The following is a 65,217-nucleotide window of genomic DNA, read 5'->3' on the forward strand; positions in this document are numbered from 1 at the left end:
ACGTTCTGGCCGGAGATCCGAATGAGAGACCTTGCTGAAGGGCCCACGCTTGGATTAGAACCCATGACTTCTGATGTCATAGTCAGTGCTGCTCCTGATTTTTAGATATGAATGAGACCCAAAAGTAGAAATGTTTTGTATTGTTGTGTTTTCATTTAGTTATGGTCATAAAATTACTAATTTTGTTTGAGCTTTGATGCATATGGATTTTAATTTGAAGGCCATTGCTGTTTTTTGGGAGCTGTGTTTTGTTTTTTTGGTTGTTCAAAGACGATGTGAATGCACAGGTTTTGAGTCGTGAAATATGACTCAAAACTTGACTCCAAGCCTAAAGATTGACGAGACTCTGAGAGTTTCTAACTTGCAATAAAGAGGAAGGAGAAGCTTCAGCGTGGCTTGTTTGGATTCCTGACAGGGAGGAAAATGCTCACACTCCTGTACACTCCTGTCACAACAGACCAAAGAAGTGATCACATTTTTTTTGGCAGACATTCAGGACAAAGGTGTAACGAGTCAGAGACGAAACAACAACACCTTCAACAACAAAGGTGGAAACCATTGGAGTTTGCCATTATGACCTCTATGACCTTTATAAACCATATTAAGATGAAACACGTTAAAATGCCCAAATAAAAGTTTCACTTTAAAGCATTTAGATGCACAACCTGGCGTGTCTTCTATTTAGATCACATGTTGAAAGCTACATAGAAATGGTTTTCAGTGGTTTTCGGTGGTTTCCAGAAACTACACAGCATTTTCTCTGTTCCTGGTTTTACGAGTTTATCTAGCATGTTTGTTTGTCTCCAAACGTTTCATTTGTTGTCGGACCCTCTCTGTGCTTGGAGATAACCCTGGTCAGTCTGCAGCTTATCCTGAACTATATACTTAACATTCAATAACAGACGCAGTGACACGGAGAGGGCAACATCTAATTATTAACCCTTTAGGTTGGAGTCTGAAGTGCTTGTACGTCAATGTTTAAAAATGATTAGACGTCGCACAAATGTTCCTCAGGAGGCTAAACAGATGTAAAACAGAAGTTTTAGTTTTTTTAAATATATGTAGGCTGATGAGCTTTCAAGTGAAGCAGCAGTCTTCTAATCTCTTCTTTTTTTTCCGTGAGTATGATTGTGACGCAACATGTTGAACTAGCTGAAATTAATTAGTTGAACTCAATAAAAACTTTTTCAATAATAGAGGAAAATGAAGTAAATTATCAGTACGATTGAAGGGGAATCATGGAAAAACAAATATGAATTACCAAATGTGAAAGTCAAGAAACCTACAGTAAAAATCATTATAAAAAGGGAATTTTCTGAAAGTCATGCAATTCTCTGAAAAGAAAAATGGGAATGGGAAACTAATAAAAAAAAGAAAAGATCAGTTCAAATGGAGAAAATTCAATTCAATTTGAATTAGAGATGATGAGTTGCAATAATAATAATAATAATAATAATAATGATAATAATAATTAAATAATAGTTGATATTATTGTGTTTTAGTTTGACTGTAAAATACCTCACTGAATGATTTAGTTTTGTTACATGTTATTATATGCCCAGATTATATGTTTATCTAATTAACTGTTTATTCGTAACTAAATAATACTCCAGAATCAGAGTGCTCTTTCAACAATTATAATAAACGACATTTAAATATCTGTAATTGAAGTGATCCCTAGTTTAAGTTATAAATGTGTTTTTGTCGCACTTTTCTACAGCATTTGTCCGTCAAAAATATTTTGTTTTCCATCCAGCTAAATGTCACTTACCGTATACTTGGACCTCAAAATAGTTCTTTCTTTATTCACCACAGCCGCAAAGCAATGCGACACGTGATTCAGTAGAGTGGAGCTACACCGACACCTAGTGTCAGTCTGATGTATTGAACTTGTGCTGTACGTGTTCATACAGCGCGGAAGTGATCAGTTATGATGCCCACCAAATTTGAATTTCAGAATTCATAACATCAAGACTTGCTAACGAACCTGTTCAACCATAGCATATGAAAGTTCAAACACGCTGGGAATAAAGATGAAACAAATATTTGTGGAGCCAGCGTTGGTATAGAACTATAACGGTCTATCTAATAGGTCATCCAGTATGTATATTGTTCAGTACAGACAGGTGTGTTCAACACCAATATACCTGCTGACACTGAATTCTAGGGTCAATCGTTAGAATCATTGACTGAAACTGACTTGCACGACCACTAAGTTCGAATCAATGAGGTCAGGTTCACATGTATTTCTGCCTTGCAGTTTAATAGTCGTAACTCTCCACACAGACGGCAGTATCTACAAAAGCACCAGCAAAAGACCAACGTCTCGTGTGTCAGCACAGAAAAGTTACCACAGACAATCAAAGTTGGTCGGACAGATACAGTGCACAAAACAGACCATGAGCGTGAACCAGCCAAAGATTCCAAACAGGGAAACATGTTTCAGTCTCAGTTCATTAGTCACACATTAGCATAGATCCACAAACACATCTGACGCTCAGTAACAGGCAAGTTCATAGACAGAGGATGTCTCTCTCACTCCCAGCATGAAGTTTTTCACTGGTCCTCATAGTGTTCCAAGTGAATCCTGAGATTCCTTCTCATTCCCTAAAATTGTCCGTCCATTGTCACTGTAGCTCCGATTGGGAAGGAAAGACAATCTGGAAAACAGAAACAAAATCCATGAATTAATATGAAGGCGGTACAAAAACAGTCATGAATAGTTTGTCAGGATCAAATCGAAGTAGTGAAAAGTAAAAACAATTACTTGTTGAATGAATGTCAATCAAGGATATATAAGAATATATATATATATATATATATATATATATATATATATATATATATATATATGTATATATGTATATATATGTATATATATATATATATATATATATATATATATATATATATATATATATATATATATATATATTTCGTGGATAATATTAAAGTTTGTTGCACAATGAAAAACTGAAACTAAATTTTAGACTTGACTCTTCTCGCGATGAGGAAATGCTTGTTATGGCAGATTCAATCCTGTAATAAAATAACAAAAAATGAAATTTTAAATGAAGTGGAGTGGACTAGAGATGATTCCATGTTGACCTTACAAACGCCGTTTGTTCAGCGCATGAAGTGATTCATAGGCGGCAGCAGATTCACAGTCACAAGCCACTGTCAGAGCGTCAGGAGAAAGTGAGCACTCTGGCGCTGACCCCGCTGTCTGGGTTGAAAAGGTCAACTTCCTGTCTCATGCTCCAAGTTATCCTTCTTTTCAGGCTTTAGTGAACACATCCTTCATTCAGGAGCTGCGCTGCAAACATGTTAGGTTGCTTTGTTGTGTTCTGTTCCAGGGCCAATTTTATCTGCCTGTAATTGCTCTCACGCTACGTTTCCCTTCAGCCATGAATAGAACGTATAGACAGACAGATCACTGCAGCAGGTGGATAGCATGCTGGTTTTCATGACAACGGCGGTAAACAAAAGCGAACATAGTCTTCTCAGACGTGTCAAAGTTCAGATTTCAACTTTCTCCTCATCACCATCACATGAACTGCAGATGAACGTATATCACACTTAGTAGTGATGTTGCTGTCATACTGTGGACTTCTCTGAGTAAAATTATGATGTGCTTTTTTTAAGAATGCACACTATGGGCCAATAGAATTAAACATGACAAGACCCAATGGGTCGCACTGCAACAAGAAAGTTCAAACCAGATGCAGAGATTATATGTGAATGAGGCCAATGAGGAGATGAATCTTTTATCTGGCGATACATGAATAATTAATGAGAGCAGGAACCTTGAGACATTAGCGTGATGCCCACATTGTTTGTGTCTGCCTGCGAATGATCTAAACCCTGCGCTGGACTTGGTACAGATCCGTGAAGAGGAGGTGTTTTTCATCACATTTCTGGCCATAAATGTAACAACAACTTATGTGAAGGCCATGTGCGACACATCTTGACTCCCCTCAAAGCCTCGCTGAGACTGTGAGGGGAGGATGATGGTGGAGAGGGCAGGACAAATCCGACTTGAGTTTGATAGACAAATCACCGAATGTTTGAGTCAGGGGTCTGAAACCGGTCCTCATAGGGCCGCAGTTGGTGCAGGTTTTTGTTCCAGACAATCACGTTTTCACCAGCCAGTTGACCGTCATTCTGGTGTGCTTGTGTCGGCTGACACCTGATGGGTTAAACTGTGTGTGCTCACTCCCACTGCGGCCCCTTTGTGGATCAGTTCAAGAGCCCTGCATTCAAGAATTAAATTTGTGTTTATTTAATCTGTTTCAAAGGGAAGTAAAATTGACTTTAGGTTGGATGTAGGAGATGTGCAGCAATGTTTACATCAACGTTACTGTAATTCCCAGGCAGAACTAAAAACACTGTGCGTGTCCCAACTGCTCCAGAGTCAGCTCCGTTCTGGAATGCCACCAACTGTGGCTCCGCGCAACAGCTGCTCCTCTACATTGAGGAAGATTAGACGTTTATTGAGTTTGTGTTAATTGAATTGATGTGGTGCCAGTTCTGGTGCGCGTAGCCTGATATCTGACACTGGAACACATATGGCTGCCCAGAGCTTCTGCTGCATTAGCATCATTAATTTCACCATTTTTCCGCCGGAGAGAGGCTTGGTTCCTTCCTCCAGACTGATTCTGGTGGAAGGATTGTACCTGGCATGGCACAGACAAACTGTGTTTGTTTTTGGTTTCAATCTTGACCGTGAGGAGCAGGCTCCTCATCACCGACATATATGGTATCGTTTATAAGTCAAACACCAGAGTGTTATCCCTTTTATCTGGGCGGCCATCAGATGTTTTGATGTCCTATCAGGTCTGAAACTTAAGCTTGCATTCAATATAAGTGTCAAAAATCCTCTCCTCGGTCATCAAGTCCATCTTCTGACCACAGATGGTGAGACCTTCATTTCAGAAAAAAACAGCGATTTTCTCCACAGAACATTCCTGAAGCTTGAACAGCAGTAGTGAGCTGGGTGTTAGGACTTCGTAGGACTTCAGACTGACCTCGGAGCTAAGGGAGTCCAGTGCTGCGTGCTCTGCTAACTCTCTGAGCTTTTAGATAATCTACTTTTCTGCCCAACTAAAATGAGACGGGGGAGAGATCTCTGTGAAATTACCTTGGTGTGGTTCAGGTACATGGTCTTTAGTGATCAGTTTCATATGGTTCAGCTGAGACCATGAAGGTCTGTCACGCTCACCTCTGTCAACTGGAGCAGAGTAGGAGCATATGTTGGTGGATAAACACAAACTACTGTCAAAACATGCTGCAGGCTGTGTTGACGTATTTTTTACACAACAAACACACAAATGGCATGTGAGCAGGGGTGACTGTAGAAACAGTCCCTCCTGAGTCCATCATGGAAGCAGGTGAGGATGTCAGCCAATTCACTGCACGTGGTGTTGTTGAGTCTGTCATGGTTCATAGAGGAGAACATATCTGATCATCACTGTACTCATTTATTAAAGCAGCTGTGATAAATGTGAGATGAACACTATAAACGTGTGTGAGGTGGATTTAGTACAGGCAACCAGCAACAATTTTAAATCAGTTTCCACTAAAATGCAATATTCCTCTTCACCTTCTGCCTGGCAGTTCCAACCTCAACATCTTCCTACCAATGTAGTGGCTCTCTCTCCTCTGTACATGTCCAAACCATCCCCATCTAGCCTCTCTGACTTTGTCTCCTAAACACCTGACCACATGCGTTGTCCCTTTGATCTACTGCTTCCTGATCCTATCCATCCTGCTCACTCCCAGAGAGAACCTCAGCATCTTCATCTCTGCTACCTCCAGCTCTGCCTCCTGTCTACATGACAACATTGCTGGCCTGACCACCATTGTGTACACCTTCCCTTTCATCCTTGCTGACACCCTTTTGTCACACATCACACCTGACACTTTTCTCCAATGATTCCATCCTGCCTGCACACGCTTCCTCACCTCTTTCTCACACTCTCCATCACCCTGGACAGTTGAGCCGAAGTAAATCCCCCACCTTCTTTATCTCTGCATCCTGTAACTTCACCTGTCCACTTGGGTCCCTCTCATTCACACACCTGTATTCCTCTCCTTTCTAAGGCAAACCTTCATTCCTCTCCTTTCTAAGGCAAACCTCCACCTCTCTAGCTTATCTTCCACTTGCTCCCTGCTCTCACCACAGATCACAATGTCATCTGCAAACATCATTGTCCAAGGGGCTTCTTGTCTAACCTCAGCTGTCAACCTGTTCATCACCGTCGCAAACAAGAAGGGGCTCAGAGCTGAGCCTTGGTGCAGTCGCACCTCCACCTTGAACTCCTCTGTGACACCTTTCCGTCTCCATCCTTGATCACCCTAACTTGCTGCACGCTCTTCCCATCTCTATCTCTCTGCCTTGCAGTCCTCTACACACTTTAGTTTGGCAGGTTTTTACGTCGGATGCCCTCCTGACACAAACCCTCAGCATTTATCTGTGCTTGGGACCGGCGCCGTGGGACCCGTACTTCTTTAAAACATTTTAGAAAATCGAAATAATTGAGATTTAAATAAACATATTTTTGTTTTAAAAAACTGCAGCCTGTTTGCCACTTACAGCACCTGTCAACACAAGCACATTTGGCATCACATGGAGGAGAGAGAAAGGACTGTGCCGTCAATGTCAACAAAAATTTGATTTGTGTTGCAATCACAATGAGTTAGCCTGCAAAGCTACAGACACCGTTCGCCGCCTGCGACTGGTACTGACCACTGGTGCTCGAGCAGGGCCCATAAGTGCTGAAAAGCAATCTACAAAATACCAAGTAGACAGTCACAATGTTGTGGCTAATCCAATGCACTCAGGCTCACACAAACGGGATCAATTTCACATCCCAAAACATTACACGCGTCTGCAGACCTGCGGCTCCGTCTCTTATCAATCTGCCTGATCTGTGGCTGAAATCCAGTTTGACAAATTGGACGAGGAGATCAAAACACGCTTCAAAAAGCTTCACGCTCAGGACCAGATTGTGAGCACACAGGACGTTTGTCTTGCTCAATCTGATCGGAGGGGATTTTGCAACGATGCAGGGACTTAAAGCTAGAGAGGCATATTAATCTGAATTTGTTGGCTGTTGCTGTGTTGTGTCAACAGAAGCGTTTGGTGACGCCGTCTGACACTCAGATGACAATTGTGGAAAGTCACACATCTTTGCATGGACACCAATGTCGATTGTCATAAAGCATTTTACATTTGATCAACACTTGACGGCGCTCAAGTGACCATGGAAGAAAACAGGCCCCTCTGCAGGAGTCAGTTCCAAACAACAGATCAGGGTTTCTTGGAAAAGACGGGTCGAACTTCCTCACTGTCAGAGCAGCGGCAGTGCTGGGCAACATCTGATCTATGATGTGAGGTCGGGGAGACCCCAGGCGACGGACAAGATTGTGTCCCTTTAAATCTGTGTAGGCAGGGTACAGCCACGCGTAAAGCCAGGTTCTTGACGTGCTGAAGGGGGATTATACATCCTGTGGTGAGATACAGACTACATTCAATCGGGTTCACCTCTAAATGCTTGACATTGTTGTCCTATTTCTGACACCACTGGTCACGCAGCGTCAAGTATACTCTCAAACTGAGTCTAGTCAAATGGGAAAACTGCACACAGTCTTCAACATTTTTAGTGTAATGCATCACAAAATCCACTGGTCAACCAAAATCGATCATTAAATTAGTCGCCAAAGGGCTCATGAGTCGACTAGTCATAGTCTCTCTGCAGAGCATCATGACCCAAAAAGTCAAAAGCATGGGACACATACATCAAAGGGCAGACACTTTCACACCACATCTTGGGAAAATAAAATTCAAATATAAGGTTTTCAAACCACATTCAGCATGAAACAAGTGCTAATAATATTTTCGCTATCATCAGATATGTTTGCGTGTCCCTCAACCCATAGGCCGTCACTTGTCAACAATTGAAATAGTCATTAGCTGCAGCCCTGAAAACTACTGACAGAAAACATCTGCAATCGTGGTAGTTTCAGCTCAGACGAACAGAAGCAGGTCTTCAGCACAAACCAGGTCCTGATCTCAGGTCCTAACATCCTCATGAGGTCCTCTTTCATGAGGCATAAAGAGTAAGCTTGACAAGCCAGAAAGAATAGCTCAGCTGCTTCCTATTAACATGCACAGTAAACCAGGTTAACATGCAACGATCGAGGACTAACTGAATTTATATAGATGAATTGTAGTCCGCACATCAGGAAGAGAAACCCCACAGTGGCCAACAGTCCAGCTAGAACAGACAGTAGGAGCTCTTGGACTGCTCAGATGTTCATGACAAACGTCACTGTCAGTACTGTGGAGTGATTCTGACAGACTCTGCGCTGGTCTGAGCCAGTTTTCATTTCCACCTCAACAAATACGACAGACACATCAAGAAGTTACAGAAGGAAAGTCAAATCTGATGTCTCTCCGTCAGCTCCGGAGCCACAAAGTTCTGTGACTGACACCTGAGCTGACAAACATGTTTGCACAGGAAAGACAGCAACCACTTGAAGTTATCTGCAGGTCAATCCATTCAAAGTGAAAAAATATCAGTTAAATGTGTGTTGAGACTTTATGAGGCATATTAAATATTTTGCTTCTACTATTTGTTTTTGCTTGACACAATCTCTCCTGGTTTGTTCCACTAATATTTGTAGTTGACTGTAACACGCCTCTAGATTTAGTCAACGTCACCAGCTTTTTCTTTAAAGATGAGCGAGCCAACTGTTATGAGCTTTGTGGATTATATTTCTTCTTCATTTAAAACATTTATTTCATTTCCACTTCCAGCATTGCTCTATATACGTAAGAATCATATGCAAGCCACTAATGTGTCTCAGTGCTTTCAAGTCACTGTAAGCTGTAGAGGTTTATACATCATTCTGAGCCCAAACAGAATAAAATCACTGCATAGAAAGAAACCTACGGGGAGAAAGAACTTCAAACAGAAAGGCAAGGCTTGTAGGGAACACTCCAGCAGCAACCCATGTCATGAGAGGAGTTGCCTTTTTTTATCTTTCCATTGAAAAACAGTTCACTATTTCGAGTGAATTCCCATTGAACTCCAACAGGAACACTCATGGATGTGTTAGAGTGTGAGAACATTAGAAAAAAGGAAACATCACAATTGTTCACAACATTTTTGTCCTCGCAAAAACGGAACAAAAGAAGTCAAACATGTAATCCAACAAGTGTTGGATCACAAGCAAGCATTCCTGGGAAAGAACATCCCTCGTGATCATTTTGGTTTCCTGTTCTTATCTTTGAATAACAGCAGGTATTGTGAAAGATGATTCCAGTGTGTCAGTGCGTGAGGACATTGCATCTGCAGTTTCTGTGACACACTGCTGCAACTACATTTTGCACTCTCATGCGCTTTCATGTAGGTAGTAAGAAGTTTCATTTGATCTGAAAATTCTTACAAGTTACATATCAAGTTTTAGCTGCCTATTACTATTTTTGGAACAGACAGACTTTTGGGGGTATTTAGCAGCATGGCCACATAGAGAGCTCCACGTCATTTGACTGCAGCCTCAACAGTCTCCAACAGTTGTCAGGAACCACTGACCACAATCCATTCCCTGCTCCTGAAGGCTGAATGAAGTATGACGATTACAATAAAGTCATGATCAGATGAAAAAACTAATGAACTAGCAAATCCTATAAGACACCGAGAACTCTTCGCAAACCTCAATATAAGCTCAGAATGATGCACGAGCACAATCCAAGCTGAGCCCTCACTCTGCCTGGTTTTATTCTGCCCTGTGTCTCTCCTGAGCTGAGGAAATACAGAGTATGTGATTCACCTGAAGCTACGATGAGACCGACTGGACAGCAGCAGCGGCTCTCACGTGCTCCGTGGACAAGCTGGCACAAACACACTCATGGAAGAGTGTGTACCACTTAATGCAGAGTGCAGTTTGCTCACACAAAGATGCAGAACTGCGATAGCGTGAGTCCTGACCAAATGCTCAGCACTGGTATTTCAACATGCTGAAATCAGATTAGGGCTGATTGACTGTTGTTTTTAGCAGTTTATCATTTGGGCCATCAGTCAGCTGAGGTGAAGACGTTGTTTTCGCAGCATTTTCCTGCATTCAGAGTCTCTTTCATGTTCCCCACCGGTCCACTTACTCTCTGCATTACTTTGCTTTTTTATCACTTTAAACTGTGCACAATCTAACATTAGCAAGTCCACAACTACTGCTGTTACATGAATGTAGTTATGGTAACAATGTGGCAACAATTCACTCCATGTTTAGATTACAAAAATACCACAGTGGCACAACTCAGCTACTCGCTCTGCTATAAGTTCATCTATGCTGCGGCTACTAAAACCTTAACATTTCAATTGTTCACTTACAGTTCCTTTCATTGCCTGGTTCTCAGTTTTCTTGCAGTTTTTTTTTTTCATACAGAGTTTATCGGTCCTAAATTAGAATCTTATTTCATCAAGATGCCATTGGTGGCAAGGGTCTGAAAGGTGATATTTTTTCCATGTGCGGAAATGGCCTTATATCTGGATTCATCCACTTGTTTATATAGACTCATCGCATGTTGTTCAGTCACCTGCGTCCAAGATACAAAACCTCATCAGCAGTTAATAATGGAACTATGGAACTGCTTCACTCAGGTTTTACAATAATATCCCCCAGACTATCACTACATCTGCAGCACATTTCCAGAACTTTGGTTCTAATGTTGTTCATGGTGCTCTCTTGTCTCGAGGTCTGCATGCACATTTGTACGTACAGACGCTGTACTTTGCACTTCAGTAAATGCACTCCCACCGCTCATACTGTCAGCCACAGTATGTGATAGCCCATAGTATTATGCAATTGAAATACAACCATTCCATCCATCAGTTTGCCATCTCCACTTCTCCGAGTGCGGGTCGCAGTGGAAGCTGCCTTGCCCAACTTAATATTGCAACGGCAACCGTCTTGCCATCCATCCTATCCGCCTCACAAGTAGAGGCCGTGAAGGAGAACGTAGGCTTTCACACTTGCCTATATAAGCAGCTGATTTATACAAAGCTGCGTGTCTTTATAAATGAGGACCAGCGTCACTCTTTGGCTTCAGTTCTAAACATATTTTGTTTCAGCTAGACAGTGTTTACATCGCCTATGAGAGTGAGAGCCAGCTTCTGTTCCCAGCCATGGAGCTCTGAGTGCAGCATGAGTTGAACGTATGTGCTTGTGTGGGCGAGTCATGTGTCTGCTTTAAGGTTAAACATTCGGACTCAGCTCTTCCGTCATAGTCCTGACTCAAGGCAAAGGACAAAAACACATCTCACAAATAAATCATCAACATTTATGGCAACATAAATCCTGTATGATGTCAAAAGACGCTCGGCAGACTTTTTACTGGGAGCTAATTGCATTAGCAGTGTTTCAGGTTTGCGAAGATGATGTGGAAATTTTCCATCCTTTACTCAGCTGAACAGCTTGTACAACTCAAAGTGCGCTGCTCCTGTATTCTTGCGGTCTGAACCCTATGGCTTAACACAACAGCGCGGCTAATACATGGATGTTTACGGGCAAGCGAACTTCATGACACCAAAATATTGAGCCTGCCACATCAGTCCAATGAAATCGCAGGCATTTTATTTACTTTAAAGCGCTCAAAATGTGCTGTTTTCGCCCACATGTCCGGAGCTGTGCCAACACAGCCGGTCTCAGCTGCTGCTGTGTTGGCACAGCTCCGGACATGTGGGAACGCTATAATGCAAATGACAGACGTGACGAATGTAATTATAATGGAGGCAGGATTGGAGTTCAGAACATCACCGAGTTTGTTTCATGAATCAGTCTCGAAGCTGTAGTTCAGTAGTGATCCTTGTGCCTTTTTAAGGGAGCTCAAGGAAGTCACTGACCTTCCTACTAGTGATGTTCGAGTCCACTGATTTCCTATCCGATCTGACACTGAGTAATATTCAGGCTGTTATCGGCGATACCGATACGTATATGTATGTGACTACACCGAATCATAGCTTCCTTGAATACAAGGATGAGCAACTTGTTTATTTATTTACTCTGAAAAAATAGAACAATTTTAATGTCTATAATGATTAACAACCACTATAAATGTAATTCATTTAAAACATTAAAACACTGAATATGTAGACACAGCATCCAACATTGTCACTGTTGTCCCTTTGTTCAGGAACAATAGCATATTTACTGTCTCCCCCTTAAGTCTGTTCCATTTTTTTTTTTACTCAGCACTGAATACTTAATCGTATTAGGTTTAACTATCTACAAAAAGGGGATACAAACAATTATTATACTGGCAACTCAAAACTGAAATTGCTAGTAAAATATTTAAACAAATAATGCCACAATAATTGCACTGTTAAATTTATATATCCAATCCGCGCATGACTACTTTCTACGGCGTCGACAGCACCGCTGCAACTGTGGCTAAAAGACCAGTGGGACTCGTGTGTGAGCAGAGTCTTTGTTCTTCTTAAATTTATGTGGAAATTACATTACAAAATACAGTTTAAATGCATCTGTCGCCACGATAATATTTGGCCATTAATCATATTTCAGGGAAGACCAGTTCAAGGTAGGGCAGGTGATCTTGAAAAAAAAAAATGGTTTGAGCAAGCTGAAATTTCAATTCAAAGTCGAACACCCTTTCTTCAGACTCTCCCACAAACTTTTTTTTTAACTGGTCAGTTAAAAACTAAGGTCCAGGAAAAGCCTTCCTACCTCTACCTTATGGCCTGCTCAAGTGCCCATATTCCACCCAATAGGATGTTTAGAGGTAGTGTGTGGTTGCAGTGATATATCCTCATGCACACATTCTTAAGGGGCCTACTGTGCACTTTTTCTTGAAAATTAAATCATACATTAATAGAGTAGCTTCACAGAAAAACACAACCTTGGACGGTAATTCACTCTTGTGGTCTCTAGTTATTGTCAAAGGCTTGTTAGTCACAAAGGTTCCGCATGGAAACAAATGAGACCATAATTGACTTACCTTAGAGCCATGGAGGTCCCATTGATGGACGGGGGTGAGCACGCTCTGTTGGCGTGTCCATAAGAGAAACTCCCATGGCGAGCATACCGGTCATCACCGCAACATAGAATCACCAGAAACGCCCTCCGGAACGCTCGATTCAGAAAGGCGTACAAGAAGGGGTTCAACCCCGAGTTAATGTAGCCCAGCCACAGCCAGGCTGTCCACAGTTGCCACGGCACCGTGTAGTGGATGAAGGGGTCCACTACATTGGTGATGAAGAAGGGCGCCCAGCACAGGCAAAAGCAGCCCATGATAACAGCAAGAGTCTTTGCCGCTTTTGTCTCCACTCGCATGCGGCTGTTGGCGATAGGAACTGGCTCCGAAGACGAGGAGCCCTCTAAAGTCCTCAAGCGGTAGTGCTCCGGATCTGAAGATGTTGAGCATCTCACAGTCACAATCGGGCCTGTCCATGGGACCGGGGCAGAACCGGCGCGTTGCAGCGTTTCTATCTGCCGCACGTGGGTCATTGCAGTGACGTAGATCCTCTGGTAGGCTAAAACCATGAGGGCCAATGGGACGTAGAACGCCACAGCAGAGCAGATCAGGGCGTACGGTCGATTGACGATGAACACACAGCTTGTCTCGTTGGAGCCACCAGCAACGGCTCGCCTCTCTGCAATCTGGAACACAGAAAATGGTTAAGGTTATAAGACATCCAAGTTTCTTCATTGGCTCCCTGTCCTCTTCTATTTTCTGGATTTTGGGATCTATCAGAAATGCAGTGCAGACTTTGGGAAGGAATGGCCCAGCACCACTGGTGGCTCTTTGCCTGTATCATCCGGCTCTAATGATGTCTGTTCGGAACTATCTGTCACCATTTATTTTCCATGGTTTGTCTTTATTAGCTCTCTTTCTTTGGCATCACAGGTGGTGGCACAATACGGGAACAACTCTGTAGTCACTGATGTTTGTCCTCTGTTTCTATTTCAGTATTTTTGATTGCTCCATGCCTTCTATTGTTATGCTTCTCGGAAGCATTTCATTGTTCTTTTACTGTTGTTGGTGAGTGACTTATGACTACCACCTTGACTCTGTTCGTCCGCGAGTTTACCGTGAATTTTTTTTTTTGTTTGGTTCCACTTGTTGTTCTTTTGTTTTGGATGGCTAAGTTAGGGATAAAAGGCAACTAGTGAGTACTAAGTCTTGACAAGCCACCTTGTTGCGAGGACATTTTGCTTTGTGAGGACATTTTGGCCCGTCTTCACAGGGTTTAGAGGGTTAAAACATCAGTAAAAAAAGTAGTTTATTATAATTGGGTTTCTGTTTGGTGAACGTTAGCCATTTGTTTTTGGATGGTTAGGTTCAGGGTGAGACACTGGGGAAAGCACGAAAGTCAATGAAACACAACATAAAAAAACATGATGTGTGTGCACTGTGAAATAAATGTTGTTATCAGAGCTCTCCCTGGTTCGCTTCCTTGTTTCCAGCTGCTACTCGCTCTGGGATCCAGTTTTGTTTTCATTTTGTGACACTAAGAAACTGGCACCGTAGAAATATTCCTTTGTTTTTGTTACAATGGTTTGACAATTTTCAGAATGCGTCTCAATTGTATTTTTCACCAAACCTGGTCTTAAAAAGATTCCACACCCTAAAGCATGTTTCTTGCAAAAATTTGACTTTTACACCAGCTGGTCAAATGTGAATTAAAGATAAAGCATTCACATACATGAGAGTGTGAGTTGGCAACCTGTTGACTATGCAAATGTATTTGTTTTGGTAAACAAAACAAATACATTCAGGCTAACCAAATGAATTCTTTGCTGTTGAGGTTCCTGCAGCTCTCACTGCAGACGCACTGGAATAACCTGGAAAGCTGAGGTGATGTTGCTTGCAGCTAAAGCTTCTGCAGAGACCGAAATTGTTTTTGAGATCACTTTATTACCTTCTTCAAGGGATTGAAGATGTTATTAGAAATGCGGAATATTAGGTTAGATACTTTTGCCCTCGCAGGGAGAAAATCTGTGTCCTTGGCATTAGTGCAAAAAAAATATTTATTTCTTTGGCTCGACAGTCAACATACATTAAAAAAAAAACAAAATCGTTTCCAGAGTACAACAGAGGAATTTATTTCTTTAAAAATATTTTGAGTTAGTGTTGTATGTTAATCTTTTCACGTAGTGAGTGTGCAGGCAATTTTTGATGTGTTCATGTTCTAATACAAGGCATTTTTCATCTAAACATTAGGGAATAAAAACACTCACTAGTCATCTATCATAAAAAGAAAATTCTAGAAAGTTGTCACAGGAAATAATGTATTAATAATATGAATTAATGTGTCGTCATTGAAATCAACAAAAAGCTGTTTCAAATTATTTTCAGGTTGGTGGAATGAATGTGACAGTCCAATAACGCAGTTTGTTTTTCACACCAGACATCTACTGTACAAAGCCTTCGCAGCTATTTTGGGACACAATCTGAGAGGAAGGCTGTTGTGTATGAATTGAGAGAAACAGCCCACACGCATGATGGTGACCTGTCAGACTGGTTTTATTTTGGTTGACGCAGGATTGAAGCAGTTTGGCAGAGCAGATTTTCATTTCTTTTGAATCACCATTTGTTACGTGTTGTGACCCATTCTTGGAAATAACTCACGATATCCTCGATGCCAATGGCGTTCCAGCTTTGCATGATGGGCAGGAAGGAGATGAAAGTGGGGATGATCCAACAGCCGCTTAGCATCACGGCGACCCGAACAGGGGTCATCTTGTGTCTGTAGACCAGTGGCTGGCAGCAGATGGCATAATATCTGAAATCATTCACGAATACAGATGCACACCGACACACTGCTTATCAGGATATCCAAATCAACACATCTCCCATCATTCACAGTGATTTTCATTGTCAACTACACACATTATTCTTGTCCGTCTGCTCCTCTTCCTCATGGTTCTTTATCAGCATTTACAAGACGCACATATTCAGTTCCATATCGAGGTGAAATATCTTTTCCTCTCACATATCTCCCACACATGAATGTGGCTTCAACAGTGTTTGCAGAATCTCACAGCAACACCAACCTGTCAAGAGCGATGCAGCAGAGATGCAGGATGGAGGCAGTAGTCAATAAAACATCCAGTGAGGTGCGAACAAGGCAGAAACTCTCTCCGTACTGCCACTGACCAGTGGTCAGCTCAATCGCAGCGAAGGGCATCACGACCAGCGCCACCAGCAGGTCAGCAAAAGCCAGCGACACTATGAAATAGTTTGTTTTCTTCTTCCTGGAAGCACAAGAAACATGATTACGAGGTGAACATTCACAGCTTGTCATGAGCAGCGATTCAACGCACCGAAGATGTCGATCCTTGCAGAGCGCCACCATCACCAGCAGGTTCCCAAATGCAGTCATGATGATAATGATGGAGAGGAATGCGGTCAGAAAGGTTGTCTCCAGTGAGCTCAGGAATTCCTCTTGCTGTCTTTCTTCCTGTTGTTGGAAATCTGAGTCAAAACCTTTCGAAAAACTGCAAGAAAACAATAGAAGGTCTTTTGAATTTCTCTAAAACAAGTCATTTAAAGTACTTTGAAACACAGTTAATGAATAGTGCAAAAGAAATGTGTGTAATATATGTGCCGTATCATACTTTATATCATACTTTCTTGTAAAAAAAACATGCGGAACAACTCCACAGTCTCTCCTGTGCAGCTGTAGGGAAATTGGTGATGTATTGTACGATGAGTCAACTTGCATCTGGTGTATTGTTCCTTTTCTTTGGGATACAAAGCCAAAAATGTGACCAGAAATCTGGAGTGAAAACAATATCCTGTGATTGCTGAATTTATTAAGTCTTCCTTCCATCTTTTGCACCTCCACTGTTTGTACTGTTAGTGTGGGGGTGTAACATTCCACAAAAACTCTTGGTTTGGTATGGATCTGGGATTGAAAGAGTTTTATTTCATTTTTAAACTTTTTATTTTTTCCTTTATAAAGAACATTTAGAATTTCCTTCTTTTCCTCAGAGGTGACGCATCAACTGGTCACCTTTAAATAACATTCTAAATTGACAGAAATGTAAAAAATAAATAAGAGAAAGAAAATAGATAATAATAGAGCTGCAACCTTCAATGTTTGGGTTGATGACACTAATTATAATGTGTCTTTATTAAATCAAAAATGTAATCCTCCGCTTTAGCAAAATGAAGAAACCAGTCACATATAAATGAGGCAGTAATTGAATTAATGAAAGTAAATATAATAGCCACAGACTCCCGGAGCCAGTAGTTGCAGTTGAGAGTGTGCTGTCTCTGCACTCAGTCATGCTGGAATTTATTTTGGACTTTTGAGAAAAAAAAAAAATCCAAAAAAGTGTAGATGGCTTTAGATTAGGCTTAGTTTATCGGATTATTTAAAAAAAAAAACCTGACATGCTGTTTTGAGTCAGCAACTTTGACACAGCCTGGGGTAAAATGCCTCTCTCTCCTCACGCCACAGTTGTTTCTGTACGTCTGTGTCACCAGCAGCTCGACACGTGAGCTGCCCACACGCTGAAAACATGACTGACGTGTCCTGCACATAATGTCATGCCGCAAGACGCAGCAGAAGAAAGTGAATATCAATATTTTGCTTCCGGAAAACAAAAAGAAAAAGTATCACTCAGTTACTTGAATAAGTAAGTAACTTTAATCTGACTTCTGAATTGGAAATAGTAACGTGTAAGATCACTTGTTACTGGAAGAAGTGGTGATATAGGAGTAACACGACTGAGTTAAGCGTGCACAGGATCACTGCAGATTAGTAGAAACACATCAACGTCTTGTCACCGAGGGCACAATACGTGTGATCGTTCTGCTCAAGCAGTTGACCTGTTGCAGTCTGTTGTGTGCTTCAAATTGGTCCAAGGGCCGACTGGGCCGAAAGGTCCTGCACCAATATGGTTCAGTACAATTCAGTGCACTGTTTCAGCTGGATACGAATGTACAGTTTTTGCCCATTTTGAATCAACCTGTATTCTAGTTCTGTTTGTATTGCATTTGGTCCATTCAGTGTAACAGCAAGCAACAAGTCTATATTACTCCACCTGCTAAAAGCCCGCGTTTATATGATGGTGACTAGGTCAAGATGAGTAAAATAAATACCCTCATACTTACATTTCTGGTGATGCCGTGGCCATCACTGGTCATCTGCGTAAGGTCGGTGGAGGAGAGTCCTCATCACCCCATGGTTCTGCCTGCTGAGACACACAATGTGTTCCTCCGTCACTTCAAATCTTCTATCCTCCCTCTGAAGAATGAAAACAAACAAGATCCAGTTTGGTGATGCCCTTTGCCAATGACACATATTTTACATGCTAAAACATTCATGGCACTCAAACGAGCAGAAGCCCCGTCTGCCAGAAGGCATCAGCAAACAGATTCGTCTCCATTACGGAACAATAGCCAACACATTAAGCTGTCAGGACAATTGGTGAATCTGCTACCATGACAGAACCTCTCAGGTCGATGGGGCAGATTAATTAGCAATTGTTTCTGTTAATGCAGAGTCTTCTATTGGACCAGTACAAATAAACAAGTCAGGAGGTCTCAATACCCTCAAGGTCTTCGCAACCTTCACCAGTCCCATCAATACGTTCCCATTGTGCGTGTGACAGCTACGTGATTTACCAAAAGTGGAATCAACCCCAGAGAGTATCTCTTTGGAACAGCCTTGCCTTCTGAAGATTTATTTCACTGGCCAGCTTTAACCTTTGAAAATGAAATGACATGCTGACTTTCACGGGAAATATCGCAGACAGTCAGTACCTTTGGTGAAGTAATCACTAATAATAACACTGTCATAAATATCTGCCATTAGATGGAGAGAAAAAAAATGGAAAAATCTGTTTATGCTCAGTAAAACACACAATTTTTGAATGTATACTTATGTCCTCCAATAAATGAACAATGCTACACATCATATTTTGTGTTTTCAAAAGGTAACTTTTCGTATTTGAACAGGAAAAGAGTATTTGTTTTTCAAAATGACCTCTCTGAAGCGAGTGGGACAGTCATTATTCTGGGCCTCTTATCAGCTGCGAGCACCTATGTAACATCTGCTACATCACTGTTATTTTACGACGGCCGCGTCCTTTATCTCACTTAAGTGTCAATATCGTCCCATCACAGGCGGCGCGACAGTCGATCATGTCAACACCTACTTCCTGCGAGCACAACAGCCCTCAGTGTGTTTGCACTCCACGTAATCCAGCGATTCCTCTCACTGAGGGTTTATATTCTGGTCTGTGTAAACAGTAGCAACCGCTCAAACACTGATTTTGTTCGGATTTTTTTACTCTATTGAACAGCACCGTGATTAATGCAATAAGGATCGACAGTCACACATAATTATACAATTGACAAAAAAGTGTTTTATAGCATATATATATATATATAATTAGTAATTTAATCGCATTTAATCATTTTAATTTTATTTTATTTTATTTAACAGTTTGCAGTCCAGACAACACAGAACCTTTGTAAGTGCAGAAGTTCCTGGTCCACTGATCACACTGATGCACAAGACACGTGGCAGCTAGGATGATAACAACAACAACAACAAACATGGAGGAATCCCTGAACAAAAGCAAACAAAAGCATCTGTTTGCTTTTGTTTGCTTCCACTACTCTGAATGTACTTGATATTCCTATAAAATTAAAACTGAAATTCTTATACAAATATTTTCAAGACATTAAAAGAGCTTTAGTTTAAATAAGGTGATATAAAAACTTGAATATAGACACCATCGTGATTTATTGCGTCACTGTCAAACTGATGCAAGATAAACAATAATTTGTTGTTTAAATGTATGTATGGGTCCATCAGTTGATTCAGTAATACACCATATTCATTCAACCTAAGTTTCGCTGCTCCTTTGTCTCTTCTTTGCCTCACTCACAATCAACAGCTGCATTCATAACAATCCCCCGGAAATCAGCTTCATACATTAAGAGCCAGTGACATTATTCTGACACTGACTGTGTGTCACGTGGGTTTCGTTTGTTAAGAGTCAGGAACAATGGGATAAATCATCCTGATGATTTAATTTATCAGCTCTTCCTCCTTCGGTGGTTGTTTCCGTGGGATTAAGGACCATCCTGAGAGATGAGCCATGAGTTTAGGCGGCAGAAAGGTTACTGCTACCAGTGGAGGAACTGCCAAAGTGCAAGAAAAGCTCCATCATGACCTCCGCACTTACAAGTGTGTTTTTCAATGGGCATTTAAAACAGACTCCATGGTTGTCAGTTGGGATTGAATGAATGAATTTGGATCTGTTTTGGATTGTTAAAGCCAGTCATTTAACATTGCTCTTATTAGCATTAGCGATTTTCACAAGGTCCTAACCGTAAGGTAATGGAAATGCAATCTCTACTTTCCAGTCCTGCTTTTCTGTCTTAGCACAATGATGACATTTCCAAAGACTTGTCTAAACAACATGGACATCCTCTGATCTGCATGCTTGGCCAGTTTATAGACTTCACATATTCTTCCAAAATAGAGTCTTTCTCAGCTACGCGTGCCAGACTACATCTGCAGATGGACTTCCTGTTGGACAGGAAGCTCGATGTGAAGCTGAGGAAACATGCCTTTGACTCCAGAATATGAGCAACCCCCTCAAGGTGAGTCCTATCCTCTCCACTCTTCTCCCAGAGTCGAAGTTCTGGTCACCACTAGAGCAGACTTAGGACAGATGGGGGAATGTGAAACACCCATAGAAAAGAGCTATACTCTACAAAGATCATGACTTGAACATGAGTTGGAGACTTACTGAAGCTGAGAAAACCTCTGGTTCAAGAACAGCTCTTTAACCCTTGCAACTTGGTTCTGAATCCCAGCGAGCAAACCTGAGTGATAAATGTCACACTGCTCTAACAACTAATATCATTCCACAGAGCTATAATTTTTTATGATGATTTTATTTTCAAAGCATTAGTGCCTGCTCTCTGTATTGGGTGGGAAGTAGTCAATACTAGTACAATTTAACAGCTCAGCTTGTGAGAGGGCAGAGCTGTGTAGTCTGAATTTCGAAGAACAGACTCAATGTTGCCAAGGCAACACAGAGGTATCATGCACTCCAATCTAGCCTGCTGTAATTTTTAATGCTTGATTAAGATGAGATGACGAAGAAATTAACTACTTCCATGACAGATGCTCTCCACCCCCCCAAGGCTGATGAGCAAACTGCGTCTGAGCAGGACTGATATACATAAAAACGGATTTATTTATAGAACCTGTAAAGAAGATGAGGATGATTTTCTATGAAAATGAACATGTCAATCACCTTTGATGCATTTTAACCACTGTCATTATGAGTATTGGTTACACTTCAGATTAGGAAACATCTATTACCATAAATACATTACATTTATTATATTAGCCTGTAAATAACTGATAGCATAAAGCACTGAAGGGTGTCTTGTTATGTCTGACTACATTTTACCCAGGAAACATTCAATCTAAACACCATCATAATTCATTATTTTTAATACATTATTATCAAATAATTCTGATCATCTTATTGACAGTGAACATGTTTACCAATCTGAAGTGTTAAATGGTATTATATAAAGAATCTATCTATATTATATATAGATAGATTGTATGTACATGGTCATGGATGTGTACGATATCTGGGCATATAGATATATAAATATTTAGCCCCATTGATTTAATTTTTCATGCGTTATATTTCATGATTTAGCTCTATATTTGTTATGGTACTGTGAGTTTCTCTTACATTTGTCTCCTACATTTCTGTGCATGTGCGCATCGGTCAGGGTGTCGCATGATAATATACTACAGCAGCTCTGCATAAAAACAAAAGTTAGTCATTTCAAAGTCATGCTTGAAGTCACACACCCGATGGATAGGAGTATAGAATGTAGCTCATCGTGTGGACTAAAAAAACTATTACTCTGAAATGGACAAACATGGCTCTTCACTCTTCACTGCTCTTTGCTACAAGGCGACACTTCAACAATCCAAAACTGTATTTAACATACAGTAACTCTAACCAAACCCCTTTAAGACAGAGCGATCTTTTTTTTTTCTTTTTTTTCCCATGTTCACACAAGCATGGGAAAAATGGGACCTGTTTTATTGATTCGATTGCATGCAGTGTTTTATAAAGTCATGAGAAGTCAAATAATTCCTTGGGGATGTATGGAATATCTCACCGCTTTCCTAGTTGGTCCATTAAATATGGTCATCTTGAAGTTCCTAATTCTTTCAGTCCGTCTATGAAGCCTCCATCTCTCCTCGATCAGCTCGCCTACTATGGCTTCCAGAGCAATTCAGATTATATTACTGCTGTTTTGGAGAAATACAGGAGGAAATAATGACTCTGGAAATATTTCAGATGAAAAGTCTTTTAAAAACTGGAAAGACGGAAAGAGCACTGACAAAAGCTTCTCTCTATTGTTTCCACTTCGTCACGTATCAGTCCAGAGATGGAAAGCCTTTCTCTTTTCTGCTGCGTTTAAACCCTGAGATTTGGGGAGTCAGTGGAGTTGATGATGGCCTCAATCTCATAACTTTCTGTGGACAAGTGGGCCATTAGCTCAGAATAGACACGACTTACTCCAGTTGGACTAATTCAGCAGGGAAACCATCGGACTGGGCCCGGACTGAACGCTGGATAGAAAGTAGACATTTACTGCAGACGGTGTCTAGTGAGTCCACATAAGCTGCATGGATGTGGCATGTGATCTGCAGACAGGACAGCTAATCTGGCAGGAATTTAACTACCAGCTCGTGAAGGCTGCAGCTCTACAACCATCTACATCTGGACTCTTGATAAAGTGATTGCGGGAGTAGAGTTTGGAAGTAATGGGACTAAGGTGAATGAAAAAAAAAATATATATATATATATTTATTTGGTTTTGCATTAATAATGTCTGTGCTTATATTGCACAGTTTTTCCACCTTTTTTAAGTCACGGCACAATTCATTCATTAAAAAAATCCCAAGGCACATAAGCACCAAAGGAACCTTGGCGAAAAATGCAATTGTGCATCGGAAGTCCTGAAGAAAAGCTCTTTTAATTTGTGAAAAGTCGTAACTACTGACACTTGGCTATTTTGGCATGTTATTTGCAAACAAATAGTAGAAAATGTCTTTGTTTATTTGTTTGTTTCCAGAAAGGGGTTGACAAAATGGCAAAAATATATCATATTTATTTATTCATATTTCGATAACTCTTTTGATTTTATATCAATCTATTTTACAGGATTTTATTGTAGGTTGTGGAACTTTCAGACAAATCTTTAACATTCTTTGCCACATAACAATGATCATCTAATTTAGTTTTAGCTAACTTCTAAACCACAAAGCAAACTTTGCAATAAAGTTTTGAAGTAAGATATTATGTTAGCCGTTAGCTCTGTTAGCACCGTGGTGCAGACGGTCAGGTTTAAAGACAACTCGAAGTTGGGCATTTGACCGACTTCTCTGCTGTGAGTGTGTGTGGGAAGAGTGCCTGACATATCAGCGCGTCGGCATAGATCTGTAGCGCATAGAAAGAACTGTAGTCTCCATGTAGTCTTCTCACTTGTTCATGGTTTGTCATTATATGGCAAGTTGCAATACAGCTGTACAGTCTGTGAGTCAGTAATGAGCTCAGTAATGCTCTGTTTTTTTTTTAATTTCAAACCAACTTTCAACCACTTTTATCGTGGCTAAAGTGGGATAACTGGCCACAGCATGTGGTAGGCTGATGTGTGGCTTCCGGAGTAGCTTCATCCGATAACTTAGGGGGGTATTTTTCTTCAGAGGGAAATGTATTTTCTTGCAATGGATTTGAAAGAAGAAAATGAGGAGAATCCTAGCACTTACAGCAGACTGTTTAAAGGAGAAGACACATCGATGACGAATGGCTGTTACTATTTCCAAAATGGACTCATGCAGTAAATCACCATGACCTGATGCTAAACTGTAAAAGTCAACTATGAATCTAGATTGTTCACTCAAACAGACACTCAAACAAGTTGATCAAGCAAACAGCATCTTTTTATAATTTAACTTGTAGGGTACAAAAAATTAAACTTGTGCTCGGTAAACTTGAGTAAAGCCAACATGTTTCACGATTGAAAATCACGCTGTCATTCAGTGCTGCTGATCATGTTTCGCCCTCTGGCGTTTTGCTAGATCATTCCAGAGAAACTGCTAATCTCAAAATAAAACCCACCGACATTTAAAAGTTTCATGAGAATGCATTTTACATTTTTTTTTTTATTTATCTTGTTTGTCTCTCTACTGCTGCCAGGGGTCACGGTCGTGCAGCTATTTATTCCTGGGAAAAGCATGAGGGGAGATGAAGGAGAATAAACCATCAGTTCCTCCAGCCTGTATTTTATTAATCACGCCACTGTGTGGACTTTATTCAGGGCATGTGGAGATGCCCGGAGATGCTTGTTTGCCAACGTGATGTGGAAGAGATTCCCAGGGAGGGTAAGCTACATGAATGGAACCCAAAGCTTCATCATGACTTGTTCCAATTCAATTAAAAGTAAGTGATAAGTTCACCAACTAATGTCACTCGAGTGGTGTGTTTGTTCACGTGACATAAATCACGGTGACTCTGTAGAACGGGTTCATTCAGAGGTTAAGAAGACGATCAAGCTGCCAACAAAGCAATAACAAAGAGATCAAGACTAGATTTGACAGTAATAAGTAAAACTGCTGCTGTTTTTAAAAAAGGTGTGATATAATCACTACACTTGTCCAGATGAGACCTCAGAAAACAATAGACTATTGTACACGGAGAGGTTGGTGCGTGGCGCTCTCACGCGCCCTGTAAAAAATGGAGACACAGGTACATGTTAAGTCAATACACGCTGTAAACATCAGTAGTGTTTGTGTGGACTGGGGTTGCCACAGATTACACTCAAATTCAAGTTCAGTTGTTGACTACTATTCAGACATCATGATCGGAGGCATTATCCGCCACAGGTGTTCGGTATGGCTTTTCAACATGCTATGAGAGCCATGACAAAGGCTCAAGTCACTACTGAACCGAAATAAAAGATCCAAGGCAAAGAACACAGAGTGGCCAAGAGCGGTCAGTGACCTCAATGTTTTCGGAAAAGCTGCAGAATATAACCAACTGGGTCTCATCCTAAGTAAGTGGAATGCAATGAAATCTGAGGGATCAAATTTTCGTCTTGGTTTTGGGCCATCCAACAGGTCGCACCAGGCAGGATACAACAGCGTTAGACCTTTAGAGTCACTGCGTGGAGAGAGATTTCTATGTATCATCAAGGTGACTCATTAAATGGAGAAGAGAAGTTTGATATCAACAGTGTCAAAGCTGCATTCTGGTCGAGAAGAATGTCCCTCAGAGGCCTGATGTGGAATGTTAAATTAGTGCACATTTAAGGGCTAAAAAGGTTCTGACTGCTGAACATGTGAACTAGTGAGGGAAGAACTAGATCATTTTGTGAAATTGAGAGTCTTGAGTATGTCAGAATTGTGTGCTAATAGTTTCACAATTGAAACCAGGAAGTAATAAAAGTTGTGTTTGTTCTTCTTTGTTTTGCATTGAAAGAATATACCCTCAATTAATGGGGATTAATGGATCATTTTTCTATTCTGTAAAATATTGCAACATCTGACCAAATATAAGAATGGCAAGCTCAAACCTCCAGCAAGCAGCCTCAGCCCACCCCCAACACAATCTTCCACTGTAGCTCCACAACCTCTGTGGTGGAGCTAATATCTGAATTTATTGTGTAGAACCACTGGATTGAAAAAAATAATAAAAAGAGGGGAAATGATTCCATACTTCGCTGAAATAACCACAAACTATTTATGACTTAATACATATTGTTTTTTAAATAAAGATGAAACTGCAGTCCATACATGGAAATGTTTTTGTCACACGCTGATTTTCCCCCACAGATATTTAGAAAGCTATTTGATTACTGCGATTGGGAGAGTTCCAGTCAGCCTTGAGGCTTGGTGCACTATTCAGTTCCAGTTGTGGGTGAGGAAGTGCTCTCGACGCAGTACTTCAACATAAACAGTGATCAGTTGTAAACAAGATGACTGGCAGCAGCCTACTGAAGTGGATCATCTACAGTTTTCTAGTTAATATGGTCAAATAAAATCTCTTGCATGTGTACCAGTGTGGGTGCTTCAAAATACTACAAGTTAAGTGTCAGGATAGATACTTAGTTGTGTCGCAATCTCTGGATGTTTTCTGAGTTTTTCGGCAGTCAGAAAAAGGACATAAATGGAGTCTCATCCTGTTTTCATCCTGACAGCTGCCAGCTGTTTCACCTTTTGTCAACTTAGCCTCTGTATGTTGGCCCGTCCAAATGGGCGCACCTCTAAATCAAATGAAGCAATAAAGCTAAGTCTTTAGATCTTTGTTGAACTCAAGGAAGTTCAACTGAAGTTTAAACCATTTTAGGAGCCGCGTTCCAGTTCAAAGCAGGTCCACTTGCATCTCTGAACAGTCAACAAGGGCGTCTATTCTATAGTAAGAATTCTATGAAATCATGGCGTCTACGTTCGATCGTGAGGGTTCCCCACTGGAAATGATGATAAGCGGGGTCAAATGTGATTCAAAAATGAGAAGCAACAAACCAGCTAGGCAGGCGTCAAATTATGGACAAGTCCGGGTGTTGTTTTCCGAGGAGCACAGCAACATTAGGTACAAGATGCACCTGAATGTTATCCTTAAGATTCAGACTCCTCACTGCATTGCTGTGGTCTGGTGTGCGTGCCTTGGTCAAGTGTCATTTATGGCACTGTAAACCATGGGCAGGGGCCAGTATGGCATCTTCAGTGGTTCGAGCATTTGTAATTAACTGTGCTTTATGTTTTCCAACAGTATGAGAAAAAAAAACCTTTGAAGATTCAAGCCTTGTAGCACACTGTTGCAATATTTTAGACAAAAATAAACCATCATCATAAATACTAATAACTTATCGTGTGTATAAATGTTTAAGTTGCAAAACTCACCCGTGATCTCAACAGGTGAGAAGAAGGGGGGAAAAAAAACTCTCCTCAATGCGCTTTTAAAAACAGTATTCCAAAAGAAGCATCAGCCACTCACCTGTGCCGGTCTTCACTTCTCTGATCTCTCGGATACGGACGAGGCAGGAAGATGCTCCGGAGAGATTAGGCAAATTACAAAGCCTCGCGCACTGACGCTCGAGTGGAGAAGAGACGCTGATGATAGAGAGAGGGAGGCAGGCAGAGAGAGAGAGAGAGAGAGAGAGAGAGAGAGAGAGAGAGAGAGAAACAAGTCCTCGTTGACAACAGCAGGATTCGATGGATACTACCATCTAGCGGTCATGTGAGGAAACGTGTCTAGTTCACTTAGTGTGTATGTTGGACGCTTTTTGTACTGCATTATATGAAGGTGCGTTGCACCTTAATTGTGGGTCACACGTAAATTATTCTGATACCGTTCAAATAAGGGTCAAATTGTTGCGTTAATATCGAATAATTGATTATAGACATAATTAACGCATTTTAATTATCGCCAGACAGTATTGATTTTAAATATTGGGGTTTTTTTTTTTACTGTCAACTGAATTAACAGTGAAAAATAATTTTAAAATAAAAGTGTTTGCATATATTGTATCATATATGATTTCGTACACAGCTGTCATAATGATGGTATAAACATGATGTATGGTACATGAATTAACTGGTCGACGTTGATTAAAAAAAATGAAGGAAGGAAAATGAAAACAAATAAAAAATAAAAGGAAATATATATATGTATATATTTCCTTTTTATTTTTTTATCTACTACATAATTTATATGAACACAATTTACTCTTATTTTTTAAAATGTAATTGATAATATCTTATATCATGTAATATCAATATTTAAGTACAACACGAATAAACAACTATATTATATTGATGAAGAACCTTGAAGTCTTGACTGAAACTGTAGCAGTTGACAAATCTTGCCAACGTTGATTTCCTGTTTTTATTGGTAACGCTTGCTGTCCATTAAACTGAAGCAGCCAATCACAAGTGCCGTGCGATACTCGACTGGAATATTGTAATTTCCGGGAGCACCTGAACTCAGCACTGCCACTGTGCTACAGGGAAGAAACCCGAACAATGACAGTAACCTGGTAGAAATGTGACACACAGGCAGAGTTCCTGGTCCGGATAAAGGCGACTGTGCAACTTGTTAAAGGCGCGTGGTCTTGTTCAAATCTCCACGTTGTTTTTTTTTTTTGGTTTTTCTTTGTGAAACTCGGTTTTTAATGTCCAAACTCCCGGGAAACGCAGGAGTGTCGGTGCTCGGCGACAAGTCTCTTGAGTTCTACCGAGACCCGGTGAGCTTCTACCGCCGGAGGGTTGACAAACACCGCGGGAGAGTCTTCCAGTGTCGCTTACTGAACAGACCCACCGTCTTCGTCTGCTCAGTGCCGGCCATGACAGAGCTGCTGTCTGGTAAGTTGACCTACTGTCAGTGCCTTGCTCAAAGGCACTGCAGCAACTGCTCGAAACCAGGTGGATCTTCCTGTGCCATGAGGTTTCAAACTACCCGCCATGTCATAAAGGAAAACAAATGTGCTGAAACTACCATAACGACCATTATATATGTATTGCTCAAAGCCTCAACCGAAGCGATGACTTGGTCGCTAATTTAATCGTTATGATAATGTGTTGTTGGTTTTTGTAAATGTATTTGGTAAAAATAAATAGGATGACGTCAGTTAAAATTGTTTTGGTTTTTTTTCTGAGTGACTTTTGGTTGTCACACATGGACCAGTTACAGTCATTGTTTGGCTGTTGACAACAGTGATTCAGTGCCTTGCTCGAGGGCACTTGAAACATTACATTGAGCACAGTCTTCAATCAAAGAAAGCAAAATCAAATTCAATTCAGATATTGATACAGTTACTACAACTACAGCTCTTGGTTAAGGACATCAAATGCAATTCCGTTTCCAGGAAATATGCCATTAATGTTGGTAGAAGTCCCATGATGAATCCTGTGGAAATAGGTTTACAGCCCTGCCATGTATAAAAGCAGTGAAATAAAAAAGATTTTTGAGGTCAAATACCACACAAGAGATTATGAGTCATGGGACAAACTCATGATGATGCTCGAGGGGCGACAGACTGCCTCCTTCTTTTTTAGATTTAATAGTTTTTTTTTTTTAATGTAATTTAATTGAACAGTTTGCTCTCCAGGCAACAGGGAACCTCTGTAAGTGCAGGAGTTCCTGGTCCACTGATCACACTGATGCACAAGACATGTGGCAGCTAGAATGATAACAACAACAACAAACGTTGAGGAATCCCTGAACAAAAGCAAAGAAAAGCAGTCTGTTTGCTTTTGTTCAGGGATGTTTTTCACTACTCAATGGCCAGAGTTTCTTATAAAACTGAAATTCTTCTACAACTATTTTCAAGACATTAAAAGAGCTTTAGTTTATTATAAGGTGAAACTTGAATATAGCCACCATTGTGATGTATTGTGCTATTGTCAAACTGTCAAACAATATTCTGTTGTTTAAATGTATGTGTCCATCGTTAGTTTCACTAATATACCAAATTCATTCAAATTGAAAAATGTGGCTTCTTGTGGCAAATATTGTTAGACGATAAAACTGCGATTAATTGAGATTAATTAATCGCAAATTCTCATTTTTTTTTTAATCAAATCCCACCCCTAATTTTTAATATTATCGTGCAAATGTATTGAAAGATAATTCTGCTTAACTCCCATAATCTGATCCTTTTTTAAATTGAATTTTTGTAAATAATTTTGTAAAATCCAATATATTTTGTGAAGCCAAAATGAGGCCGTTGTTAAACGTTTCTAAAGTGAACATCTCTACGAATTTTGACTTATTTTTATAATTCACATTTGTGTTTCACAGAGAAATCTGGTATATTCGTCAAAGATCCGACTGATTTGATGACCAACGTATACGGTGACACCCTTGTGACCACTAATGGTAGGCATGCGCGCTCACACAGCTTCCAAAAAGCATTACTTAAAATGTTCCTTTCAGGTGAGGAGGCGAGTCTTCTGCGACTTTCCCTTACCAGCTTGTTTACAGGAAGTGGTCTGGAATCTTCGAGGGATTTCATCTCCAGGTAAACATCTGAAGTTCTGCTTTCACTACATAGGATTGGCTAGTCAATGCATCTTTTAAAACAATGTTGTACAATGTAGTCTTCAGAATACAAGCATGCTCACGTTTTATGTGAGGGTAAATTCATGTGTGCATGGTCCTTTAAAGTGCTGTTTACCAAAGGTTTTCTGATTCTTTGCAGTGTGTGTGAGCACTGTCTGAAGGACCTCTCTGGCAGGTAAGGTTCTGTCAGTGACCAAGAAATACACTACATTAGCCAGGTCTGCTTCAGCGTTAATCCTGAAGATAAAACATCACATCAATCAACATTACATCAATGTGTGTGCAGTGGCCAACCAGAGTGTGTTTACTCAGTCTTCAAACAACTTGGTACCGAGATGGTGTTGGGTCTTTTTTTGAACGTGCGTCAGGAGCAGCACCCGGAACTCCTGTGGGAAATCACTCAGCTGTGCACAGAGCACTGGCACGGTCGGCGCACACATCCTGCATCTCACCAAAAAGCAGAAGTCTAACGCAATCTTTTGCAATGTCATAAACTTCCTGTTATAAGTTAGTTCTACTTTCTTTCGCCCATGTTGCAGGTCTGATCTCCGCCCCTGTGAGTGTGAAGGTTCCCATGTGGTCGTCAGGTTTGTCCATCGCTTTAGAGGCCAGAGACAAACTGATGGGAATCATAAAAGACAAACTGGAGAGTGAGACAGAAGGGTACGAGTCAACAGTCAATACAATAGTTGATGACAGATAGTGTCAGTGTCACATATCACCTCTGACACTACCTGCACTCTCCTCTTCACCTCCTTTGATCTCTGTTCATTAGTCCCCCCCCCCCCCCCCCCCCCCCCCCACCTCCCTCTCATGCACCCACATTCTTTCTGTCTTGCTTCCACTGATTTCCTTCCTTGTCTCTCCTGCTCATGCGATTGTCTCTATACTCACAGCAGTTAAAGGTATCAACAAATGTGACATGGCTGCTCAGTTTGGTTGAATTAAAGTGAGTAGCTCTGATGACTTAAATCTCATCACTTCATCGGGTCATGTCCTCCTGTAGCTTTGTGGGCTCTCTGCGCACTTTGCCGCTGCCAGACTCCGGCTCTGCTGCTCAGCATCTCCTGCTCTTCATCTCAGCTCTCATCCCCAAAGCTTTGGCCTCACTGCTCACGTCTTTCACCTTGGCCCTGAGTGGAAAAGAGAAGGTATATCACTGATGGGGGGCAAATAAGTTTTCTATGGTCTAATAGAACACTGCTTTATGTGTTAGGAGGAGACACGTCAGCAAGCATTGATGAACTCAGATTTCCTGGATGAAGTTCTGCTGGAAGTTGAGCGATTGTGGCCTCCGTTCATAGGTGGTAGGAGGTTAGCCGACCAGGTGAGTTTTAATGCCTGTACGATTCTAGACGATTCCCAACTTTGTCTCATCAGACCACAGGATAGTTGACCAGAAGCTGGGATCTTGCTTCAGATGACGTTTACAAAAGGCCAGGCGAGCTGACAGATGTTTCTTACTGAGCAGCGGTGTCTTCCGAGGTTTACGTCCATGGAGACCTCCTCTGTGCAAGACTCGCTCAATGGTGGACCGTGACACCTTTGTCCCTGCCTGGTCTAGTGTTTCCATTAGGGCCTTGGTTGCCATCTATGGGTTGGTGTTGACCTCTCGGCAGATTTTCCTAGCAAGTTTGGGGGACACCTTACGCTTCCGTCACTGAGGTTTTTAACGGTGTTGAACCTCTTGTACTTGTTGATGATGCTGTGGACGGTTGAAACATGACATCTTACTCCTTGGAAATAGTCTTGTAACCCTTTCCTTCACTGTGACTATGAACAAGATGCTGACGCAGGTCCTCGCTGAGCCCCTTCTTCTTGACCATGATGACCATAAATTAAGAGTGACCTGAACACTTTCCCCCTATTTATACTGGTCTGGAAAGATGTCTTTTTTACACTTTAACATTTGGCCAACAATGTTTACTTCATTGTGACATCTTTAAGCCAGTACTAGACAAAAATTACCACATTTGGCACATTTTTGTTGAAAGATTGTCATGCCATTTTTGGGGACGCCAGAAATAAAATACCCCAGAAATTAATATATATATTTTTTGTCATTCTTTCATAACTGACACACAAATTTGAAAAAAAAAACATTAATTTCATTACAAAATAAAAAATCACAAGAATTAGCAAGGGTATGAATAATTTTGAGGACGAGAAATGGGCATGAGATCTTAAGTACTTTTTTTTCCGAAATCGCTAATGTCTTTCTTGTGTGTCAGTGACCGACGTAGTTGTTGCAATACATTTTTGTTGTTGCACTAGTTTGTCCACTAGATGGCGTTACACGCAAGCAAACAGATCGCGGCTCCGCCTCTGTGAGCGAGATAAGTTCAGCGTGACGCTAGTGCTGTGAACCTGCAGCAGAAATTTAAACTACGAAACCTTTCAGTATTTATGTAGCTGCAGTTGATGCACACCCCCCACCGTGGTTTTCCTATTTTCATCCGGTATATCTGCATGAGTCAAGCCTTCCGCTGACCGTCCTCGTGACGACAGCGCTGTCCGCGGGGATAATTCCACCTTTTGCTCTGTTGTCGTCGGATTCATCGGCCACTGGTTCAATTTTGGAAGCGCTCGCACAGCATGACTCCCACCACGCTCACCCGCTGTCGTTGGAGCCGTGACCTCATCAAACTCGCTTACACAACCGTCCAATCAGAGGCATTGATCTGTCCCCGGGATTGATCGCCTCCGCTGCCCCGGAAGGAAGGGAGTCAGATTCAGGGTCTGACCGTCGCCCTAGTGATGCGGTCAAGCCGTGCGGACAGCCACTGTCGCTCTGTGGATAATTCGCGGATGAGTTGGATTCCAGGTGACCTGTGGCCCAAATATTATTGTGTTTCAATGACAGTCAAGGTTCTCCAAAAAAACAGTATTTTGTGCAGCGAGCATTACCAGAGCCCAGCCTCACGCACGGACGTCCATCATTTCATCATGGTGGCCATTTGGGTTGGACCAAGTATGGACATAAGATAGTGATCGCTATGACAATGGTGTTTGTTTTTAATTCATTTGAAATGGCATCCTGTCACTATACAAAAAGGTGTAATACACAAAGTGAGTCAATACCAAAAACACAATAGTAATGTCGTCTATTGTCCAAAAACAGTCATCAAAGAAAAGCAATTTTAAAAACTTTTTTAGATCTAATGTTTCAAAGTGCAACATTTAATAGTCATTACATTATAGGTTTCTTAATATTAAATTGCCTTTAGAAATGATTACTACGATCATTATTATAATTAAATTTACTCCATAAAGGAGTTACCTAAAAGTGACATGAACATATTTTAAGGCACAAGTAAGAACTGTATGCTTTTTTTTCTTTCAAGTTTCCTGACAAATATATGGATGAACTCTGTCCAATAAGAACATAGAAAAGAGCGGGAAAAAAACATGCGCGGACCGATCAGCTGACCCACGACGCGCTTTGTTGTTGTGTATAACGCAGCCTCTGTATGCAGACGTGTCCCATTAGCTACATTTACTGGCTGTTTTTTCTTCATATTGAGGTGTAAAACCTTTCCTGTCTCCACACTGGACCGTGGTAGAGTGTCACAGGGGAGGTGCTCGCTCTCCACACCTCTGAGGCTGGAGCGCACACTCCAGGGTTTGATGCCCTGTTGTCAGCTGGAGCTCGGAGAGGGTTGAGGCGAGTCTGGGACAGAGCGTTACTTGGTTTATGACTTTGTCACAGCCAAACTGCACAGAAGCGCACATTCAGAGCTGGACACGCACCGGGCACCTCTTCACTTCTGGAGAGACGTCACTCACTCGGCAACCCCTCCCACATGCAGCGGCCACACACATAGACGAACAGCGAACCTGCAGCAGACACTCTACATTCACTCCTACAAAAGACTATTTTAAGGCTTGAAACGCATTATTTCTTTTTCCATTCATTGTAATGGGAGAAATCGATTCGGATTTCGAACAAATCGCTACTCGAACAGCCGTCTGGAACGGATTGTGTCGAGAAACGAGGTACCACTGTACCATGCTAGAGAGGCTGGAGAAGGGCTGCACTTTGCGCCCAAACCACAGTGACCACAGAAACCAGCATATATTTCAGTGCGCCATTGACATGAGCAACACCTGTGGTTTCTGTGATTTGAGTGGTGTGTAATAGGTACTCTTCCATTAGGTGCATCATTACTCACACCATCATTATCATTGCACATATGAACTTAAATTGTAAATGTCCTTCGAGGATGAAGAGGCTTTCCATTTATCAGTGTTAAGTGCAACAGTCAAATTAACTTTTTGGTGGGAATCAGTCAAAGCCAGTGAGTCATGCGTTTTAAAAATAATGTGAGAATGTTGCATGATTTACCGGAAAGGGAGATTTGTGTTGATAAGAAATGAATTACTGTAGAGATCTAGGCTTGTTATCTGCCACACAGCAACAAGTGGAGTTAATAAAACCAGGAGGAGGCAGCTCACAGGTAATGAGATTCTGTCATGAGTGGGTGTAGTTGGAGCGGGGGGGTGGGGGAGGTTATTAGTATTCACTACCAGGTGGAAAAATAGACGCTCCGTCAGGTGGAACCAAGATATGCAACTTCTTTTGCGACGTGGTTTCGTGCGTTTTGAGTGTCACTTGCGTGAACTCTGCAAAGAGCGGGGTCTTCCCTTCGAGGAGAAAAAAAAGAAAGATTTAATGAAAAAGATTTTCCACTCCAGCAGAGAGTGGCAGAGAGAAAAATGAAAAAGAGGGCAGGAGGAAGAGAAACAGTGATTATGTTCTGTGGCAGGCCATTAGTGCGACGACTAATGGATGTGGTGAGGAGGTGAATGAGAAGGGCTATGATTGAGTAAGTGGTCCTTTTGCCTCAAGGTGGCTCTTTTCAGCGGAGTCCTGACAGAAGAAATCAAAAGTGGAGAAATTAGTGACGTGTTTGTGGAATATGTCCAAATGTTGAAATGATGTGTCTGATATGCAGTGGATAGTGGTGTCAGCCGGGTGAAGGGGTTTTGCGGTCAGGTGATCATTTGTGCATGCACACTTGTAGGACGCCACCCTTGCTGGTTTTCACGTCCCCAAGGGTTATGGAGCTCTCTACATCAGCCACGCCGTCCACCGTGACCCTGACGTCTTCCAGCTGCCGGACAAATTCCTGCCGGAGCGATGGAGAGGAAGGTGAGCACTTCACTGAAGCTTCTTTTGACAGATTCATCCTTTGAAACCTATATCCAGGAGGTACTTTGTGATGTGTGTTTAGGTGAGGGTGACTCGATCAGGTCTATTTTTGCACCTGTTTTTAGGGAGCAACTGCAGCTGATTCATTCCTCCTCAGACGCCATTGTTTTTCTATCTATTCATTCATTCACCTGTTCAATGCCATTCATTGTGTTTCATTCAGAACTCCCTTTATAGCCACAGGCAGGAATACTCAGGTGGCTGCTGGTCACATGACAGCATTGTTACCAATGAGGATTCCCCTTTGTGTGTGTGTGTGTGTGTGTGTGTGTGTGTGTGTGTGTGTGTGTGTGTGTGTGTGTGTGTGTGTGTGTGTGTGTGTGTGTGTGTGTGTGTGTGTGTGTGTGTGTGTGTGTGTGTGTGTGTGTGTGTGTGTGTGTGTGTCTGATGGGGAAGAAGCCATTTTCCTGCGGTGCACGGTGAAGTGGGCTGGGCTCTAGAAAAATGAGTCACAGAAAATTCTCCCATGATTTTTTTTCTTTGTTTTTCTGAGTCTGAGTTCGCTCTGCGATCCCCTCAGTGCCTGGCTCCATCATAAATGGACCCTGAAAAAAGCCCTGTGACTGCACCTTTTTTGCATCAAAATTCTTTTACACTCAGATTCACGTTCACTCACAAGTCCCCTCACTGGTTGATGAAAATGTGGTTGGTCACAGCTGACCACATTCCACCCACAGCTTTCTTCTTTGTGCAGTATCGGCTGACTGCTCTTCGACCGCTCATCCACTTGCACAAATCTCTCCAAACTAGCCTGATTTTCTTGTCAGAAATTAATGCTTTCTTTCATTATTCGACCGCAGAAGCATCAATAATTCTGTGTTGCTGGTGACTCCTACTCAGATGAGTCTGACGAGTGCTTCTGTCTGAGCGCGGTAAGTCAGCACGTCAGCCTGTGATGCCTTATCGATTAGATAACGTTCAGAAATCACTGGCACTGACGTCAAGGATGGTGAACGACAGGTACAGGCAGCATCTATGAATGAAGAATCGGGGTAGCTGCTGCCATGGTAACTGATTACCTCATACCACTTTTTACCAACAGGGATTCCCTGTGCATGAGAGAGGGGGGTCAGGAATGAGTCAGAGGAGGCTTGACACGAAACTATGATATAAAACCGGTGCCGCAATGTTTTTTTTGTGTTGCATATCATGGAGGATAGAAAGGAGGGGCTGCAAAGGCACAAGTGACATGCATTTTTAAAATGGTTTGCATCTCTATTCATTGTGTTTTAACTGCAATCCACCCACCCCATGGTCCCACTCCAAAATATCTCAAATAAAATGACATGCCATTGTATGTATTGAACTATTTTTCTTTAACTGACATTGTGTTTGTATATTGCGTGCAATAGAGATGCATTATTTTATGATGAGAGATGCATGTTATTATGCATGTATTATGTTAGGTGTTGATTTTGGCAAAAAATGTTTCTATCAATTTGTCTCCATGTTTCTCTGGAATTTGAAGGACTTTTTCATGTTTTCATGTGGAACAAGGACAAACTGGTGTCATTCTGGCCGAAAATGTCTCCGGCCCAAGCTATATTTCACTGAAAGAAAACAAAAGACACACACACATAATTGAATCTCTATCTTTGTGGGGACCACTCATTGACTCATTAACGCTTTCCACAGCATCTCACTCAAATATATTAGTCTTAAAATTAACTTGCATAATTCTATTTATATTAACTTATTTATATTAACTTATATTTCTCTCTCTCTCTCTCTGTCTCTCTCTCCCCCCTCCTCACCATCTGCATGTGTGTGTATCCATTCGCTCAATACTATCATCTTTCATCTTGTCTTCCAGCCTATTCTGCCGTATTCCTCTTGCACTTTCCCTCGTGGTCCATCTGTCAGTCTTCCTGAGTGACTGACTTCCTGTCTACCCTGATATTTGCCCAACTGCTCTTCTTACCTCCTTTTCGACTAAATGGCTGCGGCTCTGTTACATAACAAGCCCACTAACTCTATCTACACCACACAGACAAATCACTCGTCTCTGCGTGGGGACCAGTCGGTGCATGTGTTCGAGTCTTTATGAGCGTATTTGTGTGTGTGATTTTCCATTTGAGGCGTGTAGTCAAGCTGGTGAGTTAACATGCTATCAGCCTGACGCCCACACACGCTCTGTTGATAAATAAATGGGGAAACGCCACCGGACGGAGATAAAAATCCAAGCTACTGCGGTGCGTTTTGTTCATGTGCTTAGCTGCTCAGTTATCTGACAATAAAGTCAATCATTTGCAACCTTTCAAACCTTTTGTTATCATCATTTCGGGGGGGGGGGGGTTTCGTACCAATTCCTCTTTTTCGTCAGTGACGGCTCATCACGCAGTGGTTTTTAAGATTTACATCTTATTTGACACACTTTTTCTTTGTAAAACATGCAGTTAATGATAACATCTGTGAACACTCGCTGAGGCTTTACTCATCATATTTTTCTGAAATTCATGAACTACAACCTGATTTTGGCTCTCCCAGTAGCGTCATTTCATTTTGATTTGACTTTTTACTGTTTTAATATATACCTCTTGACTGATCGTTTCTACGAAATATTGAGAATTTTGTCTAATTGGTATTATGAATAATGAGACATGTCATGTGTTCAATTGTAGCCCCACAGGTTATAAGCGCAGATAAAGAGGAAATAGTGGTCACACAAACAGTAACCGTAATAAAAATGTTCTCCTCGCGTTTCACTGTTTTGGTGCAGATTTCGGATTTTCGTTCATGCATTTAAAGTTTCATACATTTAAACGTATTCTATGTTAGTGTAGCACCTCTCCTTTTCAACATCTTTCAACATCTTCATTTAACCAGTATAGGTTCTGATGCCTTCACTTGAAAGACCATAAATGTATTATGGAAGAGAAAGTAGCGAACAGATACACAGAATCCCACTGCTCCTGAAGATCAAGCAAGTTAAAACGCCAGGAGCAAAGAAACACAATTCTGTTCAGACTTTTACTGAAGCCTGAGCTGCTGTCAACAGTGGGGATGTACGTTCCTTATGATGTGATAATTACACTGAAAACATAATGAGTGAAAAAACTTTTTAAGAAGTTCTCTTGAATTGCTGATTGAAAATATGTGGAATCATGATTTTGGATGTCGAAATGGAATCTATGTTCTTTTTAAATTCAAATGATTTTAATGAATGTTAGCGCTCATTTTATCGATCTGTTGTTCCTCAAAATAAATATCTGAAAAACAGAATCTTTACGTCTGTAAGTAATTTATTATCAAATTATATATGTTTAAGAATATAATGCCATGTCACAAATACACATTTATTTCTATAATATTCAAAAAATTCCTACTCTTATCAAGCCTAAAAATAATATGAATTCAACTAAGGGAATAAAAATTGTGCACATTTGTCTAACAACTGTTGAAACTTCTCAAAATACTGTTGTAAATACATAGTGGCAGGTCAATGACTTCTAGCTCACATCACATTTTTGAACAAATTCTTTCTATTCAGTCAACTCTATATTGTCTAAGCAAAACTGGTAATGAACTTGAACAGATTCTCTTCTATTTATGTTGAGAGAACAGTTGATGGATGTATTTTCATCTTTCAAAGTTAAAGTCTCAATGGCTGACAAGGAACTAAGGTTCTGACTCAAAGGTCACAACGAAGTTAGAATTGTTTACTTTCTCTCTAAGTTGGCTTGAGAGTGGTTCCCGGTGACTGATGTTTTCTATTGTATATGGTCTCAGTAAACATTTACCTCCCGGTGCACACTCCATTAAACCCCAGGGACTAAATTCACTTCCTTTCACTCAGCAGGCTAAAGACACTTTGTTGGGTTTCCAAAGGTGACGTCCTTTCTCTTTGATTATATTAGTCAACTTCACTTCCAGTTGCACGTCTTACTATTTCAAGATAATAGATCATTACACTCCGAGTAGAGACCATCTAGTCCACACACACACACACGAATGCACTCGCACTCCTTTATTCCAAGGCTCCACACAACGCTAATGCTTCCTGTTTCACTTAAATTTGAGTTCGGGTTTCAGGAAGACAGGATGCATTAGTGCTGAGAGGGAGGGAGGGAGGGAGGGAGTTGGTGGGCGAGGGGGGGAGGAGGGGTTGTCTCAGCAGGTTGTTGAGACACCCTCTGGTTAGCCGCATCTGTTTACTTATATCGGAGCTTGCTACCTGTCGGACTTCTGTGTAACTCAGTGGCCATTTTGTTTTCTCTGTGTCATTGAGTGATAGACAGTCTAAATCACAGTAGCGTCTTGTTTGAATGAGACTTTTTTTGGCGTCAATCTTTGTCGGGCCTGTCGGTGTCTTGACGTCATTATAGCGTGTCCTCCTTCCCACTTTCTTTCAGAGCTTTGTTGGTGCTGCAACATTCATTTCTGTGGAGTACAACGTATCGATTGTAGACGTGGTGAATTATGACTTGACTTCAGTCAACACACGTCCGGTTGTGTGGTGAATGTGGAGGTTCTCTCCACTGGCTGATTCAGTTGTTCTCTCAGGAATGTGTGCGTTGTGTTGGAGTTCTTATCAGCGGCCATGAGCGGCCTTCCAACATGATCCACCATCTCATTCCATCACCATCATCATCACATGACGCGTCTCATGGGTAACAAAGTCCTCTTTGACGGTTAGTTATTTGGAAGATGGAGGCACGTAGTCAACATTTCTGTCACATCTCTCTGTGAAAACACATTTGTAGCGAATGACATGTCATCAAGGTCAAACTGCAGCTTTCTCTTTTTCACCCCCAACCAACCATTTTTGCATTCACTTTGTAAATCATCCATATTTTTCATGATTGAAGGCTCACAGCTGTTGTCAACATCTTGATATGCGCTGGCCTGGCTGCTGATCCACTGTTGGAAGATTTACTTAACTGAATGAAACATAGTTTGTCACTACAACATGTGTTTTTGAAGTCACAACTGATGACACTCTGTGTTACTCCTGGTGAAGAAGGAACGCTTCATTGAGTAGTGACGGAGAGATCAAGATCGTATCCGCTGCTGTGTTCAAGAGAAAATGGGTCCATTTGTACGTAATTGTAATCTTTTTTTTAAATCCCATGGGCTTCTCCTTTGGTCTGTGCAGGCTGTGGGCACCATGTTGGTGACCCCCTGCTTTACAAGCTCTGTGTATTGGATGAAAGTGTGAAAGCCTGCACCCTGATGGTCAATCACCAGAGCATCGATAGACTTCAACAGTCTCACCTGCAACATTCAGTTGACCCCCGCACGCTGTGTTTTTGTGCACACAGGAATGCAGATCACAGGAACCTCCTTTGTACTTTTGGCAGTGGACCCAGGAACTGTATCGGATCTAAACTTACCCATGTTTTCCTCAAAGTGAGTCTGGTTTACGTCATTCATTTCTCTATTTTCGGGACACTTGTCCTCAAGCAAATCCACCGGAGCGACCCTCTGATGGAGGGCTGGAAAAGCAGTGCTGGGGTAGAAGTTTGGCTTGCTGGTTATTAGAATACACACTTACACACAAACATAACACTGACAGTAACACACAACCAATGTGTGAACAAAAAAAGACACCACTGACTGTCAATAACAATAGGACACTAACAGGAGGATCTCACACTGACACAAGTTTACATGTACAGGGGTTGGACAAAATAATGCAAACACCTTAAAGCTAAAAAAAAAGCTTTAACCCCTGTACATGTAACCACTTTTTTGAAAAAGTGGGAATTTAGAGATAAAAATGACAACAGCTGTTCTTCACTCTGCGCCTTTTTTGGGTATCATGCAAGAATTATTGACTGAACTGTGTGCAATGTAGCAATTAAGAAGCCATGAGATATAATAATTCAACAATTATGTCATTTGTTGTGTAACACAGAAACAAACATCCATTCATTCAAAATAATATATTGCAAAAAAAAAAATTTTCCCAACATAAATATTGTTTTTATGTTGGAATTGCTTAAAAAAAGAAGGAACAAAGTGAGTGAAAAAACGTTTTGTTTGTTTGATTTGTCACGTTTTGTTTTTGATTAAACACACTCAGATGAAACTGTACTTTTACAGTGAACTATTTGCCCAAAATCCTGTGACCTCTTCCTAAAATTGTATATCTTTCCCTGTGAATCGTTTGTACCCATCTCTCTTCCACAGCACGCTCCTTACGTTGTGTACTTTGGGCCTCTTGATGCCCCTGTCCAGTCCGGTGCAACATGTGAAGGCGTTAATGGAACCACAGATTTATGTAGTAGTAGTATGAAAGTTGTTGTGACAGTTACAGTGCACATTTTTTACTTTTTAAAATTCAGCTGTGAAAGTTACACTAAATATACGGGTCACAATTTGGTGGCAGAAATCTGCTGGAAGTTTATCTCATTACGAGCACACACACGCACACACACACACACACACGCACGCACGCACGCACGCACACGCACACGCACACGCACACGCACACGCGCGGGCTTGTCGCTGCATCTTGCCATAATGCCACTCCTCATTGCCATAATGCTTTCTCCAGCCTCCCACCATTAAAACACATGGCTCACCTTAACCAGGACTCGGAACCAAACTTAAACCTGATTATAATGACAGTTATATTGAAGTTTTCATCCTCAAATTGAGGCTTAATGGCTGGACCCCGCAAGGAGATGTTTTCCCCAAAATTGGTCCTCACTAGGATAGACACACACACACAGACACGCATGAGTCATCGTGTCTGTTGGTCGTGATTGAATGGAGCTCAGGTGAAATGTTCTTGCCGGTTTAATGATCTGCTCTCGACTCATTCAGCGCTGCTCATTATCAAAAATTGGATTTTGGATGACCACGAGCTTCGTGTTGGGCTAAAGCAAATGGCTGGCATGCAGTGATGTGTCCTTAATGGATCCTCATCTTGACTGAATGGAAGTAAGACAAGACTCATCTGTGCAGCCCATTCATTCAACGTGTTATTTAAAAGCGTTTTCATCGTGGCTGATATAGTGAAAAGCAGATAGCTAATTGTTTGTTGGCTGATTTAATAGCATTTGCCATTTATGAAATGTACCGACTGTGTCATTTTAAAAGAATATAAAATTATATGATATATTCAGTTTCACATTTAGGATTTTTGATTCACCTTGTGTTTCCATATCTGACCATTGATGAAAGAAAGGCTTTTGTAGACGTACTGTCTTCATTTATGATCATGCTATCATATCATATCATTCATCATTCTCCAGAATGTTTTTAGAAATTCTAGATCCACTGTTTATTGAATGACTGCCATTTAAAGTGTTTACTATTGAGTTCTATCGCTCACATCAGATAGAATTGTCGAGCTCCATAGCTCCATACAATTCCAAACTGTATCTCTGGTTATCTTCTGGTGGCTTGACCGTTCAGCAGGCCACCACGCAAACATTCACTCACACTCACATTCCGCAAGGCGTGGCCGGATTCAGTCGACCACGAGGATCTAGGTCACTGATGTGACTCATCGCCTTCCTCCCGTCCTTATTCCCTAACTCCTTTCTTCCCCTCCTCTTTCCCCCCATTCATTCATCCCCTCCTCCTCCGTAATCTGGAGCATTTCCATTCATAAAGTAAAGCAAGGCGATGGAGCCGAGTGTGTTTGGGATGCTGATTGGTTGACATCCAAGAAGAACGTTGGGTGACATGAATACAGGAATATAATCGTGTTGTCATCTGGGTAGAAGCACATGGTGACCAGACATCACATAAAAAAAAGAAAATATATATTTCTTGCTAACAGTATTGTCATTATTTCATTGCTTCGTCCTGTGCAGGTCAGGTAGACTGCGAGCCTCGTGCACATCAGCAGGCAGTTGGAGCCATCAGTTAAGCTCTGCATGTTTTTGAACTGTGGGAGGAAACCAGAGTGCAGGGAAGAAAACCCACATACACACAGGGAGAGCAAACAGACACCAAGCAGACTGCAATTTCCATTAAAAAAATAAAGAGTAAAAATGTAAATGAGTCTCTGTAAACTATAGATATGTACAATATTGAGTTGGAATCAAACCTTCACCCCTTATACTGACCACTGCTAGGTTGCTGAATATTATTAGTTGCTTAGAATTTATTTGTGTCACTTGAGTCTGAAGAACTCTATATAGTTCCAAACACCCCTCCAGGGTGAGAGTGCTGCTGCGCTTGTGGGCGGAGGCTGATGTGCTGCCAAGCTTTAAATATAATCTGTCGACAGGAAGGGTTTATTTCTGAGCCAGAGACAAACAAACACGGCGCAAGAGAGAGTTCATGACTTTGCTTCATTTGTCTTTTCCTGCAGGAGGTGTGCGTGTACTTGTTGAAGCACTATGACTGGAGTTTGGAGCCTCCGTCCCAAAAGCTGGACTACAAGTGGCTGCCGGTGTCTCGCCCGGCGGAAACGCCCACCGTTGCTTTCACCCCAAGGGTCTGCAACCTGGAGGGAGGATCTTAATAGCGGGAATAAAGAAGTAGAATTCCGTGGAGCAACGTTTCGGGAAACCCGGGGAGTGTGCTGCTCCGTGTGAGCCCCGCCACCCGCGTGGTGTTCTCCCCCACAACTCATGACTCATGTTTTCATCTCTCGTCTGCTCCGTGTGAATTCACTCTTTTGTCACGCTGTAATTGCTGCGCATCATTACTGTATCCAAAAGGTCTGCATTCTTTTTAAGTTGAAAATCAACTTAAATAGAAACACACTTTTGTCCCCCTCAACCCCGGTTCACTGACAGCCTCCCCCTCCCCCCCACACCTAGCAACCAACTGCTTAGCAACAGCTCATCACTCTGACACTGACTTCCTCCCATTTAGTATGCAAGTCTCAGACACACACACACACACACAGCCTGGTGATACACACACCGTGCTGCTCAAGTGTTCCATCAATAGGTGTTCAGCTCCTCATGCTTTCCCTAGTGTGAGGGCTTCTCCTAATAGCTAGTTTAATAAAATGGTTATTATTATTAACCTTGATCCTGACTTCTATTTTTAATCCACTCGCAAATATCAGAAGTGTAAATGAACAATATTTCTGTGAGCAGAATGTGGTCTGCACTCGTGAACAAATGATTTACTGTGTACAAGACAAATAGTTTATGTGAATGTAAGAATGAACCAGAATTGTTCTTTACACTTATAAATATAAATATGTGAGTTTGAAAGTGTGTCATTGCTGTTGAGCGCGAGAAATCAATTGAGACAGTGACTGACTGAGAGAGGCCTGGTGTGGAATGTATGTATGTGTCAGAATGAGTGAAAGTGAGGTTGAAAAAAATATTTTTTTATTAATGTATTATTCATGATTTTGGCTGGCTCCAATTACACGCATGATTTTGCTACTTCAGATTGGAGAGCACATATTAACTATTAATAAAGTAAAGACTTGCCTGTTCACTGTTAGTCATAATGCTGTATGGTGTTGTGTGGACATTTGGTGACCACTCAAAGGTAAAATAAGGCTTAGCAGGACGCTAATAAGTATTTTATAGTGACTGGCTAATATGCTGGTAATACACATCTGACTAAGTCGTTTAATTATGGTAACGTGTGTCATCGTCTAAAGCCTGAGTTATTTAGTGCAGTGACTCTAGCGCTGTAAGTTTTTTTGTTTTACACCTTTTGGGCCGTGAGGGCCCTGAGACGCTCAGTTTTAATACATGAGCCACGTATGGTGGCAGTAGTGTGTCAGTGTATTGACTTGACAGCTGCAAATCTGTGACAGTTAATTACTATGCAGAAGTTTTTGAAAACAAAAAAATGATTCAGAAAGTCGGTGTCGCCCTCAACAGTAAAAACTGTTGATGACAGCGCCTGTTGAAGCGGTTTTGAAATGGCGATACTTTTATTTACAACTCACTTTTTTATGTTATGATATTTAGACATGGATTTATTATATTTATTTTATTCTGAATTGTATTCAGTTTTTCCAATTTTCTCAACAGTTTGCATCAAGTGTATTTTTTAAATCTTTTTCTTTAGTGAATTTGATGAACATGACTTGCACCTGGTTCTGCTGCTGGTTGGATAAAGAAATATTTTTGCAATGATGCACATGGTTTCGGTTTGCCTACGTCTAAGTAGCTTAAACATGGTTGTTGATCACAAAAGAACTCAACAGTAATGAATCAGTTCTATTACTTGAACAGGCCCTGAGATCAGAAAGGTTAAGTGCCCCTGATTTAGTCTATATAATGCTTTGAGATGGTTCCTGTTCTGGAGGAGTTGGTGCTGCAGAAGCGTATCTTATGCTTCACTTGGCAGTTTGGAGACGTTAGTATTACTTGCCCTACACTGTTCACACACTGTTCACATGGTCAGTACTTACTAGGAGATCACTAGAGGGATGTCTGGGCTTCTTTGCTTGGGCTGCTCCTTCAGGGGCCCGACTTTGGTTGAGAAGTTATTTTCTGTTTCAGTGCAACATTTTCATGGTAAACTGGATTATGTACGAATGAACTGAACAGAGTGACTAAACCAAGCTATTTGGCGCAAGGAAAAGCACTTGCCAAACCAGGCACATATGAGGATGAAAACTAAGTGGATGATGCTCTTCTTAACCATTTAAATAAAATCCAAGTGAGGAGGAGTCGAATCTTTCATCACTTATCCAAGAACAAAGCTCCTTCTGAAGTGATCTGTTGCGTTTCACAGCACTGGATTCTTGATTTTTCTGTGGCAGCGGCGGCATGTGGGAGGCTCGACGTGACAAATGCATGATTCATTGCGATAAATAGAAAATGTGGAAGTTTGGAATGAAGTTTGAAAGATTCAAGTGAGACAATAGTCGCCAGAATTCACAGGAAAGCAAGTGCCTCTCAAGACGCCCACCACCGGCTCGATGTCACACATTCTTCCAGCAGTGACAAAACTGTGGGATGAACGGCATCCAAATCTATCAACCTGAGTGTGTTTGCAAGAAGACAGGACGTCCTGGATGCTTCTGCTCAGAAAGGAAAGGAAGAGCACTCTACAGGTGGTGTCATTTCCATCCAAATGTAAATGACTCACACACACTCGGACTCACAAGTCTGAGAGGAGGAAGTGAAGAACCAGATGGCAGAACAAAGCCTGAGGTTACTTTTAATGAGCAGAACTAATTACCACATGATGGTTCTATCTGTCCACTCCCAACGGACCGCTGGCCTTTAATAGACATTACAACAGGAAGTAAGAGCAGGACACACACACACACACACACACACACCACCCCCCTCTAACAGACACACACACACACTCAGGGCATCCACACTGGATTCCTTTGTCTGTGACTGTCTTTGAGTGTATGTAATGACAGGTGAGAGTCACTTGGTGAGGTTTCATTTAGTTGGGATTATTTATGATCTGCGTCGTTTTAAAACCTTTGCTGATACAGTTTCGCATTTGAACACTTCTTGCCAGAGTCGTTCTGTAGATCTTTAACTGTATTTCAACATTTCCACTGAAAAGTCAAAGCTATCTTGTGTGTAGTGGACAATGTTAGTGTTGTATTGACAAGTACAGGGCGCAACCACGTTTTAATGAAAAATAAAATCTTTAACAACAAGATTTCATTTTATTTAATGTCCTCTGGTGTCTTGAAAAGTTTGTTGACTGTAAAACTTAAAAATACAAATAACAAAATATGTAATTCTGTGCTTTACACATGTCCATTTTTTATTCATATATTGTATTTCTATTTAATAAAAAAGTGACTTGAGGTAAAAATATATATATATATGTAGAAAAGTAAACACAAGAAACTTGTGAAGCAGCAATAAACACACTTAATACACCCAATAATTGAGCAATAATTACAGCAGCTCAATACATTTTAAAATAAAATATTTCAAATTAATGAATGAAAAACTAATCTTTCAGTCTTAGTAAAAATGCAATACTTTTTTTCACTTCATTGCCCATCAAATGCATCGTGGAAGCATTAAACAAAAACGTATTCATGAATGAAGGTTATAATCTCACTGGAAGTTAAAATGTTTTTTTTAACAATGAAAAAAGCGAGTGGTAAATTTGACTTGGGCATGTTCTGTAAACCAATGTATTTACATCCCATAAACTTCGAAATGTTTGGAAAATGACTCGTTGTATGCTGATGTGCAATAATTATGTTTTTCACTTAGAAATGTGCACATTAGATTGTAAGCGACTGTCTGGGCCAGCAGTCAAGGAAAGGAGCTATTTTCCTTCAGTAGCCACATCTCTGATACTAATATGATAAAATAAAAAGGTGAAAAACACTCAAAACGGCTGCTCTGATTTTCACTGAAACAATGACAAGGACTATAAAAAGGTGAGATTTAAATATTCCCGTTTCATCTGATCTCAAATGTCACTCACTGAAACATACGAAGCAGCATAAATGAACCTGTTTGGTGATTTAAAGAGAAAGAAATAATGATAGTAGTTATTCTGAAGTGTCATTCTTTAACACTCCAGTATGTGTCGACATTTCATCTTGCTGATGTTGTTACAACTCTCCACACATGAAAACCATGATAGGGCCCCTTTAAGTGGAATGTCGAGGCTGAAGTGGGTTAAAACACACTCGGCAGTCGACAGCATGATGATGTTGTTCAGAAAGCTCAACACTGGCACGCAGCAACAACAATGGCAGGGCTGTTGGGCCCACAGATTGACTCCAGCTCACACAGTTTGAATTAGCAGGCCCGCACACTTCAGGAATGGCTTCGTTGGTGACAACAAACAGCTCTCGCTCTCTATATCGAATCACCCCAAACCAGATTAAGGGAATGTGATTGAGATGAAAAGTGGTGGGCCAGCAAAATTGTCACGGCCTGCTCCGAGTTACTGTCACTCAAATTCTGGGAGCCACAGGACGCAACATCTCAGGTCCTGTGAGATCTGCGTGCTGAAGAGACTGTACCGTGGCTCTGACACAGTGACAGGAAGCAGAGTTAGAAGAGTCAGAGTGGAAGATGCTCAGAGTTTTGTTGGGAGTGACATGGTCGGGCGATGTCTAATGCAGAAGTGTGGAGACAGATTTAGGGAGGCCAGATGGTTTGGACTAGAAGCACAGGGAAGGAGAGGAAGACAGCCACTGTGGTTGTGACAAAGAAGAACATGATGGACAAGAACTGCTGAAAGAAAAAGAAAAGCAAAAAGAGCCGTCGCCCTGACTGAGTATCCAAAAACTCCAACTCCCCGAGAAATCCAATTGTTTTGAACAGAGCATGGTGATGGTTTTGTTGGCTGCTGCACCAGCTCCAGTTGGTCCAATTTCCTTGGCTATTTTTCCGTTGTGGCTGACTCACTCACTGTCTCAACAATTCGATATTAAACTTTCTGATTCATCCTGGTGGCAGCCACCTGGGGGTCACATCCTTAGGTCACGTGCTTCTCTGGTGACCCCTTGTATACTAAGACAAGCGATACAAGTAGATCATTGAAAACAGATGTTCAGTTGCCTTATGGCTCAGCACCTTTGTCAGCTTGTCTAAATTCAGAGTACAAGAACCACTCCTCTGGAATCAGGATGAAAATGCCCCACACTTTTCTATTACTGTTTGAAGACCAACTAGTTGAGAACCAGTCAGTTGTTCTAAAAGTAGCTCAATCAAAGAGGATGGCATGGTCAGCGTTGCTTTCATTGAAGGGTCGAGCGCAACGGTTGGTTGGATTGGATGTTTGCTGCAGGCGTTTGAAGAGATTACAGGGTTTTCATTTACATTGTTGAGACGACAAGATGACCTCTGGTAAACAAGATAACATTGACTCTAGCATGCAGTTCCCAATTTATCCTCTAATTCAGCCCACTCTTGGAGTTATGGGGAGTTTCCAGACAAATATTGAACATTCATTATCTCGGCTTGCTTTCTAAGAGTAGTCATTCGTTGTGTGTTTACATTTTGGATTGCATTTCCTTGGTACTGCCCCTAACTTTGAGCTAACTTGTAAACAATGAGGTGACTATCTATCTATCTATCTGTCTGTCTGTCTGTCTGTCGTCGCCATTAAACCCCACAGCTGGTGAAGCAAGTGTATGAAAGTGCACCTCTTGGTGTGATGATGAACGATGAAGACAGATCCGTCTGTAAACATTTTATTGCCAACAAGCTAGTCCTGATTTGAATATGATTTCAAGCTAACACCGGGGGTCAGTGGTCAGATTTCACTGGTTTCGTCCTGCTGAATGAGAGAACTCTTGTGGAATAGAGACAAGCCTGGTCATGAAAAAAAAGCTCATGATTCAGCGGTGTTGAGCTAAAGGACAACTCTCCTGGCCTGCGCTTCAGGTCTTACGCTGACACAGAGAGGCGGTGCGAGGACGGAAACGTTTCAGTTGTGCACTCTCATCTTGTTTGTCCAGCAATTGGGCAATTGACTCATGGCTATACACTCATGCACAAACACACACTGACACAGAGGAAATTCAATCACTTAAATGTGACCGTGTCAAGTTAACAAGGACACTCCACTTCCTCTCCATCCACCTCCTGCCGCCCCTCCTCCTCCCTGCTCCTGCTGTCATCTCCTCCATCATTGGTCAGCTGCTCTTCATGGGCTTTGCGAGGGAAATGAGGAGACAAGTCGGCCTGGTTCATGAGTGTGCTTTGAGTCACATGTTTATGCAAATGCATTGAGATCACGTGTGCTCCATCACTAGTCAAATTTCAGCTTCTGCCTGCGTCATTCTGACATTGGCAAAGCATGACAAGTCAATGGCGCCAGCATGATGTCGGTGTGGGCACCCGCTGCTGCAGTGGACGGATGCGGGTGGAATGTCACGCTGCTGATGAATCAGCTGCAAATAGTCCTAGTTATAGTTGTATTCATGATTCGGTTTTTCCATCATCATCGTCACCATCCAGCTCCATATCAGCTATTCTTTTGGAGTTAAAGCACATAACACATTCTCCTTTACTTATCGACCATATTTACAGGGGTTGGACAAAATAATGGAAACACCTGAAAGCTATCTATCTATCTATCTATCTGTCTGTCTGTCTGTCTGTCTGTCCGTCCGTCCATCTATCTATCTATCTATCTATCTATCTATCTATCTATCTATCTATCTATCTGTCTGTCTGTCTGTCTGTCTGTCTGTCTGTCCGTCCGTCCATCTATCTATCTATCTATCTATCTATCTATCTATCTATCTTTCTATCTGTCTGTCTGTCTGTCTGTCTGTCTGTCCGTCCGTCCATCTATCTATCTATCTATCTATCTATCTATCTATCTATCTATCTATCTATCTATCTATCTATCTATCTGTCTGTCTGTCTGTCCGTCCGTTCGTCCATCTGTCCATCTATCTATCTATCTATCTATCTATCTATCTATCTATCTATCTATCTATCTATCTATCTGTCTGTCTGTCTGTCTGTCTGTCCGTCCGTCCGTCCGTCCGTCCATCTGTCCATCTATCTATCTATCTATCTATCTATCTATCTATCCATCTGTCAGTCTGTCTGTCTGTCTGTCTGTCTGTCTGTCTGTCTGTCCGTCCGTCCGTCCATCCGTCTGTCCATCTATCTATCTATATACTATAAAACTGTAGACAAAAGATATTTCTGTAGAAAAAGTCAATTGTTCTCCTACTCAATTTCCTACTCATCTATTTCCACATTTCCAATTTCTACACCACATTTCTGATGTAGATTAACTCTGACCCTAGCTATATGAAAAATGCTGCTCAAACAAACTTTGAGAGGTGCAGGACAGATATACTAATAAATATGCGGAGGATATCTGCCGTGGCTCATCTTCATACTTCAGGGTGATGCAGTGTTCCCGCACACAAACAACCAGAGCAAGACCAGTGGCTGATGCAGAAGACTGCTGTCCAGTGTCCAAATCTGACAAAAACATTACGTTTCATGTCAATTCATCTCAGTTGTTGTCCTCTAACTGTTCCACAGTCAGCGATGACTAGACTTGTGAAAAAACATGCACACATTCTGAGCTATTTACGACAGGAAGACGCATCATAAGGAAACCACTCCAGGCTTCCGCTCAAACTTCCTGTTCTTGTTAGCTAAACTAATATTTGTATTGGACGGGTTGCCAAAATAGCTTGAACATTTACGGTGTGACTGAGATGATTTACATACACTCAGAAGCAAACTGAGAAGAGTCATTCACCTGGTCCTGGAACTGTCTGTCTCTGCGTTCTATTCCGTGGATGAGTTCCAGGACAAAATGTTTCTCTTGAAAACACAAGCACGTTATCGAAAAACTTGTTTTTGTAGAGAGATTTTTTTTGCCTGAAAGACCAGTTTCTCTTCTCACTCTGACTGTGTAGGTTTCCTCCAGCGACTCAGCTTTCCTCCCACAGACCGAAAAAAAAGAACATTAGGTCAAGTGCAGCCTTTTAAAATAGCTACAGTTGGGATATTGATGCACCAGGTCGAATATCAGCGAGGTGTTTATTTGTGAAGAACAACTAAAATCCTACATCTATGATTCCTGTTACCATGGAGATTCTCACTGCCCCCTCAAAAGTTGGTGGGCTGGTTGGGAGGGAGCCAACACTGAGATCTGATTGCACTTCTTCCCGGCACAAGATGGGTGTGATTTTTCCAAAAAACAAGTGTTGAACTGTTTTTTTTCTACCTTCTGAAACTACGCTTGTTTGACTTATGCTTTTTCTCAGCTGGAGTTGCCCCAGCAATCTTCCATCAACCTCAGTGGTTGTTCTCCTCTTATTCTGTCCTTCCATTTCTAATGTTATTCGTCCAAATTAAAGATATAAACAGACACGGATATGATTAAACTGGATCTATTCTGCACCTTTGTGTCCAGTTCATTTCCTGGTATTTTTTTTGTATTGAATTATTTTTAATAATTAGATCGGGCTCAATGTGATTTAAAAAAGTGTGAAGTGGTAACAGCACTAGTTTTGGAGAATGACCCCACTGTCCTCTTGAAGATGGCCGTGGCACTAGATGATAAACTCCCCTCGACAACTTTATGCTGCAGGGGATCAGGGGTTCATGGACAACATGACCCACTCTCTGACTCACCAGCAGCCTATTTCCTCAGAAGGTCAATGCAGCTCTCAGTCCTCCTCTCAGTCAGCTTCACCTGGATTATGACTTTAACCAATAAAAATACTGTTGCTGCGTTAAAGAAACGTGCGTGAAATGTAATGCTACGACTACTAAATCAAAGGCTGCGAGCACAAGGACACTGGAGTCGTCTGTAAAAGCAGTTCAGACCTGCATTTGAAGAGACAGGCCCTGCTGCTGAGCTCTTCCAATGCAGGTTCGGAGTCGACCTCTCAGCCCTGCTACAGCTCACACGCTCGACCTCATTCACCACAAAAGCGCTCATAAAGTAGTAAAAGTAAATGTTTACACCGGAGACAAGCAAGGAAGTAAGGAGCTCACAATTAACACAATGATTTAGGGGAGTAAACAGGGGCAGCGACAGCGAGCGCACACATTGACGGCATGTCTGCCGGCTGAGGTCAACAAGCTTGAGCCAGAATTGATAGGATCAGAACAATGACCTTGCAGTTTGGTAAGTGCTTCCCCTGAAATGAGGATAAGCAGCTGTTGACTGGCGAGGATTCACTACTCATTAACCCACACAGTCTCCACCAGCAGCCTTGGTCAAACACAACCCCAAAACCGTGTCCACTCCAGGTAAAGAGGAGGACACACATATATATATATATGTTATTTTGCATCAGTTTGACAATAGCACAATAAATCACGTTGGTGGCTATATTCAAGTTTTTATATATGTATTTAAACTAAAGCTAAAGCTAATGTCTTGAAAATATTTGTATGAGAATTTCAATTTTAGAGCATCATATTAAATGTTTTTTTTCATTATGATAATGTTTGTAATGAATCACAATTAACTTCCAACTACATATATATATATATATATATATATATATATATATATATATATATATATATATATATATATATATATATATATATATACCTGCTCACTTCCCACTCCTGCTCCTCTTAATGCCCATGGCTTATATACCTTCTGCTCTTTCTGTCTCAGCCTTGATACAAACACATGACACAAGCTCATTCATGAAAATGTAGCCACATTCATTGAAGGCTTAGCTCTTGGATTATGGGATTAGAGTGTGGGACAGATTAAGAGTGCCAACACATACACATTCATACTGTGCGTATGCGTTTATATTTTTGTGGGGTAGTGTTTGTCTTTAACCTTTGTGCTGAATGTATGTACGACTTCCGTTAGAAATTAGTTTGCTGTTCTATTATTATCCACAGACCACCACAGACAGCACACCCACCCGACACTGGAGGAATTAAGATGTACTGACTATGTATATGAACATTGAGGATTTAACCATCTACTCAGCATAAATCCAGATTCTCATAATACTGTGCCACACTGGGGGAAGCGAGTGTTCGAAATGAAATGATGAACAAAACAATATCACACTGCAACAAGCGTTGGAATAACAACAGCAATAATAGTTATTATTTTATTAGATTTTTATCTATTTAATGTCTTTGAAGTATTGCAGTGAATTGAAAAGAAGACTCCATGCTTTACCTCCATCGGGCTTTACCTCGTATCCACAAGGTCAAGGGCATGACGTCGTGCTGAAGAGTACAGTCGGGGTCAGAACCATCAACCTTGTGATGAGACAGGCCGCTGTGCCTTCTCAGCTCCAACTCATCGCTGCTGTCACCCTGTCAGCCCGTGTACTTGTCAGCTGTCGCCTCCTCTACACTCAACATATGTGCGTGTGTTGGTGACAGTGAAGAATGATAACGTTAGAAACAGCAAGGAGCAAAAGTCTAACGGCTGGAGAGATATTTACCAAGAGTGACGTGTGCGGATACAGAGTATCCCCTCTCATCCTGTATTGATGGATGACGGCATGCAGTGAGGGATGAGAGGGGATGAATGGATGGAGAGGGGAGGGAACAGAACATCCTTGCACACAGCCTCTCCCCAGCCAATGCCTTCACATTTCACTGCCTGCTATTTCCGCCCCCACCCCTATCCCTTGTTGCTACGGCAGCAGTTCCGTCCCGCCAGTGCAGGCTATTGTTTGCTGTAGTATTGCAGTACGCTTCTTTTGAGGCTGCATGCGATCGCTTCCTACTCACCTGTCATTTGTCATATATATTTTTTTGCTTCTCATCTTCTCTTATTTTCACCCTCCATATTCCTCTTCAACTCTGTTTCATTGTAAAAATCTCAAGCTTAAACTTGATAGTATATATGTGCTCTGGTATTTTCCCTGGTATCTACTTCATTCCACCCATATTCAGCGTTGTTTAGGTCCAAAGGTTGAAGAGAGGAAACGTTGGTAGCCATGGAGGGGCACATGGCTTGTATCCACGATAAAATAAAACTGAAATATGGCATGTTTTAGACAACATAGCATCTTCTCTGTTTATGTTGTGCCATTATTTCTCTGATCTTCTATCAGTCTGCCCTCATTCTCTCCTGGAGTTACCATGGAAATAAGATCAACATGCAAATACCTAAGCACGCTCACTGCCAAGGCTCTTTGATAGAAGATGCAAATTGTGTCTCCACTTGTGAGACTACAGTCCTCAGTCGCAGCCACAAACCTACGTGTGAGCACATACGTAAGCGCTCCCACCACCACTGCTGCATATTAAAACACTGTTTACATCGCACATAACTGCTGAAAGCTGAGTCAAGAGAAATCTCAGTAAAACATGGGCATCCATCATATATTTACATTCAGAAATGTACGTGTAGATCTGAATAAAGATGGTGAAACATGTATTTTAAATCGAGTATGTGCCAATACTTAAATGGTCACAATAAAAGTGAAATGGAATTCAAATGTTCCGTTTTGGGGAGGTTATTTCACTGATTGATGTCCCAAGTGATTTTGTTTTAATCAACTAGTTTTTTTTTGTTTTTTTTTTAAGGTCTGATTGAATAGCTCACTTGTGCATATTTTGCAGAACAATTTTTAACAACAATTTAACAATTTCAAAGCAGTTAACAGCAAACTAGCTTTGTGGGATCCATGTAAGAATGCTGACTTAAATTTGCCACCTTGTAGCTAAATGCTTACACACTCACTAATACAGAGAACTTTATATTTGAGCTTTTCATTGTGTATTAGAAATTATTGCTGAATTCATAACAGGGAACTCGGAGTTCAGTGGGTTTTTTTTCTAAATTTTTAAATGTCCTCCATGTTCAAAAGCTCTAAAATAACAACCTGAGACATCCAATAACTGTGACCTGTAATCATAATAATAATAATAATAATGTAAGGAGTTATTCATAGAAAATGGCAAGATATTTCTTGTTCTAATGGCCATAATTTTATGGTCAAATCTCATCACAATCTGACTGGTAAACAGGGTGATGTGTATAAGCAGAAATTCTGTGTGAAAATGAAATTATTGCTCAATGACTGAATGTAATGGAAATGAAAGGGAGAAGGAGCCACCGCCAGAGTCACAGACTTTTCACAGTCAAGAGAGATCCGCCATTTTGAAGTGGGGCTAAGAGAGAGCTAGCAGAGGTGGAACCTGACTAAGCTAAAATCGCATCGTAAGAGCGGACGGCTGACCGAGCAAAGTCGCACATGTGACGCCGTGCACCGCCATTGATGAGACAAAGTGAAGGCGCCACCGCAGCGCAGCCTCCATCCCTCCGCTCCGCTCCCATTGATGTTTGTCTTCTGTTTTATGAATGGACGACAGGGGAGGCGCGGGCGCGGCGAAGCAGCCGCTCGCTGATTGGGCGCCAGCCGTTGACGTCACCTCCGCCGTGACGCCATGCAGTCATTCATGAAAAAAAGGAAAATAACAGCAACAATCATGAGGAGAGTCAGTGAATGAGCCCGAGAAGAAGCGAGAGGCTGCTCTGGACAACCAAGTGCGGCCACCGAGAGAGCGAGATGCGCGGATAGAACGGCCCCGTTTGGAGGTCGCTGGAGGCTCCGAGAGCGAGAGACAGACGGACGGAAGGCGCCACCTGAATCCCAGCGCGATGGAGGACCTGTGCGAGATGGACTGCCCGGTGCTGAAGCGGCTCCTGAAGGACGACAGCGCCAAGTGTCTGCTCCTGGACTGTCGCTCCTTCCTCGCCTTCAGCGCGGGACACATCCGCGGCGCGGTCAACGCCCGCTGCAACACCATCGTCCGCCGCAGGGCCAAGGGCTCCGTGCTCAGCCTGGAGCAGGTACTCGCCGGGGACGAGGAGGTCCGCGGCCGCCTGCGCTCCGGCTTGTACTCGGCCGTGGTTCTGTACGACGAGAGGACGCCGGACTCGGACACCGTCAAGGAGGACAGCACCGTCACACTAGTACTCAACGCTCTCTGCAGGGACTCCTCGTCTTGCAGCATCTATTTCCTCAAAGGTAAAAAACATTTGCTCACAAAAATGTTTATTCAATAATCTAAGATTAAATTGAATGTGTTAAATATATTTTTTATCAATTATATTATTCAGACTCTTTATACCGAATGTATTTATTTAATGAGTCAATAAAAGAAAAAGTTTATTATTTTACATTTGCTAAAGGTTGTAGCCGTTGAAACGACCCTGTATTTTGCCTTTTGCAATGTTAAACAGCACCCATGGGAATGTCCTTCAGGACTGCAGGTCTCAGTACTCACTCGCTCACCCACACAGCCCAGTGGTGGTGAGCCGAGTGAGTGAGGTAATGCTAGAAGCCAGAGGGGCTAAACCAGCTCACACACACCAGTGTTACGGGGTAACAAGACAGAATAACGTCCCACACCGGCACTTGGATTCACCCGCCTCACTATATTTAGACTGCAGAGCATCTCCAAACCAAACTGGTGCAAGCTGTGGTGCATTCTCAGTGTGTGTGACGCAGGCGCCTTCCAGCACTGGAGTGTGTTTAAAAAAGAATTTTGCCTGTCTCAGTTGTATATATAGACGTGTGACAAAATGTTGGTACCGTCCTCCACACAGGGGGCACAGTGCACTCCAAAAAAAGGAGGGGGGGAGAGAAGAAATTTGTGAATCACTGATCCGCCCTGCTACATTATGGATTGAAATAAGTCACTGATGAAAGTGTCTCTCTTTCAGGTGGATATGACAGGTTTTTCACTGAATACCCAGACTACTGTCTGAAGACCAAATCCTTACCGACCCTCTCCAGCCAGTCCAGCGTGGACTCGTCCTGCTCCTCGTGTGGGACGCCACATCACGATCAGGTACAGCTTCTATTCTCTTCAGCAGGGCTGCTTTCTGTCTGTCTGTCTGCTTTGGGTTCAAATCTCTGTCGTCTTTTTGAAGGGAAATTAAAGAGGCATTTTTATAGCTAAGACAACTGAACCCCTCTTTATTTGTGCCCTTGTTTGCTTAATATTGTGGAGCAAAGGATTTTGTCTGGGTGTTTTCATGCGTTTGCAGCAGTTTCTTCTTTGTCTGGTGCCATAACTCTGGAAACCAGCTAGTGTCGTTCATAAAGAGGCAGAAATAATGATGAATATTAGCAGCCGGGTTGACGAGCAGTTGGTCTCACATGCTTGTGCAGTCAGTTCAAATATTGACCCCCAGCTCCCGTGCAGCAGTCATGGGATGTTTGCCTTGCTCATGAGCAACTTGACTGGTGTTTGCTCTGTCGCCACGCTCGCTCGACAGACGGCTGAGGCCTGTTGTTTCAAGATGGAGGCCCAGCTCAGTCGAGTCACCGTGGACTGCTTGTCGTACGACGTCGTCATTATTTGTTCGCTTCACTTTCTGTGGCTTTGCTGCTGTTGTGTTTGTCGGCCTGGTGGAGCCTGCAGACTTGGTGCGTTTCTCACAGTCACATGTTTCCTGACTGACGCACGAGGACGCACAATCCTCTGTCTGTTTCAAACTCAAGAGCGTCAGGTGTTGTGCCGCTTCCTGTTGGAGCGGCGAGAAACGGTCAATGACCCCCCCTCCACCCTCATCTCAACTGACACCTCTGAGCAGTATCGATCATTTCCTGCTACTGTGTCAGCGCCGCTGTCGTCAGCATCAGCGGACAAAAACAAACCCGGCTCCGTCAATAAAGCCCGGCCACAGACACACACAGCACGTCCTGTCAAGCATCTGCAGCTTCCCTCGTGAAAAAACATCAACACAATTTGAAAGATTTCTGCCGTGGAGCTCACATGAAATTACAGTCTGCAGTAGATGCGAAGACACTCGACAGCTGCCGAGCACAAGGATCCAAGAGTTCAGCTGCAGAGGACATTCGCTTTGCAGTTGGATATCAGGGGGCGTTTCAGTACTAAACATTGCCTCAGACTTCAGAATTCATTTTCAAGGTGTAATACTTGAGAAATTTGGCTATTCCACTATTTGTTATTGTACTTTATTATACTCAATACCCTGTTGATATTTAATGAGTCATTAAAACTCGTGGGGTCGGTCCACACAAAAACATCATTTTATTTGATCAGAGCTTTAACATTTGCTGTGAGTGGTGGGACTTGCACAGATGTGTGAGTGGGGAGGACGTTTTTTTTTTTTTTTCAAAACGGATAATAGAAGTTTTGAAATGATGCTGTGGTTTTCCTGGAAGTGAGCGGAGAGCCTTCCGTTCTCTATGAAGCTGCTGCTTTCTTATCAAGGGACGACCCAAGGCTCTCTGTGTCACAGAGGAAGGATGAGCTCAAGTTTTCACTGCTCTGATACTACTATGTCATTTATTTCCAGGGTGGACCGGTGGAGATCCTGCCATTCCTCTACCTCGGCAGCGCCCTGCACGCCTCCAAAAAGGAGGTTCTGGACGCCATGGGAATCTCTGCCTTGCTCAACGTGTCATCCGACTGTCCGAACCACTTTGAGGGAGCGTACCAGTACAAATGTATCCCTGTGGAGGACAACCACAAAGAAGACATCAGCTGCTGGTTCCTGGAGGCCATCGAGTTCATAGGTCAGTCTGTCTGTGTGTGTTTGTGTGTGTGAGAGTGTGTCGCTGGTTTACTGATGCTGGTGACACGGTGTTGGTGACAGCATCAAATGTCTTTTGGCTGTTGGGTCTCAGTCACTTTCCATGGTTTATTCATTTCATTCTGCCCATCAAAATATGCTAATATAATGTCGAGAAATGTGTATTTACATCGAGGTTTATTCAGTGAAATGATAACATGAAATGCCAGTTTCAATTGAATGTTGAAAGATTTTGTTGCTTACTTTATGGGGAGGAGACAATCAATAAATGACCAAATATTTGTGGATGGTAGGGTGTATTTTATTGTCATTTGGAAGTGATACATGACGTAGTTTGTGAGTATGAATCACCTCCGGACTGTCACACCAGTAGTGAAGTTGCGGATGAAAACACATTGCAGAATTATTAACAGGAGAAAATAAATCCTTTTTTTTATCCCCTGACTCTTTCCTCGGCACATTTCACAGGAAAGAAAAATAATCCGAGACACAGACGTTGACATTTGCGATGAGAAAATATTGCCTGTGATGTCGTGTGAGCTTTGCAAATCTGCGTGTGTGCCTTCGCTTCCTGTGCGCTCTGCTGTGTGTGTGTGTGTGTGTGTGTGTGTGTGTGTGTGTGTGTGTGTGTGTGTGTGTGTGTGTGTGTGTGTGTGTGTGTGTGTGTGTGTGTGTGTGTGTGTGTGTGTGTGTGTGTGTGTGTGTGTAGGTGCTGGTATGCGTCATAGATAGCTGCTGAGGGACCAGATTCTGACTCATCCACTGTTACCCAGTGAACAGACGTTACGTTGGAGTTACCTGAGAACTTGCTGCGTGTGTGCAAATACAGAACTGGAGATTTAAGGATGAGCAGAGAAATACGTGAATCTGTCTTTCACCCAGCTGCAGGACAATAAGGGAACCTATGTGAAGTCCAGGTCACGCTCAGTTAAGCTCTGCCGCAAAGTGGTCCGGCTTTGTTTATTTATGTCTTTATTTATTTTTAATTCAAGATATGAGAAGCTGGTCCCCTGGATGTCTTGCATTTAGTATTCATGACAATAAAGTTGACTTTGACTCAAGTGTAGAAGCGCTGACTCACCATGTTTGTATGAGCATGTGCGTTAAACAACAAATGAAGTTCCTCGTAGACGTCCACTTATTCTGTTTAGAATTTCCTCATCATATTTTGAGCTGTTTGCTTGGATGGCACCAGCTTCACTGCTCTAACTGTAGAAATGCCATTATAGATGCTGATCAAAAGCATCAAATTCTGGGCGGCGTTAATGGAAGGCAGGACGTGAACCAAGGAGGGACATTTGTCACATCGTGGCCAGATTTGGAAAAGTGTTTGTAAAGACCTTGTGGCTAAATTGTGACTGGTTTAGTTACTCATCCGTCCGTCTGTCACTCATTTTTCCCACAAAGAAGTTCAAACACAAATCATTTCCTGACTCTCCAGTCACTGGTTGCTCAGCGCAGGTCAAAGGTCATCTCTCTTCAGACGCAGTTGTTAAATGCAAACATTTGATGTTGTGTTTTAAAGCGTCATCAATTTGTTTGTTGTCTTTCTATAACAACAATAATCCGCATCACAACACTCATTTTTCATCCCTTATAAATGGTAAATTCTTCAGTTGTATTTTAAATGTATTAATTTTTTCACCTTATTCCAAAATTGTATCTGTATGTTTTTTTTTTTCAAGTTGCTTCAGATCAATATTGATCAGAATTTCAGATAAATATGTCAGTTTGTTGCGGGAAAACTGTCTTTTCTCAAATGATTTTATTATTATATCTATTATTTTATTCTATTATTATTATACATTATTTATCTTTTCAGTCCTGATTTGTTTGCACTCATATCCCATCCATCCCTCTTCTTCACGTGTTTATGTGCTTGAACCTGGAACTCAAGCTTGAAACAGTCACGTGTGTGACTCTGCTTTTGTCCCTCTCACGCCGCTGATGTGAATAACTGTAACGGCAGACGGGCTTTACAGTCAGGACTGACCTTTGACCTCTCTTCCATCAGACTCGGTACGGGACACCAGCGGCAGAGTCCTGGTCCACTGTCAGGCCGGCATCTCCCGCTCGGCCACCATCTGCCTGGCCTACCTGATGAAGAGGAAGCGCGTGCGTCTGGACGAGGCCTTTGAGTTTGTGCGTCGGCGCCGCAGCATCATCTCCCCCAACTTCAGCTTCATGGGTCAGCTGCTGCAGTTCGAGTCCCAGCTGCTGGCCACCTCCTGCGCGGCAGAAGCTGCCGCCACGGCCAGCCCGCTGCTGGGCCCCAAGTCCTCCTCCACCGCCGCCTCCACCACGCCCACACCCACCTCGCCGTTCATCTTCAACTTCCCGGTGTCGGTGGTGAACTCAGCCTACCTGCACCACAGTCCCATCACCACCTCGCCCGGCTGCTGATGGGCGACCGAGCACAAACTGTGGTGTCAACACGTGGTTCTTCCAGCTGAAAAGATGTCGCGGTGCCTGACTCTGAACCTTGAACCTAATGAGCGCACACACACTTGTACACACACACACAAACACACTCTCACTGGCGGGAGGATCGCACTCGTGACTCTCAGTGTAAAGCTCTGTTGCCATGGAGATGACTAGTCTTAAGGAGAGGAGATGGACACAGGAAGGAAGGAGAAATCTCAAGCACCTGCTCTTTCCCTCTTTGGCTGTCCAACAAAAGAGATGGATGGAGGAAGCGGCGGAGGAGGGTGACAGAAAGCAGTGGCCTCTTTAGTGACAGGTGCTCCGACCGGAGTTTCCTGCGCCCCCTCCACCCCCCACCCCCTCACCTTCCTCTCATCCCCTTTCATGATCCCCCCTCCTCTCATCTCTGCTTCTCATCTCCTCCTGACTCAATAGACGAAATAAATCAAATAAGATGCCAAAAAAGGAGGGGCCATGGCAGCGTCTGAGGAGAGCGACCCTCCCACTCTCGCCTCCCTGTGGTATCCCAGCACCACCCACTGAGAGGTGACGGCACAAGATGTTTCGGACACACTGGGTGTCGTCTCTCTTCGCGACATCTCCACTCTGTTGGGCGATTTGCTACTTTGTGGCCTGACAGCTTCAGTAGAAGAGCAGAGCTCCATCACTCACTCCAAATCCAACCTAAAGAAGTGGCGTGTGACAAAGCACTTCCTTGGATTTGTTTCATGTAAACATTGGTACGCAACTGTAATTCAGAGTCATCAAACTGGTCCTTTTAACAAGTTTGTGCCTTGAACACAAGTTGGGACGTTGTTGGGACTTTATTTTTGTTTTTAAACTTCTGCCAGTCATTGAGAGGAATGTTGAAGCATTTCAGCTTTCAACTGTGACCATCTCTGTCCATCACTCGCCATCCACATAGCTGAAAATGATGCGAAGAACTCAGGTTAGCAACAGCTCCAGACGCACCACAGGTATCCGATCCAAGCTTGTCGTTGCAGCTAAACCTTTGATGAAGATTTTGTAACGTCCGGAATGTTTTCTCTACAGCGACAGTCAGTAGCACCATGACGCAATACCAAACTCCCCACCGTCCGGTCAGCGCACCACACACAGTCACGGCCTGCACAAACACACGACAGGGTTCAGCGTTCAAACCTTCTTCTGTATCGACGATTGTCTCTCCGTAGCACTTTAAAGTGATGCAATACTGTACTTAATTTAATTTATTGATCTGCACAATACGGTGACGAGGGGCCTGTCGTGGGGGCCCCCGTGCGCAGGAGAGCAGAGAGCCAATCGGTAAACCAGGCAATACTTTGTACCGTGAGTGTGGTCAGCGTCCATCTGTCTGTGTCCGTCCATCTGTCTGACTGTCATGGCAATATCGACCCTCCTCTTTCTACCTGTAAATAGATAGTTGTACATAGCCAGAAGAGTTTGCCCTCAATTTTATTGTGACATGATCTGTGCATTTATTTATTACTGAAATCCACCGTTGAATAAACAATGTTCTTAATGAACTCGACGAGTTTGGGTCTTCTGTGTGGAGCACGGCCAGCGGGAAACAGTGCACACACGTGCTGAGAGCCGACTGGAGAACACCAAAATATGTCAGATGTCAAAGAAGAAATACAATTGAAAATGCAATACACACACACACCTCTCATTGCCATAACCCTTTCCCCAGCCTCTCACCCTAAACCTAACCATCCAAAACACATGGCTCACCTTAACCAGGACACTGAACCAAACTGAAACCCAATAATAGTGACCCAGTTATTTTGAAGTCTTCAGCTTCATTTTGAGGCGTAACCTCATGGGGTCCAACCAAACGGCCCCCACAGTCTTTGGTCAGGAATTGGTCCCCAAAAAGTAGGATAAACAAGCCCACACAAACACACACACACATCCTTATAGATACTGTGCACGTCTGTCACACAGTACAGTACAGGCCACAGGTTTGGACACACCTTCTTATTCAATCCATTTTCTTAAGTTCCACAGCTTTGTAGATTCTCACTGAAGACGCCAGAACTATGAATGAACACATGTGGAATTATGTAGTAAACAAAGAAGTGTGTGTTTCTATTTTTTTATTCTACAAAACAGCCACCCTTTGCTTTGATGACTGCTTTGCTCAATCTTGGCTTTCTGGCCGTGAGCTTCATGATGGAGTCACCTGCTCAACAGGTGACTCCATCATGAATATCATTAATAAGGCTGGGGGTTTGTGGGGCTGCCAACAAAGCAAAAGCTGGTTACTTTGAGTCTTCTAAAACATGAAACATATTTAGAGTTATCCCACATTTTATTCTTTGCGACATAATTCCATGTATCCTGCTTCATATGTCTGACGTCTTCAGTGTGTATCTACAATGCTGAAAGTTTGTAGTAAAAATAAAGAAAAAGACTGAATCAGAAACTTTTGGCCTGTACTGTAAGAAGAGGTCTTATACGGCAGCTTTGTCACTTGAATGTCAAAGGTCTGGAGTTATTGTTTTCAGTTATTCACGACTCAAGTCAAAGCCCAAAAACTAAGAATATAATAATAACACTTTTGGATGAAAACATATTTTAACAGTCAGTTTGGAGAAATTCCGCTGAAATATAGTCAGGAAAAGATGTATAGGAGATGTTTTGTTCAATTGGACAATTGGAGGAGCGTTTTTAATACGTACGATTCAGAACGTCTCATCTTTCGAGGCCTTAAGTATCGAGTAAGTATCAAGCTTTTTTACTCTTTAAAAACCAGTAAGAAGCCTGGATTCTGATGAAACGTTCATGCCAGTTCGTTCAGACAACTGTTCCAGATCTCGAAAACAAAGAATAAGAAAATCGATCGAGCGTTCGCTGTTCCTGAACTAGATAAAAAGGCGGGGGCACGCAGTCACCAACAGTTCCTGCCAAGGCAGCCGAGCTCGTCAGTGGTACACAACAGATGGATCTAAATAAAACTACAACACCGTTCAATACGCAGTGCCTCGCGTTTTTATCGGTAAGCAGCGCCACCCAGTGGAAACAATGGAACACTATAGGCGGAATTTTATTGGACGACTCAGGATGTTCCGGAAAATTGAGCGAAGTTACGAGGCGTTTTCTTCCGATCACTGAGTCAGCAGAGTCACAGAACGAGTGACGTTGGTTAGCAAGACACATCCTCCTCTTCTTCTTCCTCTTCTCTCAAACCTACAAACCTCATGTCCTCCTTCACCACCTCCATAAATCTTCCTCTCCACCTTCTGCCTGGCATTTCCAACCTTAACATTTTCCTACCAATGTAGTGGCTCTCTCTCCTCTGTACATGTCCAAACCATCTCCATCTAGCCTCTGACTTTGTCTCCTAAACACCTGACATGTGCTGTCCCTCTGATCTACTGCTCCCTGATCCTATCCATCCTGCTCACCACAAAGAGAACCTCAGCACCTGCATCTCTGCTACCTCCAGCTCTGCCTCCTGTCTTTTCCTGAGTGACACTGTTTCCAAACCATACAACATTGCTGGCCTCACCACTGTTTTGTACACCTTCCCTTTCATCCTTGCCGACACCCTTTTGTCACACATCACACCTGACACTTTTCTCCAATGA

The 65,217-nt window shown here is 42.1% G+C and overlaps 3 protein-coding genes across 4 annotated transcripts; 2 read left to right on the forward strand and 1 right to left on the reverse strand.

The window, feature by feature from the left end:
- Positions 1-2,315: 2,315 nt before the first annotated feature.
- Positions 2,316-27,141, reverse strand: si:dkey-247m21.3 (5-hydroxytryptamine receptor 4). The gene is made up of 8 exons (XM_053883967.1): positions 27,091-27,141; positions 18,146-18,278; positions 16,348-16,521; positions 16,078-16,278; positions 15,649-15,806; positions 13,488-13,673; positions 13,019-13,397; positions 2,316-2,660 (listed from the first exon to the last, which is right to left on the reverse strand). The coding sequence occupies exons 2-8, from the start codon at positions 18,166-18,168 to the stop codon at positions 2,567-2,569; spliced, it is 1,215 nt and encodes a 404-aa protein (XP_053739942.1). The 5' UTR covers positions 18,169-18,278; positions 27,091-27,141; the 3' UTR covers positions 2,316-2,566.
- Positions 27,142-28,078: 937 nt separating this feature from the next.
- Positions 28,079-45,536, forward strand: LOC128752697 (putative cytochrome P450 120). Of its 2 annotated transcripts, none has more exons than XM_053854182.1 (11): positions 28,079-28,457; positions 29,896-29,973; positions 30,031-30,115; positions 30,296-30,331; positions 30,443-30,582; positions 30,696-30,819; positions 31,163-31,307; positions 31,373-31,483; positions 35,181-35,308; positions 40,630-40,717; positions 43,641-45,536. In XM_053854182.1, the coding sequence occupies exons 1-11, from the start codon at positions 28,268-28,270 to the stop codon at positions 43,791-43,793; spliced, it is 1,278 nt and encodes a 425-aa protein (XP_053710157.1). In that variant the 5' UTR covers positions 28,079-28,267; the 3' UTR covers positions 43,794-45,536. The 2 variants fall into 2 exon arrangements, with proteins under 2 accessions (XP_053710157.1, XP_053710158.1); XM_053854183.1 differs by lacking the exon at positions 43,641-45,536 and adding an exon at positions 42,140-42,216.
- Positions 45,537-56,063: 10,527 nt separating this feature from the next.
- On the forward strand, positions 56,064-63,154 carry dusp4 (dual specificity phosphatase 4). Its single transcript, XM_053853938.1, has 4 exons — positions 56,064-56,660; positions 57,359-57,486; positions 58,964-59,183; positions 61,215-63,154. Exons 1-4 carry the CDS (start codon positions 56,291-56,293, stop codon positions 61,601-61,603), a joined length of 1,107 nt encoding a protein of 368 aa, XP_053709913.1. The 5' UTR covers positions 56,064-56,290; the 3' UTR covers positions 61,604-63,154.
- Positions 63,155-65,217: the final 2,063 nt, after the last annotated feature.

The sequence above is a fragment of the Synchiropus splendidus genome, chromosome 1, assembly GCF_027744825.2.
Source record: "Synchiropus splendidus isolate RoL2022-P1 chromosome 1, RoL_Sspl_1.0, whole genome shotgun sequence".
NCBI lineage: Eukaryota > Metazoa > Chordata > Actinopteri > Syngnathiformes > Callionymidae > Synchiropus > Synchiropus splendidus.

Coding starts and splice junctions, on each gene's coding strand:
- si:dkey-247m21.3 (XM_053883967.1), bottom strand. CDS start 18,168: ATGGCCACGGCATCACCAGAAAT. Junction 16,279..16,347: donor TGCAAGGATCGACATCTTCG/GTGCGTTGAATC, acceptor TTGTGCTTCCAG/GAAGAAGAAAACAAACTATT. Junction 13,398..13,487: donor AGAAACGCTGCAACGCGCCG/GTTCTGCCCCGG, acceptor TGAGGACTTTAG/AGGGCTCCTCGTCTTCGGAG.
- dusp4 (XM_053853938.1), top strand. CDS start 56,291: ATGGAGGACCTGTGCGAGATGGACTGCCCGGTGCTGAAGCGGCTCCTG. Junction 56,661..57,358: donor CAGCATCTATTTCCTCAAAG/GTAAAAAACATT, acceptor TCTCTCTTTCAG/GTGGATATGACAGGTTTTTC. Junction 59,184..61,214: donor GGAGGCCATCGAGTTCATAG/GTCAGTCTGTCT, acceptor CTCTTCCATCAG/ACTCGGTACGGGACACCAGC.
- LOC128752697 (XM_053854182.1), top strand. CDS start 28,268: ATGTCCAAACTCCCGGGAAACGCAGGAGTGTCGGTGCTCGGCGACAAG. Junction 30,583..30,695: donor GTGCACAGAGCACTGGCACG/GTCGGCGCACAC, acceptor CCCATGTTGCAG/GTCTGATCTCCGCCCCTGTG. Junction 40,718..43,640: donor TTACCCATGTTTTCCTCAAA/GTGAGTCTGGTT, acceptor CTTTTCCTGCAG/GAGGTGTGCGTGTACTTGTT.